At 47.9% G+C, this 62,951-nt stretch overlaps 2 protein-coding genes, 1 long non-coding RNA gene and 1 pseudogene across 3 annotated transcripts; 3 read left to right on the top strand and 1 right to left on the bottom strand.

Moving 5' to 3' along the window:
• Positions 1-10,435: 10,435 nt before the first annotated feature.
• LOC139185969 (collagen alpha-1(I) chain-like) lies at positions 10,436-32,665 on the bottom strand. The gene is made up of 5 exons (XM_070799851.1): positions 32,642-32,665; positions 23,738-24,221; positions 22,696-23,522; positions 12,973-13,866; positions 10,436-10,555 (listed from the first exon to the last, which is right to left on the bottom strand). The coding sequence occupies exons 1-5, from the start codon at positions 32,663-32,665 to the stop codon at positions 10,436-10,438; spliced, it is 2,349 nt and encodes a 782-aa protein (XP_070655952.1).
• A 2,644-nt stretch (positions 32,666-35,309) lies between these two features.
• LOC139185945 (uncharacterized) lies at positions 35,310-42,921 on the top strand. Its single transcript, XR_011569549.1, has 3 exons — positions 35,310-35,442; positions 36,786-37,011; positions 39,446-42,921. It is a non-coding gene; the product is annotated as an uncharacterized lncRNA (long non-coding RNA).
• Positions 42,922-42,938: 17 nt separating this feature from the next.
• Positions 42,939-48,172, top strand: LOC139185968 (collagen alpha-1(I) chain-like). The gene is made up of 4 exons (XM_070799850.1): positions 42,939-42,947; positions 43,074-43,992; positions 44,230-44,410; positions 47,036-48,172. The coding sequence occupies exons 1-3, from the start codon at positions 42,939-42,941 to the stop codon at positions 44,274-44,276; spliced, it is 975 nt and encodes a 324-aa protein (XP_070655951.1). The 3' UTR covers positions 44,277-44,410; positions 47,036-48,172.
• Positions 45,559-57,935, top strand: LOC109558169 (small ribosomal subunit protein uS2-like; annotated as a pseudogene).
• The last annotated feature ends 5,016 nt before the right edge of the window (positions 57,936-62,951 follow it).

Below are 62,951 nucleotides of genomic sequence, written 5' to 3'. Positions count from 1 at the left end.
CGAGTCTGTATAAGGTGACCCTGCATGCAGAAAAGCAAATTTGATGAAATGGCAGAAGGCCTCAGCTCTAATATTAAGATCTTGTCTTAAATCAATTTCTTTCTCCTCTCAGCTTCTCCGTCTGAAAGGAGTTACTCTTCATGAGACCCATTCTCTTTTAATTCCCTTCTTCAAAGCCTCAGATTTTGTAGCTTTTTTTCAGTAAGTATCTTTCCATGTTTATTCCTCAGACAAGACAAGCAAGAGTAAATGTTTATTATTGGACTTTAAAGATAAACAAATACTTTTAAAATCAGACTTTCCAAAAGTTCTAAATTTATTCATGTTCTCACTTTAGTATCTTCAATCCTAAGCCTATAATGAACATTTTTACTTGATTCAGACACAGCTCTGGGGAGTGAATTGGTGGCGGGACTCCACAGACCCGTGGAATTCTGAACTCTTGACAGTTAGATCTCTTTTTACAGAAGTGTTAGCAGCCAATGGAGCAAGGCACATATAGTGCCAGATTATAGGGCTGACAGCGGGGAAAAGACAGTATATTGATGGTAGAAAAGATCTGCCTTCTGACAAGCAGGCGCCTCTCATGGTGAGGCAAACTGGAAGTGCCTGCAGACTCAGAGCCCCATGTGCTTGGAGAGTGATGCTTCAGCCACACCCGTTATCAGCGCAGCCTTCACAAAGGGGTCCTTCCTTGACCTGACTCGTGCTTCCTGTTTCTTTAACTCCCTGTGCTTCGGGGCTGCTCTGCTGAGTTGGACTCCCCTTTGCTTTTCCTAGATCTCCTTGGGGCCTTCTCACAAGGCCTGGCAGCAGGCAGCAAGCAGCGGCACCACTGGGCAGGTCTGCTCCTGTAACTCCTCTGGCAGCCCTGCGGCTGGGACAGCGCTGAGCATTCACCGTCCCTCTCATGGGACCAGAGGTCAGAATGGGGAAGAGGGAAGGGCTGCCTTTGCTTTCTTTCACTCCCTGGCCAGGAGCTCTTAACCTGAGGGATTTGGAGAGCCCAGGGAGCCTGTGCCCTCCCTGGTGATGCATAAAATGCATCTGTGCACAAGCTTTTGTTCAGATAAGAGTAAATGCCCTGGATTCACCCCTTCAGAATATTTTATCTTTGTTCCTGGTCTGTACAGATTCTGTGCTTTGAAGCACAACACTGCTGCAGTGATTTCATCACACTTCCACTGCTGCCGGTCCCTAGTAAACCCAGCTTTCAGAATCAAGAGAAGCTGGTGGCTGACAAGGCTTAAAAACATCCTTTGAAGTTCCTAGAATCAAGAGCACTTGACTGTGCTCTACTGGAACATTTTAAGGTATAGTAGTTTGCTTTTCGCTTGTGAGCAAGCTACGTCAAATTGTTTCCAAACAAGAAAACTGAACTAAAGTCTATGTGGACCAGGGTTACAGGACACAAACTACTTTAGGGCAGGTCCCGGGTCGACCTGAGATTCTGTCATTACCAGGAATCAAAGTAGTGAGGAGCATTTGTGACACAGACCCTAAAAGCGTTTTATTACTGGATAATTTGAGTTGGGATGGTTCTCTAGAGAAGAGAATGGCAACTCACTCCAGTATTCTTGCCTGGAGAATTCCATGGGCAGAGGAGCCTGGCGGGCTACAGTCTAAGGGATCCCAAAGAGTTGGACACGACTGAGTGACTTTCACTTTCTGTTTTCAGTTTGAATCTACGGAGAGGTAAAGTCTTTTCTGTGGATATTTGTAAATGCTTCCTACAGATCCAGTTATATGGCTTTGTGTTCTTCTGGAATTGCTCCCATGACATTGATCTGGACTTCATACACTTATGTACCAAATTACTCTGTTTTCTGTGCAATGGTGGTAAAACAGTTAAAAAGCAAGTAAACAAGCCAAAGCCCGTGAACTGTTTCAAACAGGCTGAAAGCGCCACCTACTGTCCAATCTGCAGAGGTGCCCGAGGAATGTAGTCTGAGCCTTATGGACTGAGAGCCACAGGAACTAGGATATTAAGCTAAGTTAGACTCACATCTAACTATACTTTCTACTTATATGCTATTTATAACGAGTATGTAGTTATATTTATGCTCTCTCCTGAGCATTCTCAATCTTTGGTTACAAAAAGTAAGATATTGAAAATCACCGAACTGTGGCAGATGTGAGAAACAGTATCAGGCTATCATATGCTTTCCACGGGTCCCGATTATCCCACACCAAAATGCCTTGAGAGTTCTGGAGCAAAACTGCTCGTTGCCACTTTTATTCCTAGGAACGACTGAGGCCCAGAGCTCCCTGAGTGGCCCCTCCTGAGGGGACTTGACTGTATTTATTTTACATGTTTAAGAGATGACAGCAAAAGAGAAAGCTCTAAAATGGCAAAAGCTTTCAGGTACACCAAAAGGGTGGTTTTAATGTTGGTTTGAGTGTTTTGTTTTTAATGGAACAATCCATTATAGAACGGGCCAAAATAAGTTTAGAGAATAAAGTGTACTTTTGCTACCTCTGAGAGCTACTAATTGAAATATGTATTTACTATGGTCCTGGCATCAATTCAGACTTGCCTTGGACAGGTGATTGACTTCCAGGCTGCCTTAAACCCAACAAGTGTTCAGGGAATGGCCCAGTGACTGGAGGGCACAGCAGCGTGCAGCCAGTGTTTCACTGTTTGTGCTGCTCGTGCGCTCTTTCTGTCTCTAGCCCTTCTAAGCTGGTTCTGTACAATCATATGTAGTGTTTATTTAAATGCAAACAATATACACTCTCGTTCAAGTTCCTCCTGAGTTAAAAGTACACCCAAAAAGAAACTGGATAATTTAGAGTAAAAGTAAAATTTCTCTTTCATCCTTATCAAAGTATCTGTGGTTCACTTGTATATATTCCTCCAGCTTTTTAGAAAACATTTTCAAATATATTTTATTTACACGCAGATAATATATGTTCATTTTTAGTTCAGTTAATCAAATAATGTGTGTTGTTTTACAACTTGCTTTTGTCATGTAACAGTATGACTTTGAGGTGTCACCATTTCCTGTTTGGGGGTTTTCCAGTGGTTTTCAATAGGAATATAAAAATCTTTCTTTAGAACAACATGATTCTGCTATAAGCAAACTAGGTTCATCTAGCATCCACCTTCAGGGAAATTCAGAAATGGCTTTAGTTGCCCTGCGCATCCCACCATCAAGAATGAAGGAAACTATGAGCAAGGAAAGTCTCAGCAATGAACACCAGGCACCCCGTTAACCCAGCGCTAAAGGAGGAGGGCCGGGCGAGGACAGCTCACGGGCTGGGGGAAGGTCTTCTGATGCCTGTGTCTCCAGCCTGGCCGGTAGCAGCCCAGAGAATCCAGGAAAGAGAGATGGTAGGCGGAGAACAGTGGAGGGCAGGAAATGGGCCTCCTGGCGGCAAAGCACAAAGGTCTCAGCAGAGCCTGGGGAGGACAAGTGGGCTCACGGAGGAGCCGGCGGAGAGACACCCGGAGGAGGCTCCCTCCCGCTCACCCCACCCCAGAAGGTGCCCACAGGCCGGGCAGGGTGCAGGGTCGCATCCGCTCCCCTCACTTCAGGCTGGTCTTGGGAACACACTTCTTGTTTCACTTGAGTGATTCAATTATGCCTCCCTGTAATTTCAGGTTGGGTCTTCTCTGCCTGCCTTCCCCTCACTTTTCACTCTGGCCTCAGTCTTCATTTTTTTCTGGCAAACAAAATGTGGTCAGCAGGCAGAATTGACTGCATAAAAGGCAAAGGTCTGCCTCTGAGGAGTAATATATACTCATATCACTATGCTAGTTTATTTATATTTATTAATTTAATTTATTATAACATAATGCTACATAAATGTATGCACATATAATGTAAATAAACATTAAATGTTATGTACTATTATTATTTTAATATAATATTTATATATCAATGATATATGTTAATATTAATAATATATAGGCTGATTTACTTAACGACACCCCTGGTGAGAAGACTAATGAAGATGAAAAAAGTCAGAAAAAGACAGAAATTTGAAGATCTTTGAGAAAACTTCATGCTCACGATGTAAATGGCGAGACGTGCATGAAGGTTCTTGGCCAGGGCTCCTCACAGGCTTCTCCAGGCCCCTTTTATGGTCAGCGGTGAGAGAGGGAGTGAGGATCCGGGCAAAGCCCTCAGGCCGAGGCCAGGCCGAGCCCCCCTCCAGTCTCCTTCCTTCTGTCACCATGCGTCACCTCCTCACTTACACTAGTGTAAACAAGTGTTATCACTTCTCCCACAGAATGAAGGGTGTGTGTTGCAGGAGAGCTGGAGCGAGCTCACTGGTGACACAAATCTTAAAACTATAGAGAGAGGGAGTTGGAGGGAGGGAGACTGATAAATAGACTTATGTGCCCTGGCTTTAGACTGTAGTGTGAAATTTATGATATTAAAACTGCTTAGCCTTTAGCTTGTATTCTTATCAGTGCCTGTATTAAACAATTGATCAGTCACCTAAATATCATAGACTCTAAATCATAAACTAGGATTTTAAAATACTGTAGTTTTCTGTGTTACCAAAATGCACTTTGAAGCCAATGTTCAGATCATCCAGTGTCTTCTTTTGGTGAGTGTTTGGTCACATGTTGTTCTCTTTTTTAACTTTATTTTGTATTTGGGGTGTAGCCCGTTAACAAACAGTGTTGTGACAGTTTCAAGTGAACACCAAGGGGAACAGTTCAGCCAAACACACACACGCGTCCTTTCTCCCCCACACTCCCCTCCCTTCGAGGCTGCTACATAGCATTGACATCCGTGTGCCAAACAGGGAGTCCTTGTTGATTCCGAACCAAAGCGGACATTTGTTGCTTCATCAGAGACTCTGTCAGAATCTTTCCCAGAGGTTAGTGAGGAGTTTCCTGGAAAACACTCAGCCCACCCCCTGTTGCCAGAGGAAGAGTGTTTATATATGGGTGTTAGTTTTGGGAGAATTTGGTGAACCGGGCCAGCTCATACAGAGATGGAAACAGCTTGTCACCATAACACTGTCACCACTCCCCAGTAGGTTCAGCCTCCCCCGAATGCGCCCCGAGTCCTGACCACTGAGCAGGCCAAGCCCGCTCTCAGCCCCCAGCACCTCCTCCCGCAGGGCCCAGCCCACAGGAGTCGGAGGGACTGACAGCTCGTCCCCTCCTCCCCCTACCCAATCCTCCCCCTACCCAAGGGCCTGCCCGAACCAGCTCCCTGCTCTGGTTGAAGGAGGAAGAAGGCCCAGCAGCAGCCCCAGAAGAAGCACACAGGGGGCCCTCCATTCCCAGGAGTGCAGGCTCATTGTGCAGGGCTGAGGGGACACGGGGGTGGGAGAAGCCTCAGCTCTGGACACTGTGGGAGCTTGTCCACTGAACAGACTCAGGGACTGCCTGTTGGCCATGGGATCTGAGGAACAGGATAAATTTGGATGGACTGGGGCTAGCTGGGAGGGTTTGCCATGGTCTAAAGCACAGGCTGTGTCTCTCTGGGCTGAAAATGTTAACCACTGAGCACTAGCTCCCACCAAAAGAGGGTATTGGTTAGAGGTGTCCTGAGATGTAAGAGCTTCTTAGGGAGACAAGAGGAGATACTAGGAGGATGTGAAATGCCTTGTAGAGCCTGAACCACATGCCCAGCCTTCTGACCCCAGTTTTGGGAGGTAGCAGTTTCTTATGCATGTCCCTGGTGGTTCAGATGTTAAAGAATACACCTGTAATGTAGGAGACCTGGGTTTAATCTCTGAGTCGAGAAGATCCCCTGGAGAAGGAAATGACAACCCACTCCAGTATTCTTACCTGGAAAATCCCATGGACAAAGGAGCCTGGTGGGCTACAGTCCATGGGGTTGCAAGGACGTGATTGAGAGACTAACACCCTTTCAGGTGAGGGCAGCTGGTTTGCTTGGGCCTGATCAGGGAGGGGCACAGGTGAGTGCTGCTTCTGACCAGTGAAAGAGGCTTTGGGCCTAGAAAAGGAAACAGCAGTCTCAGAGGCCCTTGCTGAGTCATCTAACTTCGGGGAAAACAAAACCAAACTTTAGGTCCCGCCCTGATGCTCCAGGCTGGTTGCATCTACCTGGGACTTGTCACCCCTTGTCCAGAGGATTGATCACCCCCTGCCCAGCTACAAATGCCATCTCAACTAAAGAATCCCGCCTGACTAACGTTTCCCTTATCGCTTCTACAAACCTCCCTTTAAATATGAAGCCTCCCTGATCCCTCTCAGGCTCAGCCTGGTCACTAGGCCAACTGACGCCCCTCCTTGCCTGAAAAAAGGTCACCTACTTCTGTTGAGGTTGTCTCTCCTTCTCTGCCTCAGCCCAATCTATACCTTACAACAAGCACTGTCCGAGAGAAAAGGGCAAACAGGTGCCCCCAGGGAGTCAAGACACAAGCTGCTTAGTCAGCAAGACAGCCGTGAGGGGGTGGAGTGGGCACCCTGCGGGGCCTCTCCCGCTGTCCCCGGGTGCCCTGCAGTTCCAAGCTTTGGCCTGAAAGCGTCATAGAGAAGGACCCTTTGTATTCTACCTATTACGAGTTAACCACTAAAGGAATGTTGACTATAAGCTTGTACATAAAGTCCCATCTCTGGGAGCCCTGCATCCCAGGTAATGAGCACCAAACTAAAATAATAACTTTGTTTAACTAACAGGAAACTTCATGACCAGACTCACCTGTGAATCACGACAGGGAGGCAGACATTTACACATCCCCTCTGGAGCCTGATGAGAATGAGGAAATATTTGACTTTCCTCCCCCACCACCTGTGAGGATTAATATAAAGGAAGCCTGAATTCTAACTCAGGCAAGATGTGTCCTGGGACAAGGGTCCTGGGCTTCTGAATAAAGTAACTATTCCTTGCCCCAAGAACTCATCTCTCAATTTATTGGCCTGTCATGAGGTGAGCAGGACAAGATTGGACTCAGTTACAGAAAATCTGACAGTCTTGCTCTTTTTGGGGAAGATTTCCATTTTCATTCATTTAGTCATTCATTGTGTATTTAAGTCCTGCTCAGAGCCAGGCCCTGCCGAACTCACCCTTGAAGCTCAGACTCACCAGGTCCACGACACCTTTCTTGATCCCATGCTCTGCCTGCACCATTTTCTGCCTCAAACAGGACCCCTCAAGTCTTTAAGCACACTTCGGTGAGCTCTCCAGCTTGTGAGCCCTGTGAGGACCTCAAACAGATGCAGAACGGGGCTCAGAAAATGTGATGATGACCAATAATCAAATCAATGAGCTGGTCAAACACAAACCAGGCTTAGGTCACATTCACCAAAGGTCATCTTCTTCTCCCTCCTTCCAGAGACAGAGTTTCAGAGGGACCTTTACCAGGAGCCCAAGGATCTTCTCTGACACTAACCTCATCCAAAATGTTAATAGTCTGGGTGGGTTTTATTTTCAATTTTATTTCTTTTTACACTTGAAGTCACTTCGTGACTATTCCACTGAATACCGAGTAACTTAATGATCACTTCTGTTGTGTCTGGGCCAAGAAAACCCAATACGCGGGTAGGATACTGAGGAGGAGAAAGTCAGGGGAAAGCAGGGGACTGGGGGTGAAACAGCAGAGGCAGGAGGCCCCCACCCCCGTTCTCACTGCCCTCCCCATCCCCTTTGTACTTAACCAACCTGACTGTGATTACCAGGGTCCAGATGTCTCCTTGCTAGATGTTCTGTCCTTTAGAGCCAGCTGTAGAGGTCACAGTACAAATCTAAGTTCTGGGGCCCCTGAGTGATCCAGGAGCAGTCACCTGTGCCTTCAGAGGGTCAGTTTCCGACCCACAGTGATGCTCTCCCAGAGTCGGGCATGAGTTGGTGGCCAGCCCTGCTCACCATGAGATGCTGCAGCTCTTGCCCTGCCCTGAAACCCCTCCCTGCAGCCTGGCTGTGTTCAGGGGACGCCTGGACAAAACAGGCATGAGCGAGTAGGAGAGAGTGGGCACTTCAGGGGCAGAGGAGATACAGAGAAACTTGATTTCACTCTGGCCACTTCCAACTGGTCCCAGCCTAATGCCACTTGTCATACACCCTGAGTGGACATGACCTCCTGGGAGCTCAGAGGACTCTCCTGAGAGCTGGGATGTGGAGCTCTGGAGGATGGGGCTGGGAAGCCCTCCACATGAGGCTGGGGCTCTGGGGTTCTGAAGCTGGCCCGGGGAGTGGAGCTGGGCCTGGCAGGTTTGCAGTGTAGACTGTCGGGTGTCTGGTTGAAGCTGCTGGCATCCGTGGTCACACCTCCCTCAGCCATCTGACCATTTCTGATCCCAGCAGTTGAGCAGGGCTGGTCTGGCAGGCATGCAACTGAGACAGGAGCTCAGTGTGGGTGGCTCCTCTGCCTGCCTCTGCTCTCCTCTCTCCTGGTCTCTCTCCTTCTCCACCTCTGCGCCACCCCCATCCCCCCATGTAGTTCTCTTCTTAGGCTGCCATGGGGAGGCCCACGTGGAGTCTGGGTCGGGTGGGTGGTCCGGAGGGTCCCGAGAAGGGGTGTCGTGGCTGGGCTGGTTTCTCTATGCTTGCCAGTGGCTCAGGGTCCGTGAGGCAAAGAGGCTCCCTGCACAAAGACGGTTCCTAGTGAAGTAGACTGAGTGACAATGGTAATTTTATATGCTGTGAGTTTTTCACAATTAAAAAGAAAAGAACTCGGGTGTGTGTGTGTGTGTGTGTGTGTGTGTGTGTGTATTATAATGGCCTAGAAAGGAAAATTCTCAAGTCAAACAGAGGAATGAATCGTGTGCTAAACATAGATGAGTCTCAAAGACAGCACCACGTGTAAGAAACCAGCATACGTGGCCACAGTTGTACAAATCCATGTACTTTAGATATGCAGAATAGGCAAATCATTAGGGTCAAAGAGCACACAGACAATTGCCAAAAGCTGGGGGAAGGTGGAAGGGGAAGTGCCCGTTTAGTGGGTAGTGGCTTTCTCTGTGAGGAGATGAAGTGCTCTGATTTAGATAGCCATGAGAGCAGCACAGCTTTGCACACAGATGATGAATCACTGAGCTGTACATTTTACACAGTAAATTTTATGATATGTGAATTAGATTCCAACTTAAAAATTGTGATTGATAGAGGATTTTTTTTTTTTTTTTTAAGAATTCACACAAGAAACACATCTTATCCTGAGTTTTGTTTGGTTCTCACCCTTCTAACGTCTGTAGGCAAACATCTGGACAGGGATGAGGATTCAGGTTTCCTCCTTCAGGGACCGACTTCTCTGAGCTTCCCTTCATCACCAAACAACGAGGATCCTCAGCCTCCGCAGGAGCTGCTCTCCATGTTCCTACCACCCCCTCTCCTTCTCCTCCCCCTGCTCTGACAGGCTTCCTCCCTCCAGCTCCACCTCCTGAGTTCAGTCTGGGCTCCTCTCACCAGTGCTCTTGCTGGGCTCCTGACCCCCCTCTGATTGCAGCCTCTCCGCCCTCCTGTTCGCTTTCTCCCTGTGATAACTGATATGCTTTAACTGCAGTTCTGAACATGTGTGTTCTCTACTCACAGCATCTGAGTGGCTCCCACTTCCCAGGAAGGATAGTGGCATCCCAGGCCAGGCTCTAAATGCCTTTTACCCTCTCTCCCCTGCCCCCTTCCTCTGCCAGCCCTCACCCCCTGCGTCCACCCCACGGTCCACACCACCTTTGACATCCAGGAGTGAGATGAACGCTCTGTTTTCACATCTGTCTTTCTGGGGGAACCTGCTCTCTGTTGCACCTACCACTGGCCCTGGTTCTGGATTCCTGGCTGCTGAACTGCATTCCTCCGAGACCTTGGCTTGAAAACCATCTGCTCTGCTGATTTTCCTGACTCCCTCGGGCTGTTTTGTAACTCCTTGTCTTTCTTCTGTTCCTGTGTGCCTTTTCTCAGTGAGCATGTGCCACATGGTGGGGCACTTCCATCTTGTCTGATGCCCCTCTTAGGCCCAGGGCTTCCTGAGGACAGGAATCCAGGCCCCACGACTCTCCACGACTCTCTCAGGCCTGGAGGTGCTCACTGCTCACCTGCACGGTGACTGAAGGCTGTGGCTCCCCCGTCAGGCTTGCAGGGCCATCTGGCTCTCATCTCAGGCACTGTCCATGCTGTGGGGGAGCAGCTTTCACTCCAAGAAAGCCCCCGGCGCTCTTGTTGCAGAGACAGGCTCTGGGAGGCACGGGCGTCAGGGGTTGTGGCTCCGGGCTCTACAGGAGCAATAGTCGTGGTGCGCGGACTTAGCTGCTCCACAGCGTGTGGGATTTTTCTCGATCAAACCTATGTCTCTTGCATTGGCAGGCAGATTCTTTACCGCTGAGTCAGCAGGGATGCCTGAGATTACACATTTCTGACTTCTGCCAATTTTGTTGAGGCCCAAGGACCGTTGAAGTATAAAGAAACACCCAAGAGCAGCCGGGCCGCTCGTCTTACACACGTGGAAGCCGACACCAGCGGAGCGCATAGATGGTGTTCCTCGGCGCATGGCGCACCTCGGGCCGGGGTCCTCACTCCACGTCCAGGGTCTCTCCTGAGCCCACCGCTTCCTCCCCCAGGTCAGAGGAGAGCACCGGGACCCACGCCATGCCTCTCAGGGTCTGTGAGCCCCGGGAGGCATGGCTGAGTGTCTGGGGGTCAGACAGAGCCTTTATCAGAGGGGCTGAGAGGGACGGGAGCTCAGCAGGCTCCTCTCCTGTGGCCCAGCTGTGTCTTCTGCAGGCTCACTTTCTACTCCTCATGGTGACCAATAATTTATAGCTTCCCAAGGAGGTTCCTTCCATATTTTAACAAGTGTAGTGAAGGGTCCTTCCTGTCATTGTATATTTTATTTGCCACCAGAGCTTTGAACAAGCAGTGACACACTCCATCAAGCCCTCATGTAATTGTAGACCCTTCTAAGAAGGGTTCAAGATAAAACTTAAAAAAAAAAAAAGCTCCTAGGCAATTGAACCACTTGAGCTGTGACATAAAATCATTTCCTTTAATCTAGTTTATTCATTGTGGATAGCACTCCAAAATAATACTTTAAAAGTCACCATGGCCTTTTGGCCTTTATTTCTGAAGGTCTTTGCTGGTGGGCCCCATTTGTCTGAGGAGATCGGTATATGAACATGAAACAGCATCATTTCCAGTCTGATGAAAGTTGCCATTTTCCTCTTCTCTGAAAGGGAAACACCACCTTGGCTCACCCCGCAGCTATTTCACACTGTCAGGAGTGGAGACCAAAAAAGCCCCTGTGCTATACTCATAAGTGTAACTGGATCCCTTAGAAACCAGCCCAGCTAATCTCCACCCTCAGGAGCTTTAACACCTTGCTACTCAAATGCAGCCAGGGATCTGCAGGAATTGTCATTTCCTGGGAGCTTTTGAGAAATGCAGAGCCCCAGGCCTATCCCATCACTGCGTCCAAGGCCATAAGTATCCTTTACATCCCTGAGAGGAAGGGAGACTGCAGATCCTGAGGCAAGCTCAGTGCTTCACCTTTCTCAGCAATTGTGAGAGCGCACATCGTCCTTCCACTATTTTCTTTTTTTTAACTGATGCATAGTTGACATATCCCTTCATATTCATTTTGGATGTGCAACATAATGACTCAATATTTGTATGTACTGTGAAATCATCACCATGATGAGTCCATCTCATGCCCATCATCTCACATTGTTACATCTTGTGTGTGTGTGATGAGGACTTTGTAGATCCCCTCTTTTAGCAACTTTCAAATATACAAAATAATTTTTTAAAATAGTATTATTAGCTACAGTTGCCATGCTACACATTATGATCCCATGAGTTATTTTTCTGTAATTGGAAGTTTGTGCCTTTTGACGACCTTCACCTACTTCACACACCCCCACAGCCCACCTTCTGCAGCCACCAAGCTGACCCTGTATTGAGGACCTTGGTGCTTTGCTTTTTATTTTATTTATTCATTTTTTTAAGATGCCACATGTAAGTGAGTTCACTCTTTTTCTGTGCACCTGTAGGACTAGTGCAGGTCTTAGTAGGTCCTGGATCTGTTACCCTCTCAACATTCCATGTGGAATCTTGGGCTGCTGTGTGAGAATGATCATTCAGTGGATGGTAAACTCGGTAAGATGGGAATGTGATCTCCTCCCACCGCCTGTCATGGGGCAGATTCTCCCAGCCCTGGTGTGTGGCTCTGGGGCACTTCCACTCCACATCAGTAAAGTGTGTGGTCATTCAGTAATCACTCTGTTTCCAACAATCGTGATAATGGACATCACCTTTGATAAACGCTTCATTAATTAGAGCAACTGCTGTTTGGAAACACAAGTCCAGGCTTGAATCTCTCCCTTTGAAATATCAAACATCCAGCAGCAAAACTCTAAGGGGTGACTTGCTACAAGAGGGTGCAGCGAGAGCAAAAATGTGGTACCGGATGAAGACTATGTAGAATTAGGGGACTTCTGGTTACAGACACTACAGGTTAGTAACACTTCAAGTAAAACTAGGAGCGAATAACTCTGACCACCGGTCATGTTTCTTCTCTAGTCTTCGCTTGTTCTCAGGAGAGGAAACACTTCGTTTCTATTTTTGCTACAACAACCTCATCCATGCGTCCCCAGCCTCCAGCAGGGAGTGAAGCTGTCCTGTCCCATACCCCTTTCCTGCTGCGCGCTGGCGCCCATCGAGTTTTGAGCAGCAGTTACTTGCTGGGCACAGTTCCTCGCCCATCAAGTCGTCAGTACCTACTGAGGCTCCCAGAGGGACAGAAGCCGCCTTTCCAGCCCCAGCCCTGGAGCTGGAGTCCAGTCCTGAGTGTCTGCCTCTCTGGCGGCTGATGACCAGCCAAGGCCGGCAGTCTTCTGTGCTCCGCGCACCCACAGGGGGTCGGGCTCAGACCTGCCCTTCAGGCTCACTGCCAACAGTGCGGGTGATGGTGGCGTTTCAAATCATCAATCGGCTTATTTTGGCCGGGGAAAGAACGCCTTCTGCAAAATATTTATAAAGAACATTTCTTCCGCCCAGGGCGGGAGATCTGGGTTCTTCCACACCAGAGACATGGATCAAAGAAGCGGCGCGCATGCAGTTGGCCCCAAGTCGTAGTTTCGGGGCCGCCCCTGCGCTCCGCGGGCAGACGGCCAAGCCGCCTCGCTTGGTGTCCCCCGGCCCTCGGGCTGCAGACGGGGCGGCCGGCGGAGTCAGGAGCCCAGGCGGCCCCGTGTCCCCGTCCGACGGCGCCTCCAGCGGCTGCATCTCCCCAGCTGGGGCTGCCGCTCGGCCGGCCACTCCGGGAAGCCGCGCCCGCGGGGCAGGCGACGCGCACGGAGGGCCCGGTGCTGGGCGGGATCTGGGGTCCAGTCCCCGCAGGAGCTCCGGGCCCCTGGCCGCCGCTGGAACCCGGGAGCCGGGTGCGCCCCGAGAAGCCGGGAGGCGGCGAGGAGAGAGCGGGGCTGTCCCGGGCCCCGGAGACGGTTCCGATACCCCGTAGGCCGGAGATGTGGAGGAACCGGTGACCCCGCCGGCGGCGCAGCGGCCCCTCCGCCGGGCTAAGGGCTTCCGACCGACCGGGCTCGGCCCCGCGGGGAGAAACTGCGCCCTCTCCCCGCACGCGGCCACCGGCGGGGCCGCGCATCCCTGCCCGCTCGCCGCCCCGGGACCGACCCTGGCCCTCCGGCCGCTGCGGGAACCCGGAGAGGAGGACCGGGAGAAGGGGCGCGCGCGGCACATCGGAGATCGGTCGCGGGGCCCAAGGCTCAGACTTGCGGGCGCCCGGGCCCCTCTCCAGAAGAGGACCCGAGCGGGAAGCTCCGGGGCTGGGGGTCACCGACAGGGCGGGGTGGAAGGAGTCTCCCGGGGCTCCGGGCTCAGCAGCGCTGCTGTTTCTCAAGTGCTTCTTGATCTCAGCGGTCCGAACCGCCCTCTGCAGTCCTGCCACGCTGCTGTTACCACGCTGTGCTTTTGTGTTGAATGGACGCTGTAGATCAGGACATCACGGGGGAACTAGGAGTTAGAGAGGGTGGGCACTTGCACAAATAGGTGGTGAGAAGACGCGGCGTCTCAGGGACCCCCACACCCGCAGCCACATCCTGCCCACCCAGCTCCCACCCTAATGTCTGGGCTCCTCCTGCCTGAACCCTGCAGAGGCCTAGCTGTCCCTTGGATTCTGTGCCTGTGTTCACAGGGACCTCTCCAGGCTCAGCCCTGTCTGTGCAGACCCCACCCACCCTCCCTGACCTCCTGCTTCAGGAAATGACCCTGAGAGGTGTCACCCAAATACAATCTGATCTTTGTTTCTCGCTGGTGAAAAATTAGGAAAGCATTCTTCTAGGCCTGTTTATCGTGATCCACATTATGACCCAATTGTTGTATTATCTGTATATCATATTTTCGTAGGTGATTATACTCTGAGCTGTTGTGAAGGTACTTTGCAACTGTTTAAAGTTATTTTCTCTCAAGTTGTGCAGAAAGAGTAGTGTGACCAATAGTTTCCCTCCCCCAAAAGACATCCGGGTCCTAATCCCCAGGACCTGTGACTGTTAACTCACATGGCAAAAGGGACTTGTGTGGGTGTGGTTAAAGAAAGGATCTACACCCGGAGGCCCTCTGGGTTACTGGTGAGGGTGCAATGTAGTCCAAGCGTCCTCAGAAGTCAGAGAGGGAGTCAGGAGGGTCACAGCTGGTGAAGGAGACGTGAGGACATGAGCCACAGTGGGGCTGAAGTGGCTGCTGGGCCCACAAGCAAGCCGTGCAGCGACCCCTAGAAAGAACACCCCCAGATCCTCCAGAAGGAACACAGCCCCGCCGACACCTCCATGTCCGCACAGCGAGATCCACATTGGACTTCTCCAGATGGATGAGAAAGTGAACTTGTGCTCATTTGTTATACCAGCAGTAAGAAATGGATACAGGCAGGGAAATGTATCTTTTTTAAAGATACATGGGTCCCCACTGGTAGGAAGAATTTCTTTAACATTTAAAAGTGTTTTCTTTAAAAAATGTATCTTTTTAAAAGATACATGGCCCCCCTACTGGTAGGAAGAATTTCTTTGTATCAGGGAGTTAGAATGAGGAAAGGTAATTTGATAATATGTATCCTCTGAAAAGCAATTCAGAAGCCACTCTCCTGAGAAAGAGGGAAGGGAAGATGTGGGTAGATATGAAAGGCCCTCCCTGGGGGCAGAAAGGGACTGTGGGCAGAGGGGCCTCAGGGAAACAGCTGGGAGGGCTGGACTCAAGATCTTACTTAGATCTGGAGATGCTCTGGAGACAGCTGAGCTGAGAGAGGGTGATGCACAAGGGGCTCCTGGGGCCTTGCACCTGCATCTTGACCACCAGGTGAGCGCCGTCCCTCAAAGATGAGCATCCAGAACCGGGGAAGGTGGGGGGGGGGGTCCCACTGGAGGGAAAGAGTAACCAGGGGAAAAAATGACCTTATATCACAACATGCCCCATGGACACTTAGCTTTGCATCTTTCTCTTCTGAAACCTACCTGAAAGTGGCAGCGATATGTTATCAAATGCTGAGGTAAGAAGCCAGGCATTCTCAGTGCACAAGCCTGAAGTAAACTGTGCTTGTGTGAGTCGGGGTGAATACGAGCTGGCTGTGAGTCACACAAACATCCACATCCTATCGCTACCCCTGTCTACTTGTGTGATTTTGGACAGGACACCTAATGTCTTTAATCACCTGTTTCTTTACTTCTAAAGTAGAAATGACAGTCCTATTGCATCATAGAGCTGTGTGGAAAATTACATGAGATAAGACATGTACTGACACTTAGATGAGGGTAGCTCAGTTCAGTTCAGTCACGCAGTCGTGTCCAACTCTCTGTGACTCTGTGGACACCAGGCCTCCCTGTCCATCACCAACTCCCGGAGCTTACTCATGTCCATCAAGCCGGTGATGCCATCCAGCCACCCCATCCTCTGTCGTCCCCTTCTCCTGCTTTCAATCTTTCCCAGCATCAGAGTCTTTTCCAGTGAGTCAGTTCTTCACATCTGTGAGGGTAGCTAGCGATCCCCCCAGATCCCAGGGAATGACTCGTGATACTGAGCACAGGGGAATCATGCTTAGCAGCCTCTGGATTCTGGTCCTGCTTTGGATTCTTTCCATCCATCTGGCCTGTTTCTGCATTCCCCTTGGTTCAAAAGACCTTATTACTCTCAACTTTAAAAATCTACTTTTCACTGTACAAGTTTGGAGAAGTTGGTGAGAAGCAGCCCTTCTCTGTGCCCACTCTGAGCCCTTTGAGTTCAGGAAACAAGGTTCTGAGGCAGCTGAGAAAACTCAGACTTTGGTACCTTTAGAAAACCAGCCAAGATTAGAGCAAGTGAGAGTGACCATGATTCAAATGCAGAGGCGTCCTGTCCCTAGGTCTCAGACCCACAGGAGGTCCGCTTCCCATTCTACTCAGATCGCCTCAGCAATTGCTTTCATGTTTCTGACTTTATAGATTTCCTGAGCTTCCCTGGAGGCTCAGCTGTAATAAATCTGCCTGCAGTGCAGGAGATATGGGTTCCATCCCTGAGTCAGGAAGATCCCCTGGAGAAGGAAATGGCAACCCACTCCAGTATTCTTGCCTGGGAAATCCACGGACAGAGGAGCCTAGCAGGCTACAGTCCATGGGTTCACAAAGAGTCAGACACAACTTAGTGACGAAACCACCACCACATTATTATCAAAGTAATCTATCACAAATTTAATTTAATTTATCACAACTGAAATTGATCACATTTTAAATGTTCGTTGGACTTCCATGTTTCACCTTCCATGCAATGCCTGTTAACGTGTTTTTGACATCTACTTTAAAAAAGTATTTGTTGGTGAAAGATCTTTACACTTGTTGCACATGTCACTTCCCCTCCCTGGCTTTTGCTTTCCTCATTTTGTGATGTCTTCTGATGAGCAGCAGTTGTTACTTGAAACATGATCATATTTATCCATCTTTTGCTTACCCGTTTGTTTGGCTTTTTAAAGAAGTTCTTCATCCCCCAGACATCATAATAGCATTCTGTTAGGTATGCTCCAAAAGGTTTCATGTTTTTTGTCTTTCACACTTAATGTTTAATTTATTAATACCTTCAATTTAAGTTTCAACTTACCTGCAGTTTATATTCATGCCTTGTCTCTGAAGAAAAACAGCTTCTTCTCCAGCAAAGCCTGTGGAGAGAAGATAGCACCCTACCCTCTCCCCACATCTCCCTTCACCCACAGCCCCATCCCTAGAGGCTGTCAGAGATGCAAGAAATAAGAGAGAGAGAGAGAGAGAGCAGGACAAGTGGAAGAGAAGGATGGCGCTGATGCCCTCCATGTGAGGTGTGGGATCTCTCCCCCTGGAGGGAGCATTTAAGTAAAGGCCTGAAGCCAGTGAAGGAATGAGATGTCTGTCGCTGGAAGAGAAGTGTGTTTCAGGGGAATCAGAGAGAAGGGAAATGCTCTATGACTGAGGGGGTGTGGGGATTTCAAAGAACAGCCTGGGGTGCCATGTGGTCCAGCACCTGAGAGGAGAAGGGGGGAATGAGGTTCATTTTCACAAATGTTCCCATTCTTCACATGAGCTGCCTCCACCTCCAGGTAAAAAAGTCTCACTTTTAAAGACTCACCTGAACCTCCTCTGCCCTGTTGGACTGTCAGGGCCCCCAGACTCCTGGGCAGAGTGAGTGGACTGTCCACTGCCCTGTGATGGGGGTTACTTTCTGTATTACCAGCAGAGAATGAGCTTCTCAAAGGGAGATTTTGTTCTTTATCACTAGTGATAAAAATGTCCAGTAAATATTGGATGAATTTACAAATGAATGATGAAGGAATGATGCTAACATTTTCTTCCATCTTCACCTTGGCCCATTAGAAACTGGGTATAGTAGGAACCCTGGGCTTCTGTTAAAAAGAATCTAGTAAAGGTCAGGTCAGTCTTTAACCTTGTAGGTAGGTCCTAGGAATGAGACTCAGGCCAAAGCTTCCCGCCCTCCCCTCACTGAGAGTTATTGACCAGTCAGCATTTCTCTCTGTGTTCCGCCCAGTGGGTATCAAGGTCTGCAGGCTCCATGGGCCAATCTTCCACCTGGCTTGGCTCTCCTTGGCCATCCCAGATTCACAAGTGCCCACCTAGTACAGGGACCAAGAAGCTGATGTCATTACCTGCTGTGAGTCACAGCCCTGGACCCTGGCTGATTCGTATTTGCTTCTGGTGACAAGGGCTCCCGCCTGTCCCTGAATAGAGGGGCTGGCCATGCTGCCCTGGTCAGCTTCCCACACAGACAGCCTCCTCTCGTTCCACCTTGACTCTGCCTGTCCCTTTGCCATATTGGGATGTCCTGCCTGTGACAGCCACTGCTGTTCCTCACCCTGAATGAGGAAGTAGGTAAGTTCTTATGACCCCGAGAATCCCCGGGTGGTGAGTTATGTGGCCAGCCCTGGTCTTAGCACCCCAGGATGATCTGTGACATAGCCCGCACTGAATGCAGTTGATTCATTCTGCCTGAGAGAGAGGAGGAGAGGGTGGACTTGGGGTGGGTCCTGAAGGTATTTACTCAGTCAGAGATGCTGAGATCAGGCCTGGGTTTCCTGATGGGGAGTCTGAATCATCATTGAAAGATGGCAGCCTTCCCCAGCAGTCTGGGGGCTCAGGAAGCCCAGCCAGCCTGTGGGTCTTCTGCTACCTCAGAGTGAGCCCACAGACAGCTGCTCCGGGGTCCATGGGCTGCTCTCCTTTTGGGGTTTTCTGGTGGTTTTGGTTCATTGCTCCCCTCACATCTCCTTGGACTATTCAGCACAAGTGATGTGTACCTGTTCCCTGAGACGTTGAACACTGGAAATTCCTCCTTTTCTGTGACCTGGAGTTTTGTAAGCATCCAAAATATCTAAGAGAATCAGGTACAAAATGTGAGAAGAATGAACATAAAGAGAAGTGAAAGGTCATTCTCTCTCTCTCTTTTTTTTTTTTTTGCTGGACTCTGTCTTTTAAAAATTTAACTGATTGGTTGATTTCTTTTGGCTGCACTGGGCCATCACTGCCGCACACCCGCTGTCTGCAGTGTGACCTGCAGAGGCTCCTCTACTGCGGCGCCTGGCTTCTCACCGTGGTGGCTTCCCTTGCTGTGGAGCACCCGCTCCAGGGTGCGCACGCTTCAGTGGTCTGGGTGCACAGGCTTCGTTGCTCTGTGGCTTGTGGGATCTTCCCAGACCAGAGATCAAACCTGTGTCCCCTGCATTGGCAGGTGGATTCTTAACCACTGCACGTCCAGGGAAGTCCCCGGACTCAATCTTTCTGAAAGAACTGAATTTAGTTTCAGGAGGGAAGTATAGCAGTGGTCAATGGTGGTTGGGGATCTTTAAAGAACTACTCTAAAGGAAGTCCTAGGATGGCTGGAAAGAGCACTCGTGGTAAAAAAAAAAAAAAAAAGAAACCAGAAACCAGACCCAGAATTAGAGCTGCTGGGGACAGAATGGGGCGGTGCTGGGCCTCTGGACACACTCTTCTCTTTCACATCAGCTGCTGCCCACAGATGTCATTTAGGACAATAGCCCTGAGCGGTGGAGACTTGGCAGATGAGTTGGGGAGGGAACCCAAGGTTTCTCACCACACTGGGGACAGCTTCTCATTCTCCCGGGGCCACTAGGTCATCTGATGTAATTATTTCAAAGGCTGAACTTATGACTGAGGCTTAAGCTCTCTTTTGAAGACAAGAGAGTAGGTGGGACTTGTACTCAGAGGAGGCACACCCTTCTAGGAAAATGGGAAACCTGGAGATGAGCAGGGTGAAATGAAACAAATGATTATATTTCTTATCTTTGAAGAAGATGGAGAGTGTCAACTAAATGTCAGAATATATTTTGAGTGAGCACACAAATTTGTTCGATGAAGAAAGTAATTATTTTAATTTTCCTTCCTTAGAGACAAAGACCTTCCTATACAAAAATTATGAATTGAAGAATGTTTCTGCCAATAATATTTAGTAGGACAGAAATCCATGTAGTATTTCACCATGCCTCTGAAGGTGTCAACTACATTTTATCCAAAGTAAACTTCCTCTGCATTTGATGAGCATGTCTGCCCTGTGGGACTGTGACACCCACCAGGGGACTCATGATGTATGTGCTCCCACTTCTTTCCTGTGCAAGGGGGTTTAAGAGCTTATCTATGCGACCAGAGTGCCTGATCTTCCGCCAAGACATGACCCCTTAGGTTGCTTCACCCACCACTGAAAAGGTTCACAGTGGCTTGGCCACATATCTGAGGCCATGACAGAAGTAAGGTTAGGGCTCCAAAGTTGCCTGATTCCCACATGGGGAGGACTCAAGATGACTGAAGGCACTTGCATCCAGAGGGTCAGGGAAGGGCACAGCAGGAAGGGTGGGGACTCTAAAGGACTTCACTGGGTATTGGAGAACAAAGCCTGATGCATTTGATCAAGAATTAGTTATGGAAATGTTTGAGAGTGGTTGTTCTATGGAGTCAAGATTCCCCAACTGATCACTGTGAGGGTTTCCTGGGATTTGGTGTAAATCATAGGAATGGAATATTCATTAAATAACTCTGAACAAGTAGGTCTAATCAGAGTATAACAGCTCATGACTTTCATTTTTTTTTTCTGTGTAAAATGGAAATATTACTACGTTGTTTATGTGGCGAGTAGCCCATAGTGCTTTGACCCCAGAGAGGAGGGTTCCCCATATCTCTGCATGCCTGTGGTTTGGTAGGAGGGGTCACACCCAGGTGAGTGGTTGGGGACTCATGCCTGGAGTATCTAGCAGGGCTCTAGAGGCTTGGATCTCATGACTTCTTTCCATCTCCTCAGCTTCATCTGGTCAGTTTCAACCGTCCTGCATGAGGATGCAGAGGAGCACAGTGATGGCTGAGTTCTCGACCTTGAAACAATGAGAGGGACTTGCTCTGGCTCCTGGTTTGATCTGTGTCTTGCCAAATTGTCCGGTTTCTCCTTTCGGCCTGGATCTTCTAACACCACCCAGGAAATATTAATGCCAGTAACATCCACCACTCTGTTAGGCATATGGCAGCTCAGAGACTGATATGGAAACACCCTCTTTCTGTCATTCACACCCACTTGTTACAGGATCCATAAAGGTTGTGACTTTAGAGGACAGATGGGAGAGGTTTCTATTAGAAGAAAAAAAAAAATACAACCCTCAGGCTCACTAGAGAAAAATCCCCTGATTTACCATGTGGATGGCTACAGTGGCCTCAGGTGTGTAGTGAGCATAGAGGACAGTGATGAGTGTGAAAGAAGTCTCCAAACCAGGAGAACAGGCGTGTCATCAGGTGAGCCCAGTGTGACAGAAGCTGGGGCAGAGGTGGTGATGGGCAAGCAGGAGTAAGGAGGGATTATTTACTTTTCTTAGTTTTAAAAAATATTAAGCTTTTATAGACTATATTTGAACATTTTGGTAGCTGCAAAAAAGATAAATAAAATTTCCTCACTGCCTTCTTCACAATAACCCAATTTCTCTCTGTTCTTAAACTTTGTTCAAGTTTGAAAATTGAAATCAATGTGTGTCCATTCTTATTTTTAACAGTGACTGTGCATTGAGGAGAGAGGGTAGAGTGGACTGAATAAAGCACAGGGCGCTGGACAGCAAACTGCAGACTAGGGCGCTCCAAGCCCTCACTCCCCACAGTGAAGTCAGCAAAGCAACCAGGGTCTGCCAGCGCAGAGGACCCGAGAAGCAGCAACAATGATGTCTTTTCTGCTCCCACCACTGCCAGCCCTAGCAGGAGTCCAGATTAGCTCCTGGGGTGTGTGTGTGCCTCTATGTTTGTACATGGGTGTGTGTGCGTGCGTGTGTGTGTGCGCGCACGTGTGTGTGTACTTAGTATTTCTTCCTGCCACATAAGTGAGTCTGGATGCTTCTAGTAAGCAATGGCCATGCCATGCAAACAGCACAGTGAAAAGGGTAGTGTCTTTGGGAGTTGAGTGTGCACACACAGTTTGTATAATGGGTCCAGGTGCAAACTTCCGGTTGTTCCCGTGGTTCATACCTGTTTTGTGAGGGGAACGGTCTTCCCTTGGGATATCAGCTCAAAGCTTATGGAGAGAAGGACTGCACAGGTGTATGTTAGAGCCAGCAGCTCTGGGCATGGGTGATTGGGCAAACCAAGTGAATTGCTCGAGGCCCCTGACATGAAGGAAGAGACTGTGGACATAGGGACCCCAGGCCTGCAGAGTCAGAGTTCTGATTGCCTGTAGGGGCTCTGAGTGTTAGTGGAGCAGAGAGGTGCAGGGGCTGAGATGCCAGCTGCCTTCCCAAGACTATAGTAGGAGGGAGCAGAGAAGCACGTAGTGTGGCCCATCTTTGTTTCTGGCACATCTTTCTGTCCAGACACCAGGCTATAGGGAAGACTTGATTCTTGCTCTTTAAAATCGCTTTAGCTATTCTAACTCTTCATTTTTCCGCTTCATTTTTAAAAAATCACTTCCAGTAGTAAGTGCTAAAACTTTGTGTTTTCATTTGACAGTTTGCCATCGACATCTTTCCAAGTCAATACCTATGGATCTAACTCATTTAAACAACAGCAATAAACCAATTTACTTAACTGGTCCCTTGCCGTGTTTTCTACATTCTGTTATTATGTAATCCTGATACCAACGTTCTTAATATACATGTAGTCGCACAAACGTTCTCACACCCATTTCTTGTCACCTGCCTTTGCTTGGTAAAGACTAAAAGGCCAATTACATAGTCAAGTTTTCAGTCGTTTCCTTTATGGCTTCTGAGCCTTGTATTTTTATACTTGAGTAACATCTCAACTCTGAAATGACAGAATAAGATGTCTTCCGTGCTTGCTTGCTTTCTGTTTTCCTTTCGCTGTTTCAGCTCACAGTTCACACAGCCCAGCCCCCTGCAGAATCTCCCTTGCTCAGGTTGGCCTGCGGCCCTGCAGTCTCCCGGGGAGGGCCTCTCCGCCGCGGCCTTCCGCTCTCCGCCCGCCCTCGTCTGCCGCCTGGGCCGCTCCGCGACGCCGCGTCGCGCTGTCCCGAGCGGGGAGCCCCCTCCGAGGCAGAGGCCCCGGGCGGGCTCGGGCGTTCGGCGCAGCTGCCGCCTGCCGGCGACTCGTCCCGGGGACACTCGAACCGGTTGTCGGGCGCCCCTGGCGGCCGCTTTCAGAGCGTTCCTTTCCTTCGGCGACCTTCCTAAGGGCTGAGACTCAGCCGGAGAATACGGCGCAGAGCTCCAGAGGCCGGCACCACTGGTGGCAATAACCATGGTGCTGCGGAGACCTGAGCATGCCTGCTCCTGCTGAAGATTGGATCTGCAGGTTTTCGTGAAGCGGCCTGGCGCTGCGGCCTTGAAAGGTGGGTTGCGCTCGCTCTGGTCGACCAGCATCTCCTCGCGGTCTTCCATCCGCGGGGCCTCGGAGCGAGCAGAGAAAGGGTCTGCAGCGCCGGAGTGCCTGTGGCTCGTGGGCCAAACTCCTGGATCACCGTTAGGGGCCTTCGTCTCCCTCCGGGGTCCCCACGCTCCAGGCTCTGGTGCTTGGCCAGACCGGCCGAGTATGGGCTCGCAGGGCTCGTTGGCGGGCGCGCCTGGGCCCCGTCTCCGGGCCTGGACGCGTCCTGCTCCCTCTTGAACGGTCAGGCTTGCGTGGCGAGCACGGGCCGTGTCTTTAGAAGCTAGACGGCGATCCGGACGTTTCCTCCGCCCGCGGGGCCGCCTGGGGTACGGCTCGCAGCCAGGAGAGTAAAGTGCCCCGCGCGGTGTCCTGGATCAGCATTTTTGTTTTCCCGCCTCGGCTGGGAGTAGCCGTGTGTCTACGTTGGCGGACGGCGCAGAGTTCACGCCGGCCGTCCCTGGATCCCGGGCATCGTCCCCTGGAGTGGAGCCTGACCGGACACGCGGAACAAGGCGGCGCTGGGCTGCGCGCCCGACCCTCCCAGCGGCACCGCGATCCCCAGGCTGGGCTCTCCCAACCCCACGTCCTGAACGCCTGGGGGCCCAGGTCCGCACCAGGGCTGGGCGGCGGGGGAGCTGCTCTCCGACGGCCGCTGTCGTGTCAAGCTCTGCGTTCGTCGGAGGCCCTGCTGCGTCTTCGCGGGGGCCGCCTGTAGTCTTCTGTTCCCCTTACGGGCTCGAAAGTTGTGTGGACCACACCCGAGTCCCTCGCCACGGCTGACAACAGGGAACGCGGTGGGCGAGCAAGGAGGTGGCCCAATGCGCGGCTTTAGTCCTGCACAGGCTCGGTGGTCAGAGGCGCCAAATGTTTGAGATCCAGAAAACGGCCCGGGCCCTCCGCTGAGGGTACCAAGGAGACGCGAGCCTGGCGCGGTGTGTAGTCCTGGAAGGTCGTCTGAACACGCGCGGATGGGAGAACGCTTAGGGAAGAGAAACGAGTGCGGAGTGGTGGTGCTGTGCCTTCTCTGCCCTGCGATCCGGATTTGTGTTCATGTTTGGTTGTAGTCAGGCGAGCACCGCCGACAGGTCGACCAGATGGCCAGACAACTTTGATGCGCTACAATTTGTAATAGTGTAGGTTTTAGTAGATGGGAAATATAGAAATCTATAATAAAAATTACTATTATCGTTGTCTGTAATTAATAAAATTCACCCACAAAATAGCTAACTGCTCAGTTGAAGATGACCAAAGAGTTTCAGTATATCTAAATATTTGTTTAAAAGCAGAGGAAATGCTCTACAACCCACGAGGCCCTGCCCCCTGCCCCGCAGCAACCACTGTGGAAACCCAGACCCCCAAAGTCTTCAGCACTAGGCCTCAAAGTCCGGTCTTGGTCAGTGACTGTTTCCTCATTTATCCTTTCCATTAGAAACAAATCGGCGGGAATATGTTCCTCTAAGCAATCCCGTGGGCACCCCTGTTCCTGTCAGCCTGCCTCCAACTTCTCTACATCACAAGCTCTGAGCACAATGTGCCTTCCTGTTTTGCTACCACTCAAGCGTCCTGCTGCTGCTGCTGCTAAGTCGCTCCCGTCATGTCCGACTCTTCGACCCAATAGACTGCAGCCCACCAGGCTCCCCCGTCCCTGGGAGTCTCCAGGCAAGAACACTGGAGTGGGTTGCCATGTCCTTCTCCAGTGCATGAAAGTGAAGAGTGAAAATGAAGTCGCTCAGTCGTGTCCGACTCTTAGCTACCCCGTGGACTGCAGCCCACCAGGCTCCACCATCCCTGGGATTTTTCAGGCAAGAGTACTGGAGTGGGTCGCCATTGCCTTCTCCACTTAAGTGTCCTAGTCTCAGCCTAACGCAAGTGGTGCTGGCTGACCCCTTGCAATGCAAATAGTAGCTGCTCAATGCACTCACTGATCTGTATTTTTAAATCTTCAAAAACATCATAATGGAAGGATAATATTGAGTTAGGAACATGTGTGACATTGTTAACGATTTCTTTAGTATTTAGACATTAAATGTTGGGCTCCTGATAACTTTTCCATCTTAAAACTAAAGCTATTGAAGGAGGGGAAAGAAGCTCAAGAAGCGAGAGATATAAATATATATACATATATATATATAATTATTGGCTAATTTGTATTGTTGTATGGCAGAAACCAACACAAAATGGTAAAACAATTTCCACCAATTAAAAAAAATTTAAAAGAATACTAAAGCTATTCGAATGCCTTTTGTATGCAAAGACATATTGCCACATTACTTTTTTCACTTTTTTAGAATTCTAAAATTAGAATGACAAGAGGTTTGTTGACATCTTTAAAAAAATTGCTTTCTACAAACTTATCCATTTATGTATGTGTGTACTACACACTGCTACTGCTGCTAAGTAGCTTCAGTCGTATCCGACTCTGTGCAACCCCAGAGATGGCAGCCCAGCGGGCTCCCCCGTCCCTGGGATTCTCCAGGCAAGAACACCAGAGTGGGTTGCCATCTCCTTCTCTCTAGTACTGCACACTAGCCTTCATTTAATTGCCATATTTTGAAAAAATTTTAATGTAGAAGAAATTGGTTTTTTGCTTGTGAGACCAATGTTTTATGTTTTTGTGTTTTTGTTCATTATGGAATCTCACCTGTGTGTCCTCATATTGATATTCAATAAAGACTTAAAGGGATCATTAAGCAGTTGTGGAACATTTTCTCTGAGTATCTCCCTCCTCTTTGATGCCCTGCCACACAGGGTATAGCCTCCGTGGCCTCCCAGATCACCAGTGTTCTCAATTCAGATTTTTGCCAGAATGTTTATGGCTCCTCTGCCTGCAGCTGCAGCGTGAAAACCCCCTGAAGACAGACAGCTGCGGAGTCATCAGGTTGATGTGTGTGTTCACCTTCACTCAAGGAACCTATTCCTGGAACCCTAACACTGCCTGCTGTTCAGGTTCTGAGAACCATTTCCTATTTTGTTCAGCTTTCTAATTCCTAATAGTAGGTGAGGAAGTCTAGACGCTGTTGCTCTTATCGTTGCAGGAAGGGGAACCCTTCCCAGGGCCCTAGAGTGGGCTCACACGTGCTGACAAAGCAAGAGACTTGATTGGGAAGGGCAGGCAGGAGGACAGCAGCAGGGCGAGGAAGCCCAGGGGACTTCTCACCACGTGACCTGCAGTCTCAGGTTTTATGGTGATGGGGTTGGTTTCCAGGTTGTCTCTGGCCAAGGATTCTGACTCAGGGTTCATTTCATGGATTTTGTTCAGCTTTCTAATTACCAGTAGTAGGTGAGGAAGTCCAGACACTCCTTCTTGTATTTAGAAGCAGAAATCACATTTCATTTTAAGAGAAAATTGTACTTTTGAATCAATAATTTTAAATCGCCTAACCACACTGGCTTGAAGGTGTCTTTTGTTTTGTATTTGTTGTTTTGCTCATGAACATGTTAAAATGAAATATCAGGAGACACACTTAGATGGCTCCCCCCCCCCCCCCCCCCGAAGACCTTTATGCCAATAAATCCTGGGTAAGGCCTTAGGAGTCTCTGAGTTTGAATCCTTCAGGTATATCAAGTCATTGAGGCCATTTTTGCTCCTGTTTTCATAAGATCTGTTGGTCTAATAAGTCACACTAAATTTCCCACGGTTTATATTGTGGAGAATGTTTTTCACCGGAATCCCAGTGTCCATCTTCTTTTTCAGTCACTAGCAGTTCATTCTGCTCTAAAGTGTGCAGTTCACTATCTCTGGATTGGCTTGAGGTGACCACCTGTGTGACACCTGGCAGCTCACGTCTCATTTCTAATCCATGAATTTGAATTAAAGGGACCTTAAGGCTCTTGTATTCATTACTCAATAAATACTTATCAATTGAGAATTGTAATCACTGGAGACACGTTAATAAATGAACAGATAGGGACCCTGACCTCATGTGATTTTCTGGAGTACACAGACTCATAAATAAAAATTTTAATTGGGGGAAAGTTTTGATTAGCATTATAAAGAAAAAACTGAGCTTTCCAGGTGACTCAGTGGTAAAGAATCCACCTGCCAAGCAGGAGACATGGGTTCAATCTCTGGGTCAGGAAAATCCCCTGGAGAAGAAAATGGCAACCCACTCCAGGATTCCTCCCTGGGAAATCCCAGGGATAGAGGAGCCTGGCAGGCTGCAGTCCCTGGGGTCGCAGGAGTCAGACATGACTTAGTGACTAAACAACACTGATGGAAAACATCAGGATCACGAGGGATGGTAAAGGGGAAACACCAGCATTAGACAGGCTGGTCCAAGAATGCCCATCCGAGAGGTTAATATCTGAGCTGCCATCCAGGTGAGCAGAAAACAGCAGCCACTTTAAGCTCTAGGACAATGGCATTCTAGGAGAGGGAAGAGCAGGGACAAGGGTCCTGAGATGGGCACCAACTTGGAGGGTGGAAACACATCGGGGCTGAGTTAACGTGAGTGAGCGCACACGTGGTGACGGAAAGGGGGCGGGGCGGGGGGCGGAGTCAGTGCTAGCTCAGTGCTGCCAGTCCCTCATCCCGGGATTTGATCCTGCTCTGAATACTTCTCCATAAATAGAGCACATTGATGCCACGTGCCCACACAGATGGATGACGCAGGGCCCTGGCAGTCAGACAGAGTGCATGCAGTAGTCAAGGCACCAGCAAGATCACAGGATCTGAGATCAGCAGGAACCTTGATGGTACCAGAGAGCCTATTTTAAACTCAGGAGACTGAGGAGCAATTTTTGCAGTCTTGCCCAGTATGGACCAAAATAAATTTATTTCTACAGTTTGCAATTTTTACCTCAAAAAAATGTTGGGCTTTTTATGAAGCTTATGTGGAAAGGAAACATAGAACCCATGCCTAGAAATCCTACTTCCATGGGAGAAAGCCTACCAGGAAAACTGCTTGGAAAGTTTAAGGAATGTGACTTTTAAATTATAAAAGAGAAAGACACTAAAATACAAGTAAAGTTCAGAGACAAAAGGGGTTGATCCAAGCTGGCAGGCTTTGTCCTGGTGAAAAACCCGGCACACAGCACACTTCCTCACGTTGCTGGGTTTATTCCTACTATGCTTTCCCATGGACTATAGCCCGCCAGGCTCCTCTGTGCATGGAATTCTCCAGGCAAGAAAACTGGAGTGGGTTGCCATTTTCTTCTCCAGGGGATCATCCTGACCCAGGGATCAAACCCGTGCCTCCCGCATTGCAGGCAGATTCTTCACCACCTGAACCACCAGGGAAGCCATTGCACTTTACATGGTGCCAATTTAAAATTCAGTTTAAGTAATTTTTTTCAGGTTAAGTAATTCCTAAGACCCAAATAGCTCCCCCTTGATGTTATCTACACAGTGGCACATGTAGTCTGCAAGATTCCCTCTTCCCCGAAGCCCTCCAGTCACCAGCCTTTTCCACACGTGTCTCCCATCACATCTGTCCGCCGGTGTCATGGGCTCTCTGCCCGACTCTGCACAGAACTGTTGCTGATGGCATCTCTTCTAGGCAGGGAGTCATTCTGTCAGCCATCACCTAAACTTCAACGTCCTCCCATCTGAGACTGTATTTTTATGTTCCTTAAAACAGCATTTTAACAAAATCTCGATTTGAACATGAATGGGTTTTACCTACTGATTTTATCTGTTTTTCATTGTATCCTATGGTCTGATTCTGCCCTTAGCCTCTCATGAAGCAACTTGCCAGGACTTATGAATGACTTCTGATCCCTTTTCCATTTACCGCCACCCTTCTGTGGCACATGCTTCTGTGGCATGTCCTTATTGCCATGACACTCTCCCCTTCCTTTTGGAATGCCTGCTGTTGCCTTCCTGCCTCTCTGCTGCATCCTGTCCCCGTGTGTGTCTCTCCCTGGCACTCACAGCAGGTTCACAGCAGACTCACTCACATGCTGTTCCCTTTGGAGTCCCCGCCTCCCATCTTAGCTGTGCTATTTGGGTACAAATTCCCAAGCACAAATTCTCCAACCAAGATTCCTGCTCCCATGTCTGGGCTCTGTAGAAACTTCACCTGAAAAATTACCATGGATCAAACCTAATATACCTTTCCTTCTCCCCAGTTACACCCCTTATGGACACTCCCTCTCTCCTGGGCACCAGGCTCCCTGGCTCAGATCATCCATGACCCATTTCTCTACACTCAAGGAGTTATCTGGCCATGTTGGCTCCAGCTCTAAAGCAGTGAGTTGAGTGTGATGGACCCAGAGGAGAGTGGAGACAACAGGTACATACCCAGTGAGGTTGTAACTGCACTGAGAATAAAGGGCAGTGCTGATGATAGGAAAGACTGTAGAGGGTTTCTGAAGGTTAGAAAGCATTGGAAAGCAGTTTTAAACACAGGTGGGGGAGTTGTGTGATAGAGAAGCTGCAGTTTAAAGACAAAGGCTCACTGATGGCTCAGAAGGATCTTAGTGGTAGCATCTTATCAAATGTTCTCTCAGTTACAAATACTCCAGGTTACAAATCCTTTAGAAATATATCCTACACTTGCTAGCAGCAGAGGAGCACAGGTCAGTTCTCCATTGTAGCATTATTTGTAATATAAACAGATTGCTGCATATCAGTGTTCATCCCAATGTGGATGGCCAAGAAGGATTATACTACTACATCATCCACTCAGTGCACTGCTCTGCAGGAAATTATGTCCTGATAGAGGACAACTTCCAAGGCATTGTCAAATAAATAAAAGCAACATGTAACAAAACACCATGCTTAATATACCACTATTTGTGTTTTGAATTGGAGCATGAAGGAGAAATATATTTTCAGGTTTGCTTACAAGGAACTCTAGAAGGACCTGTAAGAAACAAAATATTACCTATGGAGGCCAGATGGCCCTGGACACACAGGCTAAATGACAGGAGGCACAGATTAAGGCAAAGCATATTTTCAGTATCTTGAATCATGTACCTGTATTATAACCTCTTTGGAATTTTCAATAAATTGAATTTTTTTAAAACCTCCAAATAAAATGCATTTTACTGTTTTTATTTTACTATATTATTTTACTGTTTTTACCAACTGAATGACTTTCTGGTTGTCCTACCACGGTTGTTGTTTGGCTTCTCTAAAATGTCTATTCATGAGTCTTTTCAGTTGGTTTTGACGTTCTTATTTTAACTTTGGTAAGAAACAAAGAAAAAGATTTTTCTCAACACCCTAGGTAGTTCATCCTTTTCTTTTTTCCTCCTTTAGGATACTTTATATACTTTGTGGGTTTGGGCACTGTTTTCATAACTTTTATTTGCAAGAAAGAGGATAAAGCTGTGCTAGTTTGCTAGGGTTGCCAGAATAGAATACCACAGACTGAGGCTTAAATAACAGAATTTCATCAGGTTATCCAATCTTACAGCGCTCAGCTGCTCAGAGTTCTCCCTTGCTGTGCTACTTTCTGATATCAGTAGTTATGTTTCCTATTTGTTACTGATTTTAGTTGTCTTTTTTCTTAGTCGGTATAGCTAAAGATTTGTTACTTCTGTTGACCTGTTTGAAGTAACTTTTGTTTAAAATTGATTTCTTTGGTTTTCCTCTTCTGTATATTTATCTGAGAGCCAATATTTACTATTTTCATTCCTTTTTCTAGCTTTGAGTTTGGTTTGCTCTCCCTTTTCTGCCTAGGTGTAAAGATGGTCGCTTATTTGAGCTTTCTTTTTAATGTTTGCATTCACAGCTTTACATTTCATTGTTGGTGATGTTTTTGCAGAATCCCATACATGTTGGCATGTTCCATTTATATTTTGATTTGTCTTCAGGTATTTTCTAAGTTCCTTTTTATTATTATTTTTTAGCCTGCTGGTTATTTAAGAGTGTGTTTAATCTTCACATAAAAGTGGATTTTCCCACTTTTCCTTCTACTATTAATTTTTGTTTCATTGCATTGTGACAGGAAAACGTTCCTTTGTATGATTTGAGTCTATTGGAGGGATTGGGGGCAGGAGAAGGTGACGACAGAGGATGAGATGGCTGGATGGTATCACCAACTCGATGGACGTGAGTCTGAGTGAATTCTGGGAGTTGGTGATGGACAGGGAGGCCTGGCATGCTGCAATTCATGGGGTCACAAAGAGTTGGACACGACTGAGCAACTGAACTGAACTGCACTGATAGTAGACTTATTTTCTGGCCTAACATATGGTCAATTTGGAGAATGTTCCCCATGCCCTTGTGAAAAGTGTGGAATCTATCTCTGCCCAGGTCATTCGGTGCCCTAGCTGCACAGTTCTTATGGATCACCTCTCACTGTCAGGCGAAACTGTTGGGTCCCTCGGCCATTTGCGTGCATTAGTCACATGAGGAGATCAATGGGACAAAAGGGACGCCTTTCTGTCAGCCGGTGACTCTCAGTAGCCCATTTTATGGCAGATAGGCTAAGAGTGAGCTCTGGTACGTCCTGGGAGCCTCTCTTAGACTCACCCATTGGCTACATTCTCAGAAACTGGAAAATTTAGCCCTGCAAAAGGCCTGGCCCAAATATAAACTCAGTTCAGTTCAGTCGCTCAGTCGTGTCCAACTCTTTGTGACCCCATGGACTACAGCACGCCAGGCCTCCCTGCCCATTACCAACTCCCGGAGCTTACTCAAACTCATGTCCATTGAGTTGGTGATGTCATCCAACCATCTCATCCTCTGTTGTCCCCTTCTCTTCCTGCCCTCAATCTCTCCCAGCATCAGGGGCTTTTCACATCAGGTGGCCAAAGTATTGGAATTTCAGCTTCAACATCGGTCCTTCCAATGAACACCCAGGACTGACCTCCTTTAGAATGGACTGGTTGGATCTCCTTGCAGTCCAAGGGAGTCTCAAGAGTCTTCTCCAACACCACAGTTCAAAAGCAGCAATTCTTCGGTGCTCAGCTTTCTTTATAGTCCAACTCGATGTTCACTCTTGCCATCTCCTGTTTGACCACTTCCAATGTACCTTGAGTCATGGACCTAACATTCCAGGTTCCTATGCAATATTGCTCTTTACAGCATCAAACCTTGCTTCTAAGACCATTCCCATCCACAACTGGGTGTTGTTTTTGCTTTGGCTCCATCCCTTCATTCTTTCCGGAGTTATTCCTCCACTCATCTCCAGTAGCATATTGGGCACCTGGTGAGTTCATCTTTCAGTGTCCTATCTTTTTGCCTTTTCATGCTGTTCATGGCGTCCTCAAGGCAAGAATCCTGAGTGGTTTGCCATTCCCTTCTCCAGTGGACCACATTCTGTTAGACCTCTCCACCATGACCCGTCCATCTTGGGTGGCCCCACCGGGCATGGCTTAGTTTCATTGAGTTAGACAAGCTGTGGTCCATGTGATCACATTGGCTAACTGTCTGTGATTGTGGTTTCCATCTGTCTGCCCTCTGGTGCCCTATCTCAGTGCCTGCCATCTTACTTGGGTTTCTCTTACCTTGGACGTGGGGTATCTCTTCATGGCAGCTCCAGCAAAGCACAGCTGCTGCTCCTTACCTCGGATGTGAGGTAGCTCCTCTCAGCTGCCGCCCCTGACCTTGGACATGAGGTAACTCCTCACAGCCACACTCCTGTGCTGTGGGGAACCCCAAAAATGGCCTCTGAAAGGCACACTAGCTTTTGCCCAAAGCAGTGAGAGAACTCAGAATCTCCTTACTTTCAGTCCTTCGGGGCCCTCAGTCGGAATCCGGGTCTCAGGGACCCATGCCGCATGTCTCCCTGTTGCCTCCCTGTCTCCTGTCCCCCTCTGTCTCTCTCCATCAGGTTTCCTAGACGACCCCTACTCGACCTTTCATGCCCACATGATCTCTTGGAGAGGATTCTGAGGTTCCCTTTGGTCCAGGTCTTTCTCCTATATTCAAAAGCCTGAAGGATCAAAAGCTCTCCTAACATTCTGAAGCTCCCCTTCTAACTATGCTTATCTCTCAGGTGGGGAGAGAACCAAGCTTCCCCCACCCCTGAACATCCTAAAGAATTCCCTTGTAACTACTCCTGTTTCTCAGGGTGGGGAAGGACCAAGCTTCCCCCACTCCTGCAAATTCCCTTAACCCTTCAGATCCTTCTCATGGGACAAAGACCTCCCAACCAGAGGTACAATCCAAGATTTGTATCAGCTGATCTGCCCCTGATAGCAGAGTCAATTTGAGCACCATTTGGCCTATAATTTAGATATAAAACTATGACTACAGAAAGGAAAGGTGACTTTAGGACACAGGATGGCCATGATATTCTTTAGACTCTGGAGAAAATTGGTTAAACTGAAAAAAATTTTTCTTGGAAATTGCAGAACCAGTTCTTTTTGCATATGCAATTAAAAACAACAAGTTTGTTAAAAAGACTGCCTAGGGAAAAGCTTGAAGTTAACCCTTTTCGTGTCCCTGAAATACACAGCCCACTTTGCCTGAGACCTCAGCCTTGGGCAAATTAGAACTTCAAAAAAATGGGTGGGGGGAGGGGGTGGTCAAAGAGACCTTTTAAATGTCAAGTGGAAAACTATGAGATTTCTGTCTGTCTGTCTCGATGTATCTGTCTCAGTGTGTGTCTTTTGTTTGTTTGTTTTAATAATATTGCCAAAATGGTAAATGAGTTCTAATTTAATTGGCCTAAAGAAAAGTTGAAGAATAAAAGTTCTTAAAGTAAGGGTTGGGGGAGTTGGTTGGTTTGTTTCACTTAACGTGTCTCTAGTTGTTCCACCACCACTTGTTGAAAAGACTGTCCTTTCAGGATGCTGGTTGAAAGCCAGCTGGCCATAGATTTGAGGGTCACATTTCCCTGGTAGCTCAGATGGTAAAGCGTCTGCCTACAATGCAGGAGACCCGGGGTCAATCCCTGGGTCGGGAAGATCTCCTGGAGAAGGAAATGGTAACCCACTCCAGTATTCTTGCCTGGAAAATCCCATGGACAGAGAAGCCTGTTAGACTACAGTCCATGGGGTTGAAAAGAGTTGGACACAACTGAGCGACTTCACTTCACTTCACTTCAAAGAAAAATAAGTACTTACAAATCAGACAATTCTAAATACAAGAGAAATTAACCTAAAAGAATATCAGATTCACGTGAACTGGGAAATATTCAATATGAAATATCTAGTATTAATGTTTCTTTGCTAATCTAATATAGACATGTCTAAGAGTCGTTAACATTAAGCTTAATATTTTCATTGTGCCTAGGTTTATTATAAGTTAAATATTGTTATATTGTTATATCTGTTACACGTTTGTCAACAAGGAAAGTACCTGTAGAAAAAAAAACTCGTAAAAAATGTAAATGAGATATAAACTATTAAGAATAATTATATTTTAGGAATGTCTGTCTAAAATAGTGTTTCCAGATTTGGTAAGTTGAATTTCTGCTGCTGCTGCTAAGTCACTTCAGTCGTGTCCGACTCTATGCGACCTCATAGACGTCAGCCCACCAGGCTCCCCCGTCCCTGAGACTCTCCAGGCAAGAACACTGGAGTGGGTTGCCATTTCCTTCTCCAATGTATGAAAGTAAAAAGTGAAAGTGAAGTCACTCAGTCATGCCCAAATCTTAGTGACCCCGTGGACTGCAGCCCACCAGGATCCTCCGCCCATGAGATTTTCCAGGCAAGAGTACTGGAGTGGGGTGCCATTGCCTTCTCTGAGAATTGAGGTCTGGTGACCTCTAAATCTGTCTCCAAAAGACAGACCATCCAAGGAGAGACCTTGAATTACAGCTGTAGTCAGCTAATTATAATGAGGTCTGTTGGTTAAGTCCAAAGAGGGAGCAAGCGTGTCCTGGTGGCAGAGGGTAAAGACTGTTTCTGTGTCCCCACTTCCTGCTGCCCAGGGGCCCAGACAGCTTATGTTCCCAGGATGTCATCTTTTGGCTCGGGTATCTGGAAGGAGTCCTGCCATTTGTTTCTCAAGGACGTACAGTCATGAACTTTCTTTATTCAATTGAAAATAAAAATCCTGCTAACTACTAAAGTGTCAGATGAGGTGAGGGTGAGACACGGCCCCTCAGCTCCTGGCCCCAGAAAGAGGGAAGAGAAGAAAGAGACCTTTGATGAACTCACATACGGTGTGTTTCTTTTACTGCTCATTGAGGCATCATCACAGTTCGAGTTCCTTCCTCACAGATCTCACAGGCTGGAGAGGTAATCAAGCATGATCAGAGCCCTGGGGAGTTTCAGATGAGCCCAGATGCACCAAGAAGAAGGGGTGGCCATCAGCAAGTCTTCATGGAGTGGGCAACTTCTGAACTGGGTCTCTAAGGGTGAGTTAGTTATCTAGCTGAAGCTTGGCACTGGGTGCAAAGACAAAACACAAGATGAGTGAATGAATGGGGCATCCCTCTAACACAGGAGGCAGCCCACCAAGACGGTAGCCTGAGATCACAGGCCCCCCTGGGGAACTGGGGGAAGGGGCTGCAGTGTGCTGCCGGCCTCAACCCTTGTGTGAACTTTGCTGCCACACTGGCCTGTCTCTACCTGCTCAGGGAAACCTTTCTGCCCTCTGCTCTGGCATAGCTCCTCTTTATGGGCAATGACCACACATGGTGTTCTGTGTGCGATTGCCCTCCGCTTGAGGGGAGTGGCTTGGTGCAGAGGTGAAGGTCAGTGTGCAGTCTGAGGCTGGAGAGAACAGTGGGGAGCCCTGCAGTGGTGGGATCACGGTGGTAGGTGCTTGGCTGTGATGAGGCAGATGCCACTCCTGGGACTTGAGGGCAGGGTGATTAGTGGCTACCCTTAAAGGGTGGACTCATTTGGGGCTGCATTGCCTTTGAGCAGTTTGGTGGATCTTCAGTTAGAAACATCTGGAAGGAATTACAGAGGATAAATATATGAGAGCATTTGGACCAGAATTCATGACCCAGGTGAGGTGGGGAGAAAGTGGAGTAAAAGGGGCCTCAGGACATGGTGGAAATTCATTGACCAAGGTCATCAAGGGGGAGACCTTCATGTCCACTCCACAGCCTCCTGGTTACTCCCAGAGTGCCGGGCCCAGAGAGACCACTCAATAAACAGGTGCTCACTTGATCCAAAATCACTGAAGCTTTCACTTTGACTCACCACAATATAATATGCTGAATTCAAGAAACTGGTGCCCAGGTTTATATTAATGAGCTAGAAAAGAGAAAGGAAAATAGACTCAAGAAAAATCAAAGAATCCACACTATTAAAACCCTGAACATGCTTTCCACCGTGGCCTCAGGGTCTTGGCACTTGCTGCACTCCCAGCTCAGAACACTCTGCCATCCCCATTGATTACTCTCTAAACACACTCTGAAATTCACCTAAACTTCCTGATTTTATTTTTCCCCAAGATACGTATTACCATTGGACTTTGCATACATTTTATTTTTTCTGTCTCTGAGCCTGTTAGTTTCATATAAGAATTGGGGTCTGCAGCCTCCTGCTTGACCTACAGCTGAGCCCGTGTCTGGAATGGGCCAGGAACAAAGTGGGCCCCCATGAACGTGCTCTGGGGAGGGAGCCCTCAGTGTGTAGTGGGGACAGCAGGTGTCATGAAGCACTGTTCCAGGCTGTGAATGAAGGGGTCAGAGGACAACCTGACGAAGGTCTTAACTCTCATTTTGCATCTGTCTTACGTAATCAGGATTGACCATCAGGCCCACAGAAGGCAGCTGCTCTGACCTGGGGACAGCTGTACACACAGAAACCCGCAGCTCCTGTGCTGAGATCAAGAAGGATGGATGTCAGGCTCTCACCGGGAGCTCTCCTTCTCCACCATCTCATTTCTCTCTAAGAAACCTACACTCAGGACTGGTGAGTCCTGTCCAAGGCCACAGAAGCTGAGCCCAGGACCAACGACACTTCTGAAGGTAACTCAGCCCTTTGTAACCATTGCCAAAACCCCGAATCATCACTAACAAGCTTCCTGACTCCCAATTAGGCAAAGATGCCCACTCCAGTAAACACCCCCACAGCACCCTAATCAATCACCCGATGCCAGCCCTACAGCAGGAATTTTCTTTGTCTTGAGGCCATAAAAATTGGTTATTAAACCCACAAAAACTGCCAAATCTCCCTGGTCTGCCAGGAGGTCAGCCCACTGTGCTGGCAGTGCCCACATTATCTCTTTGTTTGTAATCAACCCACTGCCTTCTGAAATGCTGTGCCTGGAGATTCCTTTCCGGCCCACGCTCAGACTGCCTCAACAAGGATGGCAACCAATCCCTCCATTTGGTGGGCAGGTTCTGAGCGGTCCATACTTCCAGCTCAGAAAAGACTTGGCCTGTGCTTTGCAACTTAGAAACCCCTGCCCTCCACACTGGACCCACTCGAGTCTCACCTGCCCCACAGCCACCCCACTTCCAGAGGCATTTGCAGTCTTTGTTCAGCGGGTGAGAACCCAGAGGGCAGGCGCTGAGGCTCCTCCAGCTGCCAAGATCCCCCTACACCTCCGTGAGGAGTCCTGAGCCTCTGAGGGGATGGGGCCCCCTCCGAGGGTCTCCCTGGGGCTGTGACGGAACCTCCTTCCTCCTGGACCGGCACAAGGATGACTTGTCCATACCCGTGAGGGGTCAGGTAGGAGTGCAGAGCGGCCCCGAGGGTCTAATGCCCTGGGATCCTGGGGGTGGAAGCGGTGAGGGAAGGGGCCAGCAGGGTGGCTTGCCCAGTGTGAGGGCCGGGATGCCAGGCTGCTTCCAAGTGGCCACACCAGCCACAGACGCTGATGGGGACAAAGTGCTCCGTGTCTATGCGAGCCAGTCACTCAGCGAGTGCTCTCAGAACCAGCGTTTATGGTTAAAAAAAAAAACACCTGTGCTGATTGGCACAGGAGAAGGGATTGGCAACAGGAGAAGGGATGACTGTGACCTGGGAAACTCTCACCTAACCTTCAGGAAACACTCTGACAGGGTCTCTGAAGATGCAAAAAAAAAAAAAAAAGTCTGCTTTGGTTAAGAAGACATGAGAGGAATTGAACATTGGCTGCAAAGGTACATTTTTGAAAAAGTAGAAAACAGCATTATTTCTAAATTAAAAGCCTATGTTTAGAACAAGATTACTTATGACTAATTGTATAATGCAGGCATTGGTGAAAATAAAAGCTATGTTATAGGCTGTTTTAACATCAATTTGTATTTTCCTAAATTTCACATTAGTCTAAAGTTGGGTGTCACTGTTTGGGAGGTGCTAGTTCTCCGCCAGTGTGCTTCACTCTTTAGGAGAAGTGATAACACCTGTTTACACAGGTGTGTGGCATGGAGCACAGGTGGCTAGGGCCCCTGGGCTGTGGAGACAGAAGGAAGGGGGTTGGCCAGGGAGGATGGGTCCTGCCCTCGGGCTTCTGTTTTGCCCAGACACTCAGGGTCCCCTGGTTCATTCTTGACCTACTAATGGGGGAGACAGACAAGAGGAGCCATAGGGGGAGCTGTAGTCGGCGCCTTCCATATACTCTCCATTTACATCTTGGGCATGGAGCACTCTCGAAGCTCTTCAAAGGTCTAGGTTCTTTTGATGTCTCTGGTCTTCACTAGTCTTCTTGTTAAGGTATCTGTGTGCATACATGCTGTCGCTTCAGTCAGGTCTGACTGCAACGCTATGTACTATAGTCTGCCATGCTCCTCTGTCCACGGGGTTCTCCAGGCAAGAATACTGCAGTGGGAGCCACTCCTCTCTCCAGGACATCTTCTCCACCTGGGGATCAAGCCTGGGTCTCCTGCACTGCAGGCAGACTCTTTACCATCTGAACCATCAGGGAAGTAATTACTTAATTCTAGTTATTTTCCTACAACACTATGTGGGTGTTGACCCCAAGTGTATCCCCGTGTTTTCCTTTCCCCTGTGATTTGAAGCCTCTGCTGACACCTTGGTGCTCCCACTGGGTACCTTATTATTCTTCGCCCACACTGCCTGCCCCAGTGCCACCCCTGGCCAGAGACACTCTGTGAGTTAGCAGTGGAGTTCAATCAATGGCCTACCAGCAAATCTAATGAGAACCACCCATGAACTCATGATTTTCAGCCCATTCCTGAAATGTGAATGGATGCAATTTGAAGGACAAACTCTCATACAGCAAGAGCTCTGGGAAGGGTATGAGTAGAGGGAACATGGCAGACATGCCCATTTGGCTCCTAGGAGTCTGGTCACTTCTCTCCTAGGGTGATTGCACACTCAGTTTTGAACTGAGCACATGGCTGCCCGAGACTACAGACATTCCCATCATCCTCTGAAGCTGGGATGCTTATGAGACAAGCTCTCCTTCCAGGATGGAGGGAAAACAATTTGTGCAACTTGTTGACTATTTTCTAGGTGAAAGAACCTGGCTCTTCTTCTCCTGCTGTCTTGCTGCTGGGAACGTCATCCTAGAAAGGGAGGCTCCATTCTGCTCCCTGTCCACCCTGGAGGGAGCAAACGCCCCTGGGATGACAGAACAGTATTCCTAGGATGGGAATGGAGCTTTCTGGGACAGCCCTGCCAGACCAACCCTGGGCTGCCTCCCTCCGCATCTAAATGGGAGATGGATGCACACTTCTCCTGGCTGTAATTTTGTGGGGACTTTTTGTTTTTGTCCACAACCTTGACTGGCACATCAGGCTTTGAGGGGGGTTTCTGTGCGGCGGCCTTGTCAGGCTGCTCCAACGTGCAGTAGTCTGGTATTTTCAGCTCTCCTTTCTGTGGGAGGACAGCCAAGCTCAGCGCCAATCCGCTGTCTTCACCAGCTGCGTCTCTGAAAATCTATGTGGAAAATAGATGCTCCCAATTCAGTGAATCAGGACCTGATTCCTCTACCTTCCAGGAAAATGGACTTGTTCCTTTCCCCGCACCTTGCACCCTCCACTCTCTCCTAAACACATAACCTGCTTTGAAATGTGTGCTCTTTCCCTGATAATATGGGCAGTTTCTAACTGCACAGCCTCAAGGCACAGGCATCTCGTGGGGGTGTAACTGGATTATTGCAAGAAAGATGAGTTTCACTCTGGTAAGTCCCCTGCTAAACTGATGCATTGAAAACTTTAATTGAAAATATCACTAAAATCCATTTTCAGTATTAAGCTAAAATATGGGAAGTTGCTAAGTTTTGCCCTAAGCTCTCAGTTCAAGGAGACAGATATTTAGGACTTCCCAGGGCTCTGATCTTGTTTATGTAATTTCTTAGATGTCCTTCACCCTTATGGAACTTGCTAGTTTATAGAGAAAAAAACCATATAGTGAAATATTAAACTGCTTGAGAACATTGTAGTAAGTTTTATAATTCATTTATTCATTTGTGCTTGTCTGAAAAGTGTCTTCTCTTTCAGGGCTAGTTTAAAATATAATTTGTTAAAAATGTCCTTCAGGTAAATGTGAGCCTTAGAAGAGGTGGGGGGTGGGGATGAGAGTTGACTCCGGCCAAGCTGTTCTGGGTGATTCTCTATTAAATAGTGACAGTCTCACCCACAGATGACTGATGTCTCCAGCATCACAAGACAGGGCTGGTCTTTTTGGATGAAGCTCACAACCACATCCTTACAGGTCACTGATTCCTGAGAACAAAGTGGGTGTTCCACATCAGGTGGTACTGTTGCAGGAAGGGGGACCCTTCCAGGGCCCGAAACTGGGCTCCTGTCGAACACTCGGAAGTGAATTGTCTGAGGAGACACATGTCTGACAAAGCCAGAGATTTTATTGGGAAAGGGCACCCGCATGGAGAGCAGTAGGGTAAGGGAACCCAGAACAGCTCTGCCACACGGCTCACAGTCTCGGGTTTTACGGTGATGGGATTAGTTTTTGGGTTGTCTTTAGCCAATCATTCTGACTCAGAGTCCTTCCTGCTGGTGCACATCTTGGTTCAGCCAAGATGGATGCCAGAGAGAAGGATTCTGGGAGGTGGTCGGACCTGTGATGTCTCCTTTTGACCTTTCCCGAACTCTTCCAGTTGCTGGAGGCTTGTTAGTTCCCTGTTCCTTACCAGGACCTCCTGTCATAAAACAACTCATGCAAATGGTTACTGTGGTGCCTGGCCAGGGTGGGCAGTTTCAGTCAGCATGCTTCCCCTCACAGTTCCACTGTGGTTTTATAGATCAGGCCATAGCATCCTACATCCCCTGGGTCAAATTCTACCACAACCTGTGCTGGTTGGACCTAAAAGCTGAGAATGATTTTTATTATTTTAAATGTTATAAAGTTTTGTGAGACATATGAATTATATGGCTGTCAAATTTCAGTGTCTATAAAGATATCTAAGACTGCTTTCCTGCTGCAATAACAGAATTGAGTAGATGCAGCAGAGGTCATATGACAGTCTAAAATATCTACTATCTGCCCTTTAGAAAAACTTGCCGGCTCTGGCTCAGGAAAGTAGTATTTTAATTACTGTATGCTGGAGTTTTACTTGAAGAAAAGTAAAGTTTTATTAAATTTTGCCCCATGAAATAAATCTTTTTTAAGTAATGTAAAACTGGCCATGTTACTCTCAGTAATCTCAGAATAAACACAAGGACAGCAAATATTTATTAATAATTGAAAATTTGTTATAGAATCAGGTCATTTAGATTATCTTCTGCATGACACATTGACGTGGTTGATTCCAGAGTTGCATTTTCCCTTAGGATCAGGTGGATTCTATAGTCTCTCCGTGCGTGTGTGTGTGTGTGTGTGTGTGTGGCTTGAATGATTGCATGCTTCTTTATTCTTGCCTCCCTGGTGCTGCTTAGAGACCCTGGATATTTTATGGAAGCAATGGCCACACCACGCTAAGAGGCCTAACCCTGTCTCTGTCTTGTGTCTTCAGCAGCTGAGTGCATACCAAATGTGCATGAAAGGTCCAGATGTGAAAGCTCAGGCGTCCCATTGACTCACACCTCCTATGTAAAGGGAACGGCCTTCTTCTACCCTCATGGGGATAATTAGGGCCAGATGTGAGGACAAAGTGTACGATGGGTCCAGGTGCAAAAAGTCAGTTATCCCCTTGCTTCATACCTGCAGTGCAAAGGGAAAATCCTTCCTTTGGGAAAACAGCTCAGAGCTCATAGAGACAAGGGCTGCCCCCTGCAGAGTGGGGCCAGTCGCCTCTGGTGGGGAAGACTGGGGTGATGACTGACTGGCTGGGGGTCCCAGGATGAGGCAAGAGGCTGAGGAGCCCAAGTCTGCAGAGCCAAGGTCATACCAACCCCTCCTTGGATCTGCGTCTGTCTGAGTGGAGCAGTGACTTTAAGGGGCTAGGATGCCAGCTGCCTGCCTGGAGGCCACAGGAGGAGGAGGCAGAAAAGCAGGCGGTGTGGCTCATCTTGGTTTCTGAAGACACTTCTTTCTGGCACCAGGTGCCAAGCTATGCGAAAGATTGTATTCTTTTTATAAAGCTGCTTTAGCTGTTCTAATTCATTTGCCTTTCCATCTTAGTTCGTTTAAAAGATAAATGTACAAATGTATATATATTTTTTTCTTTTAGCACCAGTGGAAATCCTATAACTTGGCTATTTTATCCAACAATTCATCATACAGATCTTTCCAAGTCAGTACCGATACAAATTTCCTTCCCAGATCCGTCTTAATGGCTGTTTCCTGAATGTTCTGTTTTTATACTGAGTGATACTAATATCAGTAATCTTAGTACACAAGTATTTGCACAAATGTTCCTCCCACGCTGAGTTGTTATCATTGGACCTTCCGTGTGGAATATGAAAAGGTGATCTATGGCTGTTTATCATTCATTTCTTTGATGGCTTCTGAAGAGACTGTTTTAAAACAAATGTTGTATCATGATTCCACTCTTTCTATTCCACAGAATAAAAATCATTCATACATGATTTTACCCAGTCCTTTCATGGTTTCAGTTTTACAGTCCACACAGTCTAAGTCTCACTAAATTCCTAAGTCCGCCCGGGAGCAGGGACCTGCCCTCTGGGGCCGCCTGGGTCCCAGCCTCGAGAATCGCTGAGGAGCGCGCCTTCTCCCGCAGCTGCCCGGGGAGTCTTCCCAGCTCCCGCCCTCCCGTCTGGTCTGGGTCTCCGCGCCCTGCCGGGCCGGGAGCCGGCTCCCAGGCGGACGCGCGGGACAAGCGGGGCGTCAGGGCGGCCCGGCGGTCGGGGTCCGCCCGGGGCCGTGTGCGCCGCCCGTCGGGAGCCACCCAGCGGCCGCCGTGAGCCGGTCCCTTCCTGGGGAACGTTGGCGACTCCCGCGAAGGTTCGGCCGCCGAGCCCGGGGCAGAGCTCCAGAGGCCGGGGGTGACAGCGGCAACGCTCCCGGTGCCATGAGACCCGGGAAGAGCCTACTGTCTCCGGAGATTCGAGCTGCAGGTCCGCGGCCTGGGTGGGCGGCGGCGGTCGGTGTCGGTCGGTGTCGCTGCCCGGCCCGGTGGACCAGCGCGCCGCGGGGCCCCTTCTGCCCGCGGGCACCGCCGGGGCAGCTGAGCGCGAGCAGGAAAGGTCACGGCGCCGGCGTCCGCAGGGTTACACCTTCTCCATGTTTCCCACGCGCCCGGAGGTGCGGCCCACACGGACGCACGCAGACATGTCCAGTCTTCCCAGCCTCCCCCATGGACCCCGATAGTCCCGATTCACAACGTGTGTCCTCTCCCCGGAGAGGGTCGGCCCTGGTGTCCAGAACAGGAGGCACCGGCAGGGACCACGGGCCGCCCGTCCTCCTCCCCAGAGTGCGCCGGAAGCGCTTCCTTGCCTCCTTGGGGGAACGGTCGTCCCGCTGCCTTCACGGTCGTCCCCCAGGCGGCCACGGTTCCCGGTCAAGTGCTCAGGACTCCGCAGACGGGTTTCCTGCAGGTCGGGCTGCACCTATTCCAGGGGCGCCAGGAGTCCCTTCTATTCTCCTCGGGCTCAGAAGTGGAAAGGATGGTGTCCGTGTGGAGGCGCTGTGTTTCCCGGGTATGAGACACGGATACATCTGCGTGAGAATCACAAAGTGACAGATTGGTGGCTGCTGTGGCGAGGTCGACCAGATGGCCCGACAGGTTGTTGGGGGTTTTTGTTAATATTGTAATGTAGGTATTCAATGAGAAATCTTGAAATTAATTATAATGAAAATTAACGTTATCATTGTTACTCAACAATAACGTAATTATTACCTTTGTTTGCAATTAATTTCAGAAACACTGTTTCAAGTTTATCCACAGAGTATCCAATTGAAGACGACCAGAGAAGGATGTTGAAATAAAGAACTTTCTTAACACACTGGGAAGTTGGGGAACCTCTCCTTCCAGTCACGAGGTCCTGCCCTGCAGCAACCGACCTGGAAAACCAGACCCCAGCCCCTGCAGCAATGGGCTCCAGGATTCAGTGCGTGGTCAGTGACTGTCACCTTCCTTATTTTTCTTCCTTTCTATTTAGTACCAAATGGGGGAAGCCAAATCTCATCTAAGCTGTCACCTGGGACGGCCCTCTTCCTGCCAGCCTGCCTCTGGCTTCCCCATATTACACGCTCTGAGCAGGACACGCTTTCCCTCTTTCCCACCAGAGCATGTCCCCACTCCTCTGTGTGCCCTGAGTCTCAGCCTAGGCGAGTGGTGGTGGCTGACTCCTTGCTCTGGAGACAAATTCTGAAGAAACAGTGAAGGAGCAGGAAAATATCCTGGAGTAGGAAATGGCCACCCACTCCAGTATTCTTGCCTGGAAAATTCCATGAACAGAGGAGCCTGGCTATCTGCAGGCCGTGGGGTCACAAAGAGTCAAACACGACTGAGCATGCACACACAGACACAGGCATGTTTGTTTATGTCTACAGAGCTTAGAGTGAGAACCAAATAAAGCACTGAGGATAATATGTGGATTTTGTTATTTTTGAAAAAAAATTCAAATTAATCATTTTAAGTTGAAATATATATCATATACCCAAAAATTCTCCTTTGAGCACTATATTTTAGTGATTGCCTATTTATATAGTTGTGTAGCCATCATCACTATCTGATCCAGAAGATTTTATATTTTATCTCCCTACAAAGACACCTAATATTCCTTAATCAGTCACTTAAATTCCACATTCCTCACTCTTTCATCCTCATGGAATTGCCTATTCTGTGTATTTCAAGCACATGGCTTTGTACAACTGTGGCCATTTAGGTCCGGTTTCTTACACAGTGTCATGTTTTTGAAGCTTATTCATATTTTATCATGTGATCCAATTTTTTGTTTGGCTTCAGAATTTTCCTGTCTTTAACACATGCACACACACACACACACACACACACACACACACACAGATGTGCTACAGTTCTTTAAATGTGGAAAATACACAGAGGTCCAATGTCACCATTAGAACCATTTTATGCACACAGTTCCATGGCATAAAGTACTGCCTTCCTGTAGGCACTCAACCTGCCCACCAACCCAGAGTGGCCAGCAAGCACAGAGGACGGCAGCCCAACTGTGCTGCCCATTGTCAGAGCCCCCACAGCACCCACTCAGGCCAAGGCTCAACAATAGGTGCACCTCCCAATGGCCAAAGGAGAGCCCATCTGTGCCAGAGGAGGGGGCGGCGGCCAAGGGTGAGAGAGAGGAAAGGAGAGACAAGCGGGAAAGTCCACAGCACCTGGTCTTTCCAGCTGGTCTTGCAACCAAGTACTAGCCAGGCTCAACCTTGCTTTAGCTTCTGAGCTCAGAAATTACCAGGGGCCTTCATGGTGGTATGGCCCTAGATGATGGCAGCCCCGACCAGGCACCCCAATACCCTGTGCTGTGGGGCCCTGCCATGCCAACCTCACCAGCCCCTGTCAGAGCCCTGGGGTGCCCAGCATCTGTGGGCAAACCGCTCCTGACACATCCTTCAGCCCTGTGGAGGCCCAGCCATCAGGCTGTGACTTGGAGTTCCCAGGAGATGGTTATCACTCAGGGTATGTGGCCAGTGGCAATAGGGCCTGACCCTCTGGAAGTGAGTGGAGAAAAGCCCAGTGCTCTAATTCAATGCTGTTCTGGCACCAACTGAGAGTCTCTCGCTGACATCTTCACTGCTTCATCCAGATATTCCACGTACCACTCGTGTTCCGGCTGGGGTTCTAGGGGCAGCCTTCATGGGGCTGCAGCCTTTCAGTGACCAATCCCAAGTGCCGATGCCTCTGGCTCTGGGCCTCACATAGGGAGTACCGCTGTCAATGCTTAGGGATAAAAACAGCAGATCTAAGACGCTGAAGACTCATCCTAGGTCTGGCAAACAGCTCAGAACTGAGGTCTGGTGGCCTGTAATGCTGTGAAGTAAGACCACACCATCTGCCAGCAGACATGTCAATCTCCAGATAATCAGGATCAGATTGATTAAGTACAAAGAGGGACAAGTGTGTCATGTTGGGAGGAGGGAGGAGGAAACAACACCCCTCTGCCTTTGTCTCCCTCCTTCCAGCTGCCCAGGGGCCCAAGACATCCCAATATTCTGTGTTCACATATTGTTCTCTTTTGACTTAGACAACATGGAGGGTCCCTGCCCCTCAAGTAGTAATTTTCTCAGTTTTGAGGGGTACAGTCATGAAATGTCTTCCAGTGTACAAATAGAGAAAAGATAAAACTCACCCAGACCACTGGAGTTCCATATGAGGTGAGGGTGATATAAGGTCCCTTGAACTTCTATTCTGGAAAGAGGGAGGGAGGAGGAAGAAAAAGCTAATCTTCAGTGAATGTAACCTTCACATGGACTCTGTGTAGTCATTTTATCTGTACAGTTATTCAGTCATCATAACATTTACTCAAGGTCTTTTATCTTTCTGGCCTGATGTTCTCATGGAGCTCACAGGCTGAAGAGGTGCTCAAAGTGAGAGTCAGTTCCTAGGCAGGTTGATAAGAAGCCCAGGGGAAGCTGAGGAGAGAGGGGTCTGGAGTTCTCAAGGAGGAGGAAAGGACAAACATCTTTTTTTTTTTTCTCTACATTCCTTAGTCTTAGTCACTTAAGACATTTGTTTTTGTTTTTGTTTCTTTCTTTCTTTAGGCCCAGAACTGATGATTACACAACTGAGTTTAAACTCTGTGAAAGAAAGTGAAGTTGCTCGGTCATGCCTGACTCTGCAACCCCATGGACTGTAGCCTACCAGGCTCCTTTGTCCATGGGATTTTCCAGGCAAGAGTACTGGAGTGGGTTGCTGTTTCCTTCTCCAGGGGATCTTCCCAACCCAGGGATCCAGCCCAGGTCTCCCACATTGTAGGCAGATGCTTTCCCATCTGAGCCACTTAAACTCTGTACCAAGGATCATATAACAACAATGTATCCTGCTTGAGGACAGTTTCTCCTTCCTAAAAACCTTCTGATTAATCCTGATATCTTAGAATGTATATTATGGGAATGGGTCTGCTAGGATCTTTCTGTTAAATTCTAATCCTGTTATCCTAAAATGCTAATTGTGGGAGTGGGTCTGGTAAAACTTTCACAAACCTGAGACATTCTTTTGATTTATTGTAGTAACCAATTTAAAAAGTATATACCTCCCTTGCTAACACTAGCAAGGGGGGCACTCCCCACCCCCTTCTGCTGTCCATGTCAGAAGCTTTCTCTGATCTTTTCCCACTGTCATGAAACTCTGCTACACAAACGCTCTTGAGTGATCAATCCTGGTCCCTGGTCCTGAAGCTAAATCTTCTTCGGAGATCCTGAATCCGACATCGTTCACAGTAAGCTCAATTGAATCTATAACAATCTCTTAAAAGCCAAATATAATCTTAAAATAAGCTATGCTGCTGCTAAGTCACTTCAGTCGTGTCCAACTCTGTGCGGCCCCATAGACGGCAGCCCACCAGGCTCCCCCATCCCTGGGACATGCCCTCTTGTGATGCGTGTCCCAGGGATATGCGTCACATATGACACTTCCTGCATGTCCCAGGGATATACGTCTTATGACACTTCCTGCAGTGTTCTCCAGGCAAGAACACTGGGGTGGGTTGCCATTTGAAAAATCAAAGTGAAGTCGCTCAGTCATGTCCGACTCTTAATGACCACATGGACTGCAGCCCACCAGGCTCCTCCATCCATGGGATTTTCCAGGCAAGAGTACTGGAGTGGGATGCCATTGCCTTCTCCAAAATAAGCTATATGCCCTATTAAAATAAAATTCAACTGAGTAAAATTTTAAAATCTTAGTGCCTTTATTTAAAGATTTATGAATCAGGCAGCATCCAATTTAGCAGTTAGAAACTCTGAGGAGTTGCACAAAATAAAAGACTTTTATAGGCATAAGGGATCAGGAACAAGGAAGTTGTACTGGGCAAAGAATCCAAGTGGTTACTGTGAGGTTACTTTCCAATAGAGGCTGGAAAGCTTTCTCAGGCAGATGACTTAACTAGTGATAATCAGAAGATTCCTGGCTGACTGGTTCAAGATTTCATTTCTGGAAGAGCCAAAACTGCATTTAAGTCTATTTTGCTAGCATGGTTCCTAACTAGGCAACTCCTCTGGGGCTGTTGTCTTGTTTTTAACAGTCCCCCGGGGGCAGCAACAAGGCTTACCACTGCTGGTTCTTCCCAAATGCTGAGAGCGCATGTGCTCTGTGCCAGGCCTGTGCTGGGGGCAGGGACCCAGCCACGACACCTCACAGTCCTTGACATTCAAGAGGAGAGTAAGACAGAAAACCACCACACTTTAAAAAGAAAGGATTCTGCTGCTCCCGCAAAGCTGACGCTGTGGAACCAGACAAGGAATAAACAGAACAGCTTGTAGAAGAATCAGCTCCATGAAGTGAAGGGCGGGAAATGGCACAGCGGGATGGGGGGGCTGGGGCAGAGAGGGGCGGGGAGGAGAAGAGTCCTGGGGCCCGAGGATGAATGGGTGACGAGCCCCAGCGGGTGCAGACAGGGCCGGCCCTGGTGCTGTGAAGGACCGAGGTGGTAAGGGTAGGAGACATGGGGGAGCTGTCACCGCAGATGCACACGGGGACGTGTCTCTGAGGAGGTGACATTTAAGCTGCGCTCCGGGCCACTGTCCCCTTCCCTTGTCACCCAGAGCCAGACACCGAGGATGGCCGCTAACATCACGCGCACCAGCCAGTCCTGAGCCTGCGCACCCAGCTCACTGTTCCCTCCTGAGGAGTCACAGTCAAGGCCCCTGTGCTGAGTTCCCCTCCCTCCCTCTCCGGACAAGGCTGATCCTTTCCCGTGTGGCCCAGTGGCGTGGCCTGTCCCTCCTCTTGGGCACTTTAAGTCATCAACTCTCTTCTCGATGACAGTCGTCTCCTGATCTGTTTGCCTTATTATGCCTCCAATTTCCTATTAATACACTATATTTTAAATTAGCCAAGAATGACAGCGCACTCTAGACACAGAGTGTCTTAACTGAGCACACTCAATTAAGTGTGGACAAATAGAGCATGAACTAGGACACTTCCCGCAATGTCCTCAGTCAGTTTAATGTTTATTGTGTGTTAAGCTTGTGTTCTGTGTTTTCCCGCCTGGTTAGTTTCCTCTGGGTCAGCTGTGCTTTCTTTCACCAACTCTTTCTCCTGACAAAATTACTTGCAAGCACAACTGAAGTTCAGAATATGTTCAAATTGTTCCCTACAGGGCAGGCATCTTAGAGCAGAACTTACTGCAGTGCTGACAAGGCGTCCTGTCTTTCTCCAAGTTGGCTGAGAACGAGCAGAGTAGGACTTGTGTGGTTAGTCCCTCTGTTGTGTCCAGCTCCTTGTGATCCCTCCTTTGAGAGGAGCCTGGCAGGCTACAGGCCCTGGAGTCCCAAAGAGCTGGACACGACTGAGCGACTATATATTCTTCCGGATTCTTTCCTGTTACAGGTCGTCACAAGATACTGAGTACAGCTCCCTCACTACACAGCAGCTCCTTATGTCACCTGGTGTACACACAGCAGTGTGTGCGTACTGACCCCAAACTCCTGACTCACCTCTCCCCACACCCCCGTGTCCTCTTAGGTAACCATAAGCATGTTTTCTATGTCTGTGACTCTACCTCTGCTTTGTAAATAAGTTCATCTGTATCATTCTTCAATATTCCACATGTGTGATGTCATACGATGCTTGTCTCTTTCTGTCTGACTTACTTCACTTAAAGTGAAATCACCATGTTCATCCATGTTGCTACAAATGGCATTATTTCATTTGATCTTATGACTGAGTAATTTTCCATTGTATATATATTCCACATCTTCTGGAGCAAGCACTTCTTAGACTGTACAGCTTGACTTCCTTTAAAGGAACAAAAATTGTGAGGAAACCTAACTTTTTTTAGAGATGGAGAATTTCTCTGCAATGATTCATATATCATTAATGAGCATTTAATGGATTAGGAGACCAAGAATAGTAGGTAAAATTGGTGTGTGGTTTTGTTTTATGTCACTTATGTCAAGTTCTCATGCTGCTGCTGCTGCTAAGTTGCTTCAACTCTGTGCAACCCCATAGATGGCAGCCCACCAGGCTTCTCCATCCCTGGGATTCTCCAGGCAGGAACACTGGAGAGGGTTGCCATTTCCTTCTCCAATGCACGCAAGTGAAAAGTGAAAGTGAAGTCACTCAGTTGTGTCCGACTCCTATCAGGGTTAAATTATGTTCACAAAATACAGATTTCTTCTGTTCCTCTATTCTTGATTCTCTAAAATTATGTGGTGCTTTTGTAGTCAGTTGTTCTTTGCTTGCATAGCCTTCACATGATTTTCAGAAGTAATTCTTGAAAAAATTTATTTTATAGCCTTCCTTGCTTATTTTTCTTTTCTTATAGCTGCTTTAAATATTGGTCTTGAGAATTCATATTTTTCCAGAAAGTAGTCAATTTCTTGAATATTCTAGCATATTTGCAGTGTATATAAAGGGGTTTATATTCATTTTGTGGATGGGTATGAGATAATATGAAATATACATCGGACCTGCTGTCTGACACAGGACCCCTAAGTGTCTTGAAGTTTCCTGGGCTATAGAAATGTCTTTTGATTTGTTTTCTTTGTATGTTTTCAGAAAGTGTTCATTTTGCTTTTTCCTAGTAGGAAATGATTACTTTTATAACAGACACTTTTGATGATTATTGCTAAGGTTTGTTAGTACAATTCTATATGCCCTTTATTTTAAGGCTTGTGATTAGTTTCATCTCTCTCTTTTTTTTTTTTTTTTTTTTAGTTTCAGCTCTAATACATGCATTTTCTGTCTCAGTTGAATGCCCCACATATTCAAGGAGGTTCCTTCACTCTGGCTGCTGAGGATTCTCAGCCCCACATGAATGTTGGACATTATTCAATGCATTCAGTTCAGTTCACCTCAGTTGCTCACTCATGTCTGACTCTTTGCCACCCCATGAACCGCAGTGCGCCAGGCTTCCCTGTCCATCAGCAACTCCCTGAGTTCACCCAAACTCATGTCCATTGAATTGGTGATGACATCCAACCATCTCATCCTCTGTCGTCCCCTTCTCCTCCTGCCCTCAATCTTTCCCAGCATCAGGGTCTTTTCTAATAGTCAGCTCTTCACATCAGGTGGCCAAAGTTTTGGAGTTTCAGCTTCAGCATCAGTCCTTCCAATGAACACCCAGGGTTGGACCTCCTTGCAGTCCAAGGAACTCTCAAGCATCTTCTCCAACACCACAGTTCAAAAGCATCTATACTTCTGTGCTAAGCTTTATTTATAGTCCAACTATCACATCCATACATGACCACTGGAAAAACCATAGCTTTGATGGACTTTTGTTGGCAAAGTACTGTCTCTGCTTTTTAATATGCTATCTAAGATGGTCACAACTTTCCTTCCAAGGAATAAGCATCTTTTAATTTCATGGCTGCAATCACAATCTGTGGTGATTTGGGAGCCCCCCAAAATAAAGTCAGCCACTGTTTCCACTGTTTCTCCAACTATTTGTTGAGCTATTTCAAATCTTAAAAGATGATGCTGTGAAAGTGCTGCACTCAATATGCCAGCAAATTTGGAAAACTCGGCAGTGGCCACAGGACTGGAAAAGGTCAGTTTTCATTCCAATCCCAAAGAAAGGCAATGCCAAAGAGTGCTCAAACTACCGCACAATTGCACTCATCTCACACACTAGTAATGTTCAACATTCCCCAAGCCAGGCTTCAGCAATACATGATCCGTGAACTTCCAGAAGTTCAAGGTGATTTTAGAAAAGGCAGAGGAACCAGAGATCAAATTGCCAACATCCCCTGGATCATCAAAAAAGCAAGAGAGTTCCAGAAAAACATTGATTATGTCAAAGCCTTTGTGTGCATCACAACAAACTGTGGAAAATTCTGAAAGAAATGGGAATACCAGACCACCTGACCTGCCTCTTGAGAAACCTGTAGGAAGCCACAGTTAGAACTGAACATGGAACAACAGACTGGTTCTAAATAGGAAAAGGAGTACTTCAAGGCTGTATATTGTCACTGTGCTTATTTAACTTATATGCAGAGTCCATCATGAGAAACGCTGGGTTGGATGAAGCACAAGCTGAAATCAAGATTGCCAGGAGAAATATCAACAACTTCAGATATTCAGATGACACCACCCTTATGGCAGAAAGTGAAGAAGAATTAAGAGCCTCTTGATGAAATTGAAAGAGGAGAGTGAAAAGGTTGGCTTAAAGCTCAACATTCAGAAAACTAAGATCATGGCATCCAGTCCCACTCAATGCATAGATCTCCAGTAATCATTCTTTCCTCAAAAGTTGTTCCTGCTCATCCTTGTGGAATTTCACCTGTGTGTGATCAGATGGCAGAGACTCAGTGGGCCCATTAAGCACTTGAAATCATTCTTTCTGTCTGAGTAGCTGTTTCTTTTCAATCCCCTGCCCCACACATATCATCTTCTGTGCCTCCCTGGCTCACCTGTGTTCTCAGATCAGGGCTTTGCTGGGCTGCACCTGGGTTCCCCTCCCTGTACCTGCAGCATGGAAATTGCCTGAAGGCAGACAGCCGGGAGCCATCAGATGGATTTGTGTATGCAAATTCACTCTAGGAATTTAGTCCTGCATGGCCTGCTGTCCAGGATCTGAAAACAGTTGTTCCCAGTATTTTGTTCAGCTTTCTAATTACCAGTGCCAGGTGAGGAAGTTCAGATACTGTTCCTCTTAAAGCTGGGAGTGGAAGTCACATTTTATTTTTATAGACACTCTTTGAATCAGTAATTCTAAATCAGGTAACCACATATGTTTGAAAGTATCTTTTGCTTCATTTTCTCTGTTTTGCTCTTGCAAATGTAAAAACAAAACCAAATATCAAGAGACACATTAAAACAGGTTTTGTTTTCTGTTTTTCCTGGTTGAACTTTATGCCAACAAATCCTAGGTAAGGACTTAGGAAGCTGCAGCAAGTCAAGGCACCAGCAAGATCACAGGATCTGCAATCAACAGGGATCTTAATGGTACCAGAGAGCTTTTTTTTTTTTTTTTTTGCCAGGCCGTAGGAGGTGGATGCAGTAGTTGAGGGGCTAGAGGGATCCCAGGACCTTAATGACACCAGTGAGCCAACTAAAATACAGGAGGCTGAGGCCAGGTACAGCACATTTGGCCAATGTGAGCTGAAACATATTTAATTCTGAATTTCCAGAACCATAACCTCAAACAAAATGTTCACCCTCTTCTGATATTCACATAGAAAGATTGCATAGAATCTTTTGCCGAGAAATTCTACTTCCATGGAAGAAAGCCACCAGGAAGATTGCTTGGAGAATTTAAGACATGTGTGGGTTTCAGGTGGAGAAAGAGGAAATGAGTAAATGACAACTGCGATTCAGAAACGGAAAGGGATCTGTGCAAACCCAGCAGGCTCTCTTTGGTGGAAGGCAGGCTGTGTGCTCACTGCTCCTTCCCCCTTTTGCTGAGATCACTTTTATCATGTTTTAGGTAGCTCCAATGAAAACTTCAAGTACAGGGGCTTCCCTGGTGGTCCAGTGGTTAAGAATCTACTTGCAGGGCAGGGGACACTGGTTCGATCTCTGGTCCCCAGAAGATCCCACGCCACAGAGAAATTAAGTCTGTACACTGCAAAGACTGAGCCCAGGCATTCTAGGGCCCAGCGCTCCACAGCAAGAGAAACCACCAAAGTGGGAAGCCCAGCCACCCAGCTAGAGCACAGGCCCTGCTCGCTACAAGTGGAGAGAGCCTGCAGGCAGCAAAGAAGACCCAGGGCAGCCAAAAGGAAATAAAATTATATGTAAACAAAAACCTCTTCAAGTACAGTGACTCTCAATGGCTCAAGTAACTCCTGCTCGATGTTCTCAGCACACCAGCGTGTGGGGTCTACAGGAACCCCCTCCTCCCGTGAAGGCCCAGAGTCTCCATCGACCACGTGTCTCCACCACTGTGCTGTGCCGTCTCCCCGCTCACCTCTGCACAGAATTGCTTCTGATGGTGTCACTCTTTAGACAGGGGAGTCATTCTTGTGAATCATCATCTAAGAGTTAATATCTCACCTGCAATTCTATTTCTATATTCCTTAAAAGGAGTTCCTTAAAATCCCAATTGTATTCCTTAAAAGAGCATTTTATCAAAATCTTGACTCGAACACCTATGTTTTTATTTATCAACTTTTATGTTTATGTCATGCGAAGAGTTGACTCATTGGAAAAGACCCTGATGCTGGGAGGGATTGGGGGCAGGAGAAGGGGACCACAGAGGATGAGATGGCTGGATGGCATCACTGACTCGATGGATGTGAGTGTCAGTGAACTCCGGGAGTTGGTGATGGACAGGGAGGCCTGGCATGCTGCGATTCATGGGGTCGCAAAGAGTCGGACATGACTGAGCAACTGAACTGATGTCTCCTTCATTGTGTCCTGTGCTCTGGCTCAGCCTCTCTCTCGGCCTCTGCTCTTGGCCTCTCAGGAAACAGCGTACAGGATGTATTAGTTGCACCCGCCCTCCCTCTCACTGGCTCTTTTCCGTCCTCCCTCATCTCCGTGACATGTGTGACTCTGTGCACATCACTATCACCATGACACCCTCCCTCCCTTGGGAAGCCTGTTATCACCTTCCTGCTCCTTTCTCTGCTGCCCCATGTGTGTCCCTGCCCCACACTCACAGCAGCCTCACAGCAGGCGCTCTCCCTCACTCTTCTCTCCAGAGTTCCTGCTGGAATTTCTGGACACCACCTCCCAAGTATTTACCTCTGACTCTGACTTCTCCTTCCCTGGTGGGCCCTGTAGCATCTTCCCCTGAGTGAAGACCACAGATAAAACCTAAATTCTCCTTCTTCCCCAGCTACCTTAGACTCCCCTGTGGATGTCTCCTTCTCATCCAGGCTCAGTGATTCAATATCATCCATGAAACATTTTTCTATACTCAATCATCTATCTGGCCATATTGATACCATTTCCAGGGGAGTGGGTGGAGCAATGATGGGCAATATTCAGATGGCAGGTAGAGACCAGACCAGGCAATGAAGGCATGCGAATGAAGGACAGTGCTAAGAAGAGCAGATTATAGAGAAGTCACAATGGAAGAAGAGGTTGGAGAATGTTTTTAAAAACAGACCAGGGAGAAATCTGCAAGAGGAGAGGTTGAGTCTTAAGGGAAGAGAAATGATCATTGCATAGCTCCTCAGGGGGGTGGGGGTGGGGGAATCCAGCAACGTGCTAGTTTATGAGCAACATCCTATCAGATGCTACATTTCAGTTAGAAATACTTCAGGCTACAAGTCCATTAGATTTGTAGAAATTCCTAATGCATTAGAAATTGATACATTTTCCTGCAATGGAATAAATTAGGCTAAGGTTATGCATTACATTGTTTATTGTGATGTCAAGATGTCATTTTATATTAGTGTTTATTCCAATGTGGACCAGTAAAGTGTATTATAGTACATCATCTATTCAGTGGACTGATTGGTGGAAAATAGTGTCCCAAGAGAGAATATTCCCCAAGATAGTGTCAGCTGAATATAAGCAAGATACCATAAAACATTGTGCACAGTATGTGACCATTTATGGTTTTAAATGTGGTTGTGCTCAGTCACTCAGTCACGTCCGACATTTTCTGACATTATGGACTGTAGCCCACCGGGCTCCTCTGCCCATGGCGATGCTCCAGGCAGGGATACTAGAGTGGGTTGCCATTTCCTGCTCCAGAGGATCTTCCAGACCCAGGGATTGAATCTGAGTCCCTTATGTCTCCTGCATAGGGAGGTGGGTTCTTTACCATTAGCACCACATGTGGAGTGAAGAAGAAATAGATATTCATAGTTGCTTGTGTATCCATAAAATGACATTCTGGGCCGTCTCTCCTGATCCAGGGGCTAAGACTCTGCACTCTCATTGTAGGGGCCTGAGTTCAATCCCTTGTCAGGAAACTAGAACCCACATGCGACAGATAAGAGTTCTCATGGAAAAGGTCCCACAGGCACAGCCAAATAAATACTTAGAAGAAAAAAAAAAATACACCTCTGAAAGCTATCCCTGAGAAACAAAAACGTGGCTGACTGTGGAAGCAGCAAGGACTTGACAAGAAGGGAGGGGGTAGGAAGAACAATGTAATATGAAGTATTTTATATTTTTAGGTTCTTGAGCCTTGTACATGTATTGTAAGTTTCTCAGAAATGCCAAGACGTTACAAAAAATTTTAAACCTCTAAAGAACAAAACTCACAGCTTTATTTCTACAAACTGAATGAAAGTCAACTTTGTTTTACCAGAAAGATTATCTGGCTTCTCTAAAACATCTTCTCAGGCTTTTCCCACGCTACTCAGACAGTGGTCCATACGGCACTGTCTGGATTCTTGTCATAATGTGAAGTGAATCTTTTACTTTATCCTGGGTCCTTGCTGTCCGGCAAAGGAAGGACGACGTCATCACGTTCCTTGCAGCAGGGGCCCTCTTAGGTGGCACCAACCTTTACTTCCCAATGGAGCAGTACATCTACAGAAGGAAAAGTGGCGGCGCCCACATTAGGAATGCGAAGAGAACCTGGGAGAAGCTTCTGTAGGCAGCTCATGCCATCGTTGCCACTGAAAACCCAGCTGCTGTCCCTGCTGCGTCCTCCAGGAACCCTCACCAGCGAGCTGAGCTGCAGTTTGCTGCCGCTTTGCTCCTGGATACTCCACTAACCAGACCCAGGCAGCTTCCAGGAGCCAAGACTCCTGGTGGTTACGATCCCTGGGCTGACCGCCAGCCTCTCCCAGAGGCATGTATGTGAACTTCTTACCATCGGTCTGTGTGACACGGACTCTCCTCTGCACTCTGGAGACGACCCATTCCCGGCAACCAGGGAGCTCAGTTGGTGGGTCTGACTCGGCGGATGCTCACTCTGGAAGTTCTGCCCATGCGCAGCATCCTTTCCCGTGAACACTCTTGGGAGGTCGTCCCTGATCTCTACGTCTGCAGATTCTGAAGAGATTAAAAGGGAAGAGCAGGTGGCAGCTGAGCAAGCTCTGACCAAGGAGGACTTCACCGTGAATGGGTCACTTCAGCAGCTGAGTGCAACGCTACTGGATCTGACGTGCTGTCTAGTCCACAGGCGAGCAGGCGAGCTCGCTGCCTACTCCGCAGTTCCCCCTGAAGGCTGGCCTGCAGTGCCCACTGCTCAGGCCACTGGATGGGTAGGCACAGCACTGCGTGGGCTTCAGCTGTTCTTTCACAGGCTCTTTTCTTGGGTGGGGGCTGTGCTGGGTCCTTGCTGCTGCACAGGTTTGCTCTGGTTGCAGTGAGCAGGGCGCACTCTCTGCTTGTGGTGCCTGACCTTCTGGTTGCAGTGGCTTCTCTTCTTATGGAGCGTGGGCCCCAGGGCCCCCAGACTTCAGTGGTGGCAGAGCGTGGGCTCAGGAGCTGTGGCCCCCAGGCTGTGGAGCACAGGCTTGATGGTTGTGCTTCACGGCCTTAGTTCCTCTGAAGGCACATGGGATCTTCCTGGACCAGGGATTGAACTCATGTCTCCTGCATTGGCAGGATTCTTTACCATGAGCCATTACAGAAACCCCACAAACTCTTAAAATGGAAATTGGTTCACAGAAAATAAGCAGTTTCTAAATAAATAAATGTGTCTACTCATGAGAAAGTTCTGTGACTTTTGCTTTTTTCCTTTCACATAAGAGGAAAATTTCATAATTCATTATGTTCTTCCCTCAAACAATATTTGCAACTGCTAATTTTACTAGATAAGCTTGATCCAATTTTTAAAACGCTTTTCTCCCACTTTCCCCTATGCACTGTACATTCATTATCAATTGAGATGATATTTTATCATTGTTCAGTCACTTAGTCATGTCCAACTCTTTGCGACCCCATGGACTGCAGCACACCAGGCTTCCCTGTCCTTCACCAACTTCCAGAGATTATATTTATACTTCATATGGATAGGAGGATAATCAGTTGGCTTCATCCTTGAATTATTTCTCTGAATCTGACATATTAATATGCTAGTAAGATATAAGACACTTGACTGACTTCAGCATAAAAAAAATAATAGAATCAGGTGACCATATCTGAAGACTGATTATAAAAGCAGCAGCCATGTTGATGAGGAGAAGTGACACACGGGGGGACATTTTATGTGATGAGAGAGAGGGGTGCTGGCCTCAGGGATTTAAAGGGCTGTTTGAAAACAGAGTGGAACTCGGCTCAGTGGATGGACCTCCTAGGAGTCACTTCCCAGAGACACACAGGACAGAGTGCTGAGCATCCTGAGTGCCCACAAGGTGGTCTGAAGCCGTGGCCAGGGCACCCCTCTGCATATCAGTGGAGATGGTAGCTGTATTGTGTGTCTGTACGAGTCTGTATAAGGTGACCCTGCATGCAGAAAAGCAAATTTGACTAAATGGCAGATGGCCTCAGTTCTAATAGTAAGATCTTTTCTTAAATCAATTTCTTTCTCCTCTCAGCTTCTCCATTTGAAAGGAGTTACTCTTCATGAGACCTATTCCCTTTTAATTCCCTTCTTCAAAGCCTCAAATTTCGTAGCTTTTTTTTTTTCAGTATCTTTCCATGTTTATTCCTCAGACAAAATAAGCAAGAGTAAAATTTTCTTATTGGACTTTAAAGATAAACAAATACTTTTAAAATCAGACTTTCCAAACGTTCTAAATTCATTCATGTTCTCACTTTAGTATCCTCAATCCTAAGCCTGTAATGAGCGTTTTTACCTGATTCAAACACAACTCTGGGGGGTGAATTGGTGGCGGGACTCCACAGACCCCTGGAATTTTGAACTCTTGACAGTTAGATCTCCTTTTACAGAAGTGTTAGCTCCAATGGAACAAGGAGCATATAGTGCCAGATTGCAGGGCTGACAGCGGGGAAAAGACAGTTTATTGATGGTAGAAAAGATCTGCCTTCTGACCAGCAGCCGCCGCTCACGGTGAGGCAAACCGGAAGTGCCTGCAGACTCAGAGACCCATGCGGAGGGAGCAGGACCCTTCAGCCACACTCGTTATCAGCGCAGCCATCAGAAAGGGGTCCTTCCTTGACCTGACTCGTGCTTCCTGTTTCTTTAACTCCCTGTGCTTCGGGGCTGCTCTGCTGAGTTGGACTCCCCTTTGCTTTTCCTAGATCTCCTTGGGGCCTTCTCACAAGGCCCGGCAGCAGGCAGCAAGCAGCGGCGCCATTGGGCAGGTCTGCTCCTGTAACTCCTCTGGCAGCCCTGCGGCTGGGACAGCGCACTGAGCGTCCACCGTCCCTCTCATGGGACCAGAGGTCGGAATGTGATGGGACCAGAGGTCGGAATGGGGAAGATGGAAGGGCTGGCTTTTACTTTCTTTCACTCCCGGGCCAGAAGCTCTTAACCTGAGGGATTTGGAGAGCCCAGGGAGCCTGTGGCCTCCCTGAAGTGATGCATAAAATGCATCTGTGCACAAGCTTTTGTTCAGATAAGAGTAAATGCCCTGGATTCACCCCTTCAGAATATTTTATCTTTGTTCCTGGTCTGTACAGATTCTGTGCTTTGAAGCACAACACCGCTACAGTGATTTCATCACACTTCCACTGCTGCCAGTCCCTAGTAAACCCAGCTTTCAGAATCAAGAGAAGCTGCTGGCTGACAAGGCTTAAAAGCATCCTTTGAAGTACCTAGAATCAAGAGCACCTGACTGTACTCTACTGGAACATTTTAAGGTCTAGCAGTTTGCTTTTCGCTTGTGAGCAGCTAGGTCAAATTGTCCCCACACAAGAAAACCGAACTAAAGTCTATGTGTCTGACCAGGGTCACAGGACACAAACTACTTTAGGGCGGGTCCCAGGTCAGCCTGAGATTCTGTCATTACCAGGAATCAAAGTAGCAAAGAGCATCTGTGACACAAACCCTAAAAGCGTTTTATTACTGGATAATTTGGGTTGGGACGGTTCCCTAGAGAAGAGAATGGCAACTCACTCCAGTGTTCTTGCCTGGAGAATTCCATGGGCAGAGGAGCCTGGCGGGCTACAGTCTAAGGGATCCCAAAGAGTTGGACAGGACTGAGTGACTTTCACTTTCTGTTTTCAGTTTGGATCTAAGGAGAGGTAAAGTCTTTTCTGTGGATATTTGTAAATGCTTCCTACAGATCCAGTTATATGGCTTTGTGTTCTTCTGGAATTGCTCCCATGACATTGATCTGGACTTCATACACTTATGTACCAAATTACTCTTTTCTGTGCAATGGTGGTAAAACAGTTAAAAAGCAAGTAAACAAGCCAAAGCCCGTGAACTGTTTCAAACAGGCTGAAAGCGCCACCTACTGTCCAATCTGCAGAGGTGCCCAAGGAATGCAGTCTGAGCCTTATGGACTGAGAGCCACAGGAACTAGGATATTAAGCTAAGTTAGACTCACATCTGACTATACTTTCTACTTATATGCTATTTATAACGAGTATGTAGTTATATTTATGCTCTCTCCTGAGCATTCTCAATCTTTTGTTACAGAAAGTAAGATATTGAAAATCACGGAGCTGTGGCAGATGTAAGAAACAGTATCAGGCTTTCATATGCTTTCCACGGGTCCCGATTATCCCACACCAAAATGCCTTGAGAGTTCTGGAGCAAAACTGCTCTTTGCCACTTTTATTCGTAGGAACGACTGAGGCCCAGAGCTCCCTGAGTAGCCCCTCCTGAGGGGACTTGACTGTATTTATTGTACATGTTTAAGAGATGACAGCAAAAGAGAAAGCTCTAAAATGGCAAAAGCTTTCAGGTACACCAAAAGGGTGGTTTTAATGTTGGTTTGAGTGTTTTGTTTTCAGTGGAACAATCCATTATGGAATGGGCCAAAGTGAGTTTAGAGAATACAGTGTGCATTTTCTACCTCTGAGAGCTGCTAATTAAAACTTGTCTTTACTACGGGCCTGGCATCAATTCAGACTTGCCTTGGACAGGTGACTGACTTCCAGGCTGCCTTAAACCCAGCAAGCATTCAGGAAACGTCCCAGTGACTGGAGGGAACAGCAGCGTGCAGCCCACGTTTCACTGTTTGTGCTGCTCGTGTGCTCTTTCTGTCCCTAACTCTTCAGCAGGTATTCACGCTCTTCTACCCAGTTTATTATTTGTTTGACTCTGAAATACATTGGTCTGGTTTTTATGATAAGCTGGTTCTGTACAATCGTATGTAAAGTATTTATTTAAATACAAACAATATACACTCTTGTTCAAGTTCCTCCTGAGTTAAAAGTACACAAAAAAACTCGATAATTTAGAGTAAAAGTAGAATTTCACTTTCATCCTTATCAAAGTATCTGTGGTTCACTTGTATATATTGCTCCAGCTTTTTAAAAAACATTTTCAAATATATATTTATTTACACAGATAATATAGGTCCATTTTTAGTTCAGTTAGACAAATAATGTGTGTTGTTTTACAACTTGCTTTAGTCATGTAACAGTATGACTTTGAGGTGTCACCATTTCCTGTCTGGAGGTTTTCCAGTGGTTTTAAATAGGAATATAAAAATATTTCTTTAGAACAACATGATTCTGCTATAAGCAAACTAGGTTCATCTAGCATCCACATTCAGGGAAATTCAGAAACGTCTTTAGTTGCCCTGCGCATCCCACCATCAGGAATGGAGGAAACTGCGAGCAAGGAAAGTCTCAGTAATGAACACCAGGCACCCTGTTAACCCAGCGCTAAAGGAGGAGGGCGGGGCGAGGGCAGCTCACGGGCCGCAGGGGATGGTCTTGTGATCCCTGTGTCTCCAGGCTGGCTGGTGGCAGCCGAGAGAATCCAGGAAAGAGAGATGGTAGGCGGGGAACAGTGGAGGGCAGGAAACGGAGGAAACGGGCCTCCTGGAGGCAAAGCACACAGGTCGCAGCAGAGCCTGGGGAGGAGGAGCAGGTCAGCTGGAGGAGGCAGTGGAGAGACATGCAGAGGAGGCTCCCTCCCGATCACCCCACCCCAGAAGGAGAGACACCTGGAGGAAGCTCCCTCCCGCTCACCCCACCCCAGAAGGTGCCTATGGGCTGGGTGCGGGGTCGAATCTGCTCCCCTCACTAAGAATGTGAGCTTCAGGCTGATCTCGGGAACACACTTCTTGTTTCACTTGAGTGATTCAATTATGCCTCCCCTGTAATTTCAGGTTGGGTCTTCTCTGCCTACCTTCCCCTCACTTTTCATTCTGGCCTCAGTCTTCATTTTTTTCTGGCAAACAAAATATGATCAGCAGGCAGAGTTGACTGCATAAAAGGCAAAGGTCTGCCTCTGAGGAGTAATATATACTCATATCGCTATGCTAGTTTATTTATATTTATTAATTTAATTTACTATAACATCAGTCAGTTCAGTTCAGTCGCTCAGTCGTGTCCAACTCTTTGCCACCCCATGACTCCCTGGCTGTGGCACGCCAGGCCTCCCTGTCCATCACCAACTCCCGGAGCTAATGCAGACACATGTCCATCAAGTCAGTGATGCCATCCAGCCATCTCATCCTCTGTCGTCCCCTTCTCCTCCTGCCCCCAAACCCTCCCAGCATCAGAGTCTTTTCCAATGAGTCAATTCTTCTCCAATGAGTCAACTCTTCCAATGAGGTGGCCAAAGTACTGGAG

This window comes from Bos indicus, chromosome 11, assembly GCF_029378745.1.
Source record: "Bos indicus isolate NIAB-ARS_2022 breed Sahiwal x Tharparkar chromosome 11, NIAB-ARS_B.indTharparkar_mat_pri_1.0, whole genome shotgun sequence".
In the NCBI taxonomy this organism is placed as follows: Eukaryota; Metazoa; Chordata; class Mammalia; order Artiodactyla; family Bovidae; genus Bos; species Bos indicus.
This window is presented reverse-complemented; position numbering and strand designations above follow the sequence as displayed.

Coding starts and splice junctions, on each gene's coding strand:
- LOC139185969 (XM_070799851.1), bottom strand. CDS start 32,665: ATGAAGAGATACCCCACGTCCAAG. Junction 24,222..32,641: donor AGAGATACCCCACGTCCAAG/GTAAGAGAAACC, acceptor CTCTTCCCTAAG/CGTTCTCCCATCCGCGCGTG. Junction 10,556..12,972: donor CGACTTGGGGCCAACTGCAT/GCGCGCCGCTTC, acceptor TCTGACCCCCAG/ACACTCAGCCATGCCTCCCG.
- LOC139185968 (XM_070799850.1), top strand. Junction 43,993..44,229: donor GGAGGCGCTGTGTTTCCCGG/GTATGAGACACG, acceptor CACTGTTTCAAG/TTTATCCACAGAGTATCCAA.